At 39.3% G+C, this 72,089-nt stretch overlaps 2 protein-coding genes across 3 annotated transcripts; one reads left to right on the forward strand and one right to left on the reverse strand.

Annotated features, from left to right (window-relative positions):
- Window positions 1-309: 309 nt before the first annotated feature.
- Window positions 310-13,484, forward strand: LOC127074615 (toMV susceptible protein tm-1(GCR26)). 2 transcript variants are annotated; one of them, XM_051015946.1, is made up of 10 exons: window positions 310-711; window positions 795-1,448; window positions 2,111-2,317; window positions 2,679-2,894; window positions 3,020-3,236; window positions 3,592-3,839; window positions 9,819-9,997; window positions 10,089-10,342; window positions 11,130-11,291; window positions 13,241-13,484. In XM_051015946.1, the coding sequence occupies exons 1-9, from the start codon at window positions 577-579 to the stop codon at window positions 11,279-11,281; spliced, it is 2,262 nt and encodes a 753-aa protein (XP_050871903.1). In that variant the 5' UTR covers window positions 310-576; the 3' UTR covers window positions 11,282-11,291; window positions 13,241-13,484. The 2 variants fall into 2 exon arrangements, with proteins under 2 accessions (XP_050871903.1, XP_050871902.1); XM_051015945.1 differs by lacking the exon at window positions 13,241-13,484 and having other exon boundaries at window positions 11,130-11,499.
- A 33-nt stretch (window positions 13,485-13,517) lies between these two features.
- Window positions 13,518-17,828, reverse strand: LOC127074616 (abscisic acid 8'-hydroxylase 1). Its single transcript, XM_051015947.1, has 9 exons — window positions 17,329-17,828; window positions 16,480-16,804; window positions 15,958-16,107; window positions 15,511-15,762; window positions 15,300-15,386; window positions 15,108-15,186; window positions 14,862-14,968; window positions 14,651-14,769; window positions 13,518-14,570 (listed from the first exon to the last, which is right to left on the reverse strand). The coding sequence occupies exons 1-9, from the start codon at window positions 17,571-17,573 to the stop codon at window positions 14,456-14,458; spliced, it is 1,479 nt and encodes a 492-aa protein (XP_050871904.1). The 5' UTR covers window positions 17,574-17,828; the 3' UTR covers window positions 13,518-14,455.
- Between the last annotated feature and the right edge of the window lie 54,261 nt (window positions 17,829-72,089).

Consider the following 72,089-nt stretch of genomic DNA (forward strand, 5'->3'; position numbering starts at 1 on the left):
TCACTTAATTTTGAAGCTATTTCAAATAGCTTTTCATAAAAATCGTTTTTAAGATACAACTTTTTGAAAAAATTGTGATTTTGATTATGTTTTGATCTTCAATAATGTATATTTATATTATAGAATAAATAATTCAATCTTTTAATTTATAAAAAACAAATTTAAAAAAAATTGTAATATTTTAAAAACACTTTTGTAGAATCCATATTTAAAAATACAAAAAAAAAAATTCATTTTTTTAAAGCTAAAATAAACTGCGTAATTTGGTGAGACTTAGGTTTCTAATAAAAAATATATAATTTTCAACGACCAAAGAAAAAACTACACATTGCAACCAACTACTACCACGTGAGGGTCCACGGTGGATAGATGGGATGATGTGTGTCATCTTCGGTGTCGGTTGAAATTCCGGCGAGTGCAACAGTGGGAATGACCGTCATGTCCACCTAACACCACACCAAAATGAATTGAATTAATTACTTATTAGTATTACTTTACCTTCCTCTGCCTCAAGTAAAGTAGCAGTACGTAGTAGTAAAGGTTTCATCGCTTCACTTTCCATCCAACTGAATTTCGATGGCACGCCACAACACCACCACTCTTCGCGTTTTCTGCGTCGGAACCCTAGACACCAAGCTCCACGAGCTCCGTTATCTCTCCGATTCGCTTCGCTCCAATCTCCGTCGCTTTTCCGATCACACTTCCCCCAAGGTACTACTACTACTAACACTCATAATCATTCGTTTTCCTTTATTCACATTTCAATCGATGTTATATAAATTCCTATTTTACAGATAGATGTTGTGGTGGTTGATGTTTCTACCGGTCCGAACGAACCAGAAACGTTACCAGATTTCACATTCGTTTCAAGAAACGATGTTATCTCTTGCATCGACACCGATTCAAACGAGGCCAATATTTTTCCACAAGACAGAGGAGAAGCTGTTTCCGTTATGACCAAAGCGCTCCAACAATTCTTACAGAAATCTAACTCGGATCGGTGTGTCGCAGGCGTTATCGGTGTTGGCGGTAGTGGAGGTACATCGCTGTTGTCATCTTCGTTCAGGTCTCTTCCACTCGGGATCCCTAAGCTCATTGTATCAACTGTTGCTAGTGGCCAAACGGAACCTTACGTTGGAACTTCAGATTTGGTGTTGTTTCCGTCCATTGTTGATGTGGCTGGCGTCAATAGTGTTAGTAGGGTGGTTTTTTCCAATGCTGCTGCTGCTTTTGCTGGGATGGTTGTTGGAAGGCTTCGTAGTTTGAGTGATTCTTCTCGAGTTAATGATAAGCCTACTGTTGGTATAACTATGTTTGGGGTTACTACTCCTTGTGTTGATGCAGTTAGAGATAGGTTGCATCGAGAGGGTTATGAGAGCTTGGTTTTTCATGCAACTGGAGTTGGTGGCAGAGCCATGGAGAATTTGATTAGAGAGGGATTTATCCAGGTATGTTAGAGTATAGCTAACTTTATATGCATTTTACAATGTAATTTTAGTTAGCTGGTAGTGATATATTTTGTTGTTTGTTTTGTTTAAAGCTTTGGAGCTTTGCAAAGATACTTTGGAAGATTAGCACTAGAAGTTGGTTTATCTTTTCTGAATTTATAAACTCACGTAGTCTTTTTTTTTCTTTCAGTTTTAACAATTTTGAGTAGCATGGTCAAATCTATTATATTATATTTCCTCTGAAATGAAATATAAGCAAAACTGAGTTAAAAAAATTAATAAGTCAAATGTGTTTGAGATATAAAATTTGGACCAAAAACAATGACCTTTTTTATTTCTTTTCTTTGTGCTTATAGTTCATTCCCGAGGGAGTGCACACATGGGTATGCTTGCTTGATCAACTTGCTTATTACGATATTAAATGTATGAGATTGCAAATTCATTTTTACTCATGGTTGCCAACATTTATTCAGTTTATTTTAGATTTGGGTATAAATAGACTGTTTTGGAAATGCAAACACTTAACTTTCATTGCCATGATTGAATGGGACACAGAATGAACTGTAACGAGCTCTGTGGAATCACCTGTCTTCTGTTTGTCTTGTTTCAGTCTTCTTTATGCATTCCTTCCTCTATTTGAATATTTTATGTATTTTGCTTAGGGTGTTTTGGACATCACAACAACAGAGGTAGCAGACTACATAGTTGGAGGCGTAATGGCTTGCGACAATTCTCGTTTTGATGTCATAATAGAACAGAAAATCCCCCTGGTCTTGAGTGTGGGAGCATTAGACATGGTAAATTTTGGAGCAAAAGATACCATACCACAGACTTTTCAGCAGAGAAATATATATGAACACAATAAGCAGGTGACGACTACACTACACAACTAGGATGCTCCATTTGGTTTTTGCTTGAAAATTACTCATATACGTGATTACTACTTCATTTTCATTATGCATATAGTATATTAGCGTTCCCTTTTGTTTTTGCTTGAAAACTACTCATATGTTCCATGGTTACTGCTTCACTTTCAATATGCAAATAGTATATGGGTCACATATCTCCCACTATCCGGAGACATTGACCAAAGCAAGATATATCAGTGATTTTATATTGGACTTCTCAAAATGAATTTTATAAATCACTGGAACTAAATAAGTTTGACGTGCTGAAATGGCTAATTTTGTCTTCATGCTAATATAATAAATTCTTTGATTCTCTTTCCAGGTTTCACTCATGCGAACAACAGTGGATGAGAACAGGAAATTTGCTGATTTCATAGCAAATAAACTGAACAGTTCATCATCTAAGATCTGTGTTTGCCTTCCTGAAAAGGGTATATCTGCTTTAGATGCACCAGGTAAGCCTTTTTATGATCCAGAGGCAACTGGTACACTTCTTCATGAATTACAAAGGCTTATTCAGACTGATGATATTCGACAGGTACTATAATTTCTTAACAGTATTGTTGAACATCATTGTGAGCTGTAAAGTTTCAATTTTGCTAGGATTTTGTTTTACTTGTTGCTAGGAAGACTTCTTAAGGTCCAAGCCTGTGTGTTGTGCAGGTGAAGGTGTATCCCCATCATATTAATGACCTTGAATTTGCAAGTGCATTAGTGGATGCGTTTTTAGAGGTTAATGAGAAGAAAGGTTCTACTCATCCACAAGTAGCCATTCCTGAATCTGTTGAACACTTCCATGAGGATCTGGGTTCTGTTTCAAATAAATCAAGCTTTGGGGCTATTGTCTATGCACCTAATGAATTCCCAGATGCAAAACCAGGTTCTCATTTCATTTAAATTTGCATTTTGTCTTTCTTGTTCACAATTATTTTCTCAACGTCAGTTCTAGATGTAAATAAATTATGACTTTCTAGTGGTTCGGCCTTTCAAAACATGCATATTCTTTTGCCAGGTTTCCAACAATTGCTACCATTTTGCAATAAAGAATTCTTTTTCCTGCTCTTTTTCTCCATATTATTTGTGTTGATTGTTCCATGAATTTAATTAGTGCTTGGATGTTGGCCTGAAAAAATATTTACTCAATGACAATACCTTCTTTTTGTGTTAAGCTTCTGTTGAATTTGGAATAAACAATTGACATTATGTCCAACTACTATTTTCACTTCTATTGGCAGAAACTTTGAAGAAAACACAGTTGATATTGCAGCAATTTAAATATCAAATAGATAAAGGAATTCCTATTATAGGAGCTGGTGCTGGGACTGGAATATCTGCAAAGTGTGAAGAAGCTGGAGGAGTTGATTTAATAGTATTGTACAACTCAGGGCGCTTCCGAATGGCTGGGAGAGGTTCATTAGCAGGGTTATTACCATTTGCCGATGCTAATGCTGTTGTGCTTGACATGGCCAATGAAGTTCTGCCAGTACATCTTATTTCTATACTTTTGTTCTTAGATACTGAAAATATTGTCCAATTGCTAACTTCTGTTCAAGTATTTTTTCACTCCAAGTGGCTGATTTTTCAGATGCTTCTTAATTTGAATTTTGAACATACACAGGGTTTAAGACTATTGTTAAATATAGGTGATAAGTAGGGCATGCTAAAAAATTTAATGTTGCCAAATATGATTGTAATTGTGATTCCACAAAAAAAGCGGTACATCACTATGGGAGAGGGTGTTGATGAAAGATTTCAGAGGGGATAGTGGGGTTTTGAGGATAAATGTTGGTAAAGCAGAACACACTTTGTGTCTGTCATCACAAACAATATACCGTTGGCAATATTAAGTTCTAAGCATCATCTCTATGATAGAACCCAGTTTGGGTTTCTAACATACTTTTAGTGGGTCCTACAATTGCAAATAGAATTTAAGAATAAAAAATTTCACTCTAATGGTAGAATCCTTAAGAAATTTTGATGTGTCCCACAATTGAACCCTTAAGTTTTAAGAACTGGCTCGTATGGAAGAACCATTCTTATACGTGGTGTCCATGACAAGGGTCACCAATGGTCTGTGGGTAATAGCTGATTCTTACATATAAGAACCCACATAAGTACCCGCATCAGAGATTTTGTTTGACTTATATGGTTCTCATATGAACTGTTAAACATTTAGTGCTAACAATTTCATTAATTGACCTGAAAGGTAAGGTTAGAGATCTGCTGTGAAAGGCTATTCGTGCAACTTCATCTATTAGCCTATGCTTTTGGGAGAGTTATCTCATGACAATAAGGAACTATTAAATTCTAATTCTTGAGATAAGGTGCATCCAGCTATAATAATTATTTACCATTGATAGTTATTCTTGAATATAATAGGTAAAAGAGGTTGTGTATTCTTCCTCAGCCAAAGGTTTGACTTATATAGTGAGAATACAATTATTACAATTGATTCTCTCCTTAGTGAAAAATAAAAGTAAATGAATGAGAATAAACTGAAACAATAAAACAGGAAAATAAAATATTTTCCAACACCTCCCCTCAAGTTGGTGCATAGATATCTATCGCGCCCAACTTGTTTATCAAATACTCGAAGGTAGGTCTTACCAAACTTTTAGTCAGGATATCCTCAGTTTGCTGACTTGAAGTCACGAAAGGTAGACATATGATTACAACATCTAACTTCTCCTTTATGAAGTGTTGATCAATCTCAATATGTTTGGTTTTGTCATGTTGAACTGGCTTATGAGCTATGCTAATAGAAGTTTTACTGTCAAAGTATAATTTCAATGGAAGCTCAATTTTAATCTTAAGTTCTTCTAGGACTTTTATGGATCCATAATCCTTCACAAATACCTTGAGACATAACTCTAAACTCGATTTCTGCACTACTTCTTACTACAACTCCTTGTTTCTTACTCCTCCATGTCACAAGATTTCCCCAAACATAGGTACAATATCCAGAGGTTGATCTTCTATCTCTGACTGAACCTGCCCAATCAACATCGGTGAAGATAGACACATCTCTTTCACTAGTCTTCATAAAAAATAAACATTTTCCAGGATTTCCCTTCAAATATCTTAGTATCCTATAGACTGCCTCAAGATGTTCCTCGAAAGGAAAATGCGTAAACTAACTTACTACACTCACTGAGAAAGCAATATCAGGTCGGATGTGTGACAAGTAAATCAGTTTCCCAACCAATCTTTGATATCTTCCACTTTCAACAAAAACATTACCTTCTCCCCAAAGTTTAACATTAGGATCCATAGGGGTATCTGCAGGACGACATCCACTCATTCCTGTTTCTTTCAATAAGTTTAGAATGTATTTCTTTTATGAAACTACAATACCATTTCTTTGACCGAGCAACCTCCATACCTAAAAAATATCTCATAAATTCCAAGTCCTTGATTTCTAAGTCTACTGCCAATTTCTCTTTTACTCTTGTCATTTCCGTTGTATCGTCTCCAATATGGACAATATCATCAAACATAAACAATCAGGACAACAACTTTTCCATCGTGGGAGAACTTTGTGAATAAGGTGTGGTCAGCTTGTCCTTGGATGTACCCTTGTTTCTTCATAGTGAATTTTTCAAACCGGGTTTTAGGGGACTGCTTTAGTCCATACAAAGACTTATTTAGTTTACATACATTTGATCCAAATTTGTTTTCAAAGTTAGGAAAAATGTCCATATATACTTCTTCTTCTAGATCGCCATTAAGAAAGACATTCTTAACATCTAACTGATATAAGGGCCAATCCAGGTTAGCAGCAAGAGATAAAAGAATTTCGATAGTGTTCAATTTTGCAACAGGAGCAAATGTCTCTGAGTAGTCTATATTATAGGTCTGAGTAAAACCTTTAGCCACCAAGCGAGCCTTGTACCTTTCAATTGACCCATACGAATTATACTTCACAGTAAACACCCATTTGCATCCAATTGTCTTCTTGCCATCTGGTAGTATCGTACCACTTCAAGTTTTGTTCTTTTTAAGAGCTTTCATCTCCTCACGTACAACTTCCCTCCACTTTGGAATTTCTAAAGCAACCTGTACACTTTTTAGAATTTTTACACTAGACAATTTTGAGGTGAAGACATACATAGATGATATGATATTAAATTGGGCATGGAGTGATTAGTGCAGAATCTAACAGGTTTTCTAATGGCAATAGGATCATTTATATCAGGATACAAAATATGACTCTTAGAAACAGAGATAGACTTACCTTTCCTTTTCTTAGGAGGTTGATCATTCCCGGATTCAGATTCCTGTCAGTGTTGAAATGTGGACTCGTCCCTTCCTTTGTGGTGTTTTTTCACAAAAACCTTCCATTTCCAACTCATGTTTCCTAATTCAAATATGTTATCTTGAAGTAACTCATTATTTTGTGACATTTCAATTAGATAATCATTATCATCGTTTTCAGGATTCTCATTGTTTTCTATAAGAAAAAATGTAGGCTCGGATTCACAAAGTTCTTTACTCATAACAGGAGTAGGATTGGATAGAGAATCATGACCATTTTCTTTTGGTGTAGATGTAAAAGTCTCAAAATTATGTGGTACAAGCATAGATAAATTATTTTAAAAACTCGTGTCTTTAATTTGAAACGAGTCTTCATTTATATCTCCCCTTTGAAGATGAGTGTCATAAAAAAAGTTTTATTTTCAAAGAATGAAACGTCCATAGTGACAAACATTTTCTTGTTTTTTGGATCAAAACATTTATATATTTTTTGTGTTGGGGAGTATCCAACAGAGACACACTTTATAACACGTGGCTCAAGTTTTCCAACATTTTTATGTTCATGAACAAAGAAGACATTCTTTTAATGTCAAATCAGTTAACACACGAGTACTAGGAAAACATTCTTTGAAGACATTAATTGGAGTTTGAAAATTGAGAATTTTGGAGGGCATTCTTTTAATTAGATACGCAACTGTTAAAACAACTTTGTCCCACACATAGTTTGGTACTTTATTCGAAAAAATAGAGCTCTAGCAACCTCCAATAAATGTCTATATTTCCTTTCAATAATACCATTTTGTTGAGGAGTATTAGGACATGAACTTTGATGTACAATCCCATTTTTTAGAATATTCTTTGCCATTATGACTTCTAAAGACTTGGATATTTGTTTGAAATTGGTTCTGCACCATTGTAAAAAATTCTTCACAGCCTAACAAACATCTGATTTCTCTTGTATGTTCATCTATAAATGTGATAAACCAATTTTTGAGAGAGTACTTGTACGGTTAGGGCCTCAAACATCATTGTGAATAATAGAAAAAGATTTTGATGGTTTATAAGGCTGTATAGAAAATTGGGAACAATGATGCTTTGCAAACTCACATGCTTCACATTTAAACGAAGAAAAGTTCTTATTATGAAATAACTTAGGAAACAAGTGTTTTAAGTAACGAAAACTAGGATGACCTAATTTTAGATGTCATACCATAATATTGTCATCTTTATTATTCACAACAGAAATAGACTCAAAACAGGATCTTATTGTTTTTTAAGGTAGTTGTGATGCAGATCCAATGTCAAGGTAGTAGCGTCCTCCACTCTCTTTTGCACTGCCAATCATCTTCCCCGAGTTTAAATCCTGGAAAACATTGAGGTTGGAAAAAATTAGTTTGACAATTTATATCTTGGACTAATTTACTGTCGGACATTAAATAACATGATAAGTTTGGACATGAAGAACATTTTTAAGAGCTAACACTGGAGTCACAACTGACCCTTTACATGCATTGGTTGAAAAGGAGTCATCTACGATTTTTATTTTTTGATTACTTGCACATGTTCTATATGAAGAGAATAAAGTGGTTTCACCTATCATGTGATCAGAGACAACTGAATCTACTATCCAAGTATGACTGGGACTGACACTAAAAAATGCAGATGTACATTTTCTTGCTATAGAGCAGGAAGAGGTTGGAGACTCGAGGAGTTTGTACAGTCTGTCTAGTTGTTCCGTCATGAGTGGAAGCCGAGTCGAAGGAGGGTGCTGCCCTTGATCAAAATTACTAGTCTGAAATGCACGACAACCTTTCTTCTTCCAGTTAGAAGGGTTGCCTTTAAGCTTCCAACAAGTTTTACGAGCATGTCATTCGCGCTTGCAGTGATCACACCAAGGAACTTTGTCTGACCTTTTTCCCTCGTCAAGGTTCCTAGTAGTCATAGCTGAGCTTTCAGATTCACAGATTTGTGGTGTCTTGCCCATCATAATTCCTTGTTGTGCCTCCTCCCTTCTTATTTCTGCAAAAGTTTCACGAAGTGTTGGCAATTGTATTTTTTCTAAAATCCCACCTCTTACCTCATCAAGGTCTTTATTAAGCCCAACGAGAAACATGAATACACGATCATTTTCTTGCCTCTTGAGAAACAAAACACTGTCTTCTGTACACCTCCAATTGTCATCATAGCAGAGATCTAACTCTTGCGACTGTTTCTTATGCCATAACTTTGATTTTAAACCAAAAATTTAGAAGGAGTTTTGAATATCAGAGTATGTTTCCTTAACAGCTTCCCACACATCTTTTGTAGAAGGTAAAAACATGTAAGGCTTAGCTATTCCAGTTTTCATAGAGCTTACCAACCACGGAATAATCAAGGAGTTTTTAGACTTCCATTGTTTGTAACGAGGATCTCCTATTGCCGATGTTGCCGGTTCAGCTACTGCTCCTGTTAAGAAACCAAGCTTCCCTTTACTATCCAATACCAAGCGAATAGTTTAGGCCCATTCATTTTAGAAATATTGACCTTGAGGGAGTATGAGGAACCTTCTTGGTCATTGCCGCCTATGTTGGAATAACTGTCACCATAAACAATGTTGTTCCTGTTTTTATTGTTGCCGTCATTATCGCCACTGTTTGTGACCACCGACATTTCCTCTAGTATGCCATCTCCGCGACCACCGCTGCTTTCGCGGTCACAGTCATCTCCGCGGCCACCTTTGTCTCTGCGGCCACCGCCACCGTCATCTCCTCTGCCGCCGCCATTTCTGCGGTCGACGCCCGACTCAGGTTGCGGCTGTTTTCGTGATGGTTGGATCCGGTGTAGGCCTGTGCTGGAGAAGACCGCCTGTTGTTGTTATTCGCCATAGGGGGGTAAACGGATATGTGAGGCGGGTCGGGTAAGAATAACCTAGTGCTCTTGATACCATATTGAAGATAATAGGTAAAAGCGGTTGTGTATTATTCCTCAACCAAAGGATGGCTTATACAGGGAGAATACAATTATTACGATTGATTCTCTCCTTAACGGGGAATAAAGGTAAATGAATGGGAATAAATGGAAACAATAAAACAGGGAAATAAAATATTTTCCATCAGTTATCTTGAGTAATAAATTGGAAATTTTATGTGATAGTAAAATCCCTTGTCACGGTAGCAATGCATCTCTTTATTTCTCATTCTGTCTAAGATTACTGATCTTTGGTTTTCAGGTGGTAAAGAAGCTACCAGTTCTTGCTGGTGTATGTGCAACTGATCCCTTCCGACGAATGGATCACTTCCTTAAACAGGTGGAGTCTATTGGATTCTCTGGGGTACAAAACTTTCCAACTGTTGGGTTGTTTGATGGTAATTTTAGGCAAAATCTTGAAGAAACTGGCATGGGATACAGGTAGGCATTATGTGAAGATTTCTCAATACAGTGCACAAGTTGGACTGTTACAGCTCTTACAAAATGATTCGTTTTCATATTAAATAAACAGCTTGGAAGTTGAGATGATCCAAAAAGCTCATAAATTGGGGCTCTTGACAACTCCATATGCATTCAATCAACGTGAAGCCATTGAAATGGCTAAAGTTGGCGCTGATATTATTGTTGCCCATATGGGTCTAACCACAACAGGCTCCATAGGTGCAAAAACTGCTGTTTCCCTTGATGAAAGTGTAGTTCTTGTACAAGCTATTGCAGATGCTGCACATAGGATCAATCCTAATACTATTGTGCTATGCCATGGGGGTATGCTTATCAACTGAATTCCTTTTTGTTTGTGTACTAGTGTAGGATAATGATATAAACACATAACACTACATCAACACCGTATTTCCATATAGTATTGTGGGTTGTTTTTTATTATTTTTCTATCACTTTGCAAAACGTGCCAAGCATAATTTGATCCTATAGCAGACATAATTTATACAGTGTTCGTGGGAGGTGTTTGATTTTGTTTTAGCATAGCAATGCTCATCAATGTATTTTGATATGTAAATTTAGTGTTCTCCTGTCAGCTATTAAATTCTAGGTCTAGTGATAGTTTATAATGTTATTCATCAAATTACTGAAGGTTTAAAAGAAACATCTTCCTACCCTAGGCCTTACGTTTGAGCCGTGAGCATTTCATACAGGAAGATTTCGGTGAAAAATGTCAAACGCAGTGGGGAAAATTTATGGAATTGTCTTGAATGATTTTTCAGTGAGAATTATTCCTCGAGTGTATTTTGGTTGAGAGATCCATTGAGAATGGTAATAGTAATTGTTAAATGGAAAATTATTTTGTTGCCATGGTTGTGAGCAAAATTGTCTGAACCTCGTAAATTATTGTGTTTGTTTTTACTTGGTGTGCTAAATTTCTATTTTCTAATTTGTTGGGGACTTTTTCCTAATTAATTTCAGCCGCTAGAAAGGCCAAGTCGTGATGTAGCTATTGAACCTTACTGTTCATTGTTATTGTTCTTAATGTCTAAAAGTTGCGGTCCGTATCTGTCATCTTTTAGTCCTAGTTGAGAATAATGTACTGGAATTGCAGGCCCAATTTCTGGTCCAGAAGAGGCAGAATTTATATTGAAGAGAACCAAAGGAGTCCATGGTTTTTATGGGGCTTCAAGCATGGAAAGACTACCAGTGGAACAGGCTATCACAAATACAGTCAAACAATACAAGTCAATCTCTATTCATTGAGGTTCAATATGTATGTGTGTACTTTAATCATGTCATGTTCTGTACGCTACATTGATAATAATGTCTGCTTGTATCTGTTAGATATCTAGGATTAAATGATACAAATTTTGGAAATAATGATGCAAATAGAAGGGTGTAGTTTAAAGAATAAAGTGCAAGTGATGGGTCTTGTAACATATGGCTTAGTTTGTCATTTATGCCTAACCCAATTATCAACACTGCTTTTTACTGTTGATAGTATATCTTAAACTTCTAAGCATCCTGATCCCTAATACATATAGCTATGAAGTGGCGTGGATCAAACATGTTTTGTGAAGCACCGACACAGACCCCGGACACCGTAATGGCAAAAAGGGGTAGCGGCGCAGCTTGTTGCCAGATAATCTTGATGATATATATTCTACAATCAAACATTGAATTAATTGAGTGTAATCACGTGTGCCAGTGTCGTGTTGGTGTCGGACACCGGACATACCTTCCATCAAAAGTATCTGGGCTATAGCGATATCTCTTTGATAGATATTGTCTTTACACAGTTGAGTAGTTTAAAATGATTAACATGTATTTTACAATGAGGTTATGCCAATTTATATACAAGAGAGAATCTCTCATGAAAAGGAAAATAAAATATAAGCAAATTATATCAATATTAATAAATAGAAAATATTCAACACTCCCTCAAGCTGGAGCATATGTATCATATGCATCCAACCTGTTACATATATAATCAACTTGAGGTCTCCATAGAGATTTGGTGAAAATATCAGTTAACCAATCATTTGAGCTCATTGAAGAGGTTTAATGATGCCAGAAAGGGTCTTCTCTCTGATAGTGACAATCAATTTTTGAATGTTTAATCCTCATGAAAAACTGGATTTGAAGAAAGATACTATACCGACTGATTATCACACATAAGTTCCATATGACTTAGTTCACAAAATCTTAACTCTTTTAGCAAGTGCTTCAACCATAAAAGTTCCCAAGTAGTATCGGCCATAGCACAATATTTTGCCTCTGTACTTGACCTTGCAACAAGTTGCTTTTTTATTTTTCCATGAAATTAAATTTCCTCCAATCAAGACACAGTAACCCTGAAGTAGACCTTTTGTAATTCATATCACCTGCCCAGTTAACATCTGAACATCCAACAATATTGGTACGACCTTTGTCCAAATAAACATGTCCTTTCCTAGGCGACCTTTTAATATGCCTCAAGTCCGAACTACAACATCCCAATGACTATCGGAGGTGAATTTAGAAATTGAGTCACAACACTAGTTGCAAACAAAATATATGGCCTTGTCATAGCAGATAAATGACTTTGTTCAAAGAATGTTTAAAAAATACAGAATGATCAGCTTGACGATGAATCAAGCCAAATAGCTGAATAACCTTGTTGAATTTTCCAAACCAAGCTCAAGGCGATTGCTTTAGACCATAAAATGATTTTTGTAACTTGCAAACAAGACCTGACTCCCCTTGAGCAACAAAGCCAAGCCAGGTGGTTGCTCCATATAACGCCAGGTAGGCCCATAACCCACAGATCCTTAGATCGAAAACAAACTCGAATGATGTCAATAGAACGCTATATCAACGCTATAGTGGAATAGCATAGCAGTGGTAGGGTTCAGTGCGACGCTATTGGTCCGCGAGCCGTTGTCAACAATAGCGGCCGCTAACAGCTATCACATTTGTTTAAAACTGTTGTCTTTTTTTAAGGGTATAAATTTCAATCTGGGCCCTTTGAAGAGTAATGTTACATCTTGCTCACAAATAATTGATTTGCTCTTCTTCCTACATTTAGTTCATTTCTGTTTTATTGTGTTATCCTTCTTCTCTGCTTAAGTTTTATTATTTTATACTTTAGATTCTTTAACTATTAACTAGAATGATCTCTTTAATTTTGTGTATTAGTCTATTTTTTAAGTATTTATGTTTACTTTGTACACTGGTTTTTAGTCTTTGCAGTATCAGCTACTCCACTACTCGCTATAGCCTTTTAGGAGGTCTGTGCTACGCAATGGTATTCAATACTTTTAGGAGGTCTGTGCTACGCAATGGTATTCGAGATTATCAACATAGGGCTCTGATACCAAGTTGGATAGTTTAAAATGATTAACTTGTATTTCACAATGAGATTGTGCCAATTTGTATACAATGGAAGATTTCTTAAGGAAAAATAAAATATATATCAATGCCAATACATAGACTATTCAACATACACAATTAGAATTATCAGAAGAAAGAAAAACAATTTCATTTATTAGACCCGTAATCGGATAAAGACAACTTAAAATGCACATATACTTTCTCTGTTTATAGAAAGGCTACTTAATTAACTACTTTTGGAACCTGGTTAGTCCATTGTCCACCTTAACTGCTTTCCTTTACATTTTTTTTCTCTTTTTATTGAAAGTTACTTAATTAACTACTTTTGACAGCTTTTCTAACAAGGCCTACTCATAAATAATAGACAAGGGTGTTGATCCACTTTATTCCTTGGGTGTTGGGTCCACCTGCTTTGAGATTTCCTAACTGGAGAAAACATATAACACACTAAGCAAATTGTAGCTTATTATTTGTGCAGTAGAAAAGTCACTCAAACTCAGGTTTGTTAGATGTCAAAATATTTGGATTATATTAGTTTATCCCAGTGTGTCATTTAGTTATGCCATTCAGCTTGGTACGACTCACGAGTACTTTTCTGTTCTGTGGAATATTGTAGTAGATGTTGTGTATGAGTTTTAATGTGCAGGTTAGTCCTTATATTCAGACACAAGAAGTCCTTACTGTGTTATTACGTGATTGGTTTATTCAAACAGTACAAAACACCCGAAAGGTGGTTCTCTCCTCACATGAACTGTTCTAACAAGCTGCTGCTTATTCTTTGTGTTGATTTACCCCCAAGTTTTAACAGGTTTCATGATCCTCCACCACCAGATTAAGTTGCAACTTAAGCTATGCTCTAATTAATATTTATCTATAGTATACAAACTAAATAGATTAGGAATATCAATTCTTGAAAGTGGTGGAGAAATTTGTTTATGCATTAATAGTTCTTGAGCAGATTTATCTCCTGTTATGCTGTTTGCCTCAAATCTCACAAGTCTGCAGACATTCATATACCCAGCTGTCTACTGCATTGTTCTTGGGCCTTCACATGCAAACACCCGTCTATGCCTCTGTTATGCTCTTGCTTATGGACTTCAGCGTTATTGGACATCCACTCCTTAGTCTAGGTATGTGTGCCTTCTTTTCTAAGCAAGTATCTAAATCATCAAGGGTCCACCTACACAGCACTATCTTTTAATTCCCGTTCATTTGTTTGTTCATGATAAAAGGATGACATTTTTGGCAGAAAAAACTCACGTGTAACAACTAGTTAGTCTGTGTAAAAAGACTAACATTGTCACTTTTGCCATATTCATCCCAAGGCAAGTCCTAGGCCCTGATCCAAAAGGTATAAAACTGTAGGGCTTTTGCATTTCCTGCAGATATAATTAGTGAAAAATAATTTTCTGTGGCAGAAAACAGTCAAGAAAAAAGAAAAAGAGGGAGAGAGAGAGAGAGAGCTAGCTACATCAAATCTTTGTGGATTAAATTTCAGTGGATCCTTGAATAGATCTGAATCGTAATGTATACAAGTCGCATCAATGTTAACGTGCCAGCCTTTCTTTATTTCATACCCTGTTGTTGATACTTGTATAGTTAATAAGATAACCATGAACAATAGAGAGACTGATGATAAAAGCCCTCCAGTAGTTGAAGCTAAATCTAATGAAAAACCTGATTCTATTAATATCTTTAAAGGATTTGAGTAGTTTACCTTCAATTGTACAGTCGTTAAGTGCAACACGAGGAAACCATAATAGGACATTGGACATTCTTAGTGTTTCCTTAACTACCTGGAGAGAACACCGAGAGATTCTTGACATTTTAGTAATTCTGTAGTACCATTTTGGAGACAAGTAATCGATTTTATAGGTTATGTAATGTTTCTTTAATTCTAAATTCCAACCTTTAAACCGTAAAGCATGTTGTTGATATCTTCATGATTAAGTGAAGCTCCTTCTGGCTTAATTTTGGCTAAAGACAACTGTTCGTCCTGCAAGTCAAGATTAACATTATACTAACATGCAAGGGAGAACATTATGATAATAAATTTAGATCTATCGGATCCATGATTTTACTATAATAATTCATAATAGAGCCATTCATCATCATCTCACCCTGAGTATGTCCTGTGCATCTCTGTTGTCATGTAGGAATTTTACACTCCACATCATTGCTGCTGCTGTTGTAGTCTGTCCCGCAATTATCAATGTCAAAAGATTATCCATAATTTCCGAGTCATCAAGCTTTTCACTGTCTGGAAATGAGTCTCTCTGCAACATGGACTGCAGGAAGTCCCCTGGAGACTCTTCTCCTGTCCTACGTCTAACAATGATATCTCTGAAGGTCTCCATGAGCCTTTTACGACCCTGCTTTAGCTATATTCTTTAGTTCAAACTTATGAAACTTCAGGAAAGAAAAAGTTAAAACTACATTGTTGTTTTTTCCCTTAATACTCGGTACTCATAGGAAGCGAATAACTGACTCAATCACTCAAATTTAATCCTAGTAGGCCATTCTATAATTTACCAGAACTAATAAATCACAAACTTGTGTAAACATACCATTATGCCTTTATAGTATCTTGTGCCTGGAATCATGACTGGAAAGGACAACATGGCATCAGAGACAGCAGTGCAGTCTTTCTCGATCTGTCGTAGTAATGAATCCTCTGTGATGCTCATCAGCATATCGCACATTGCATCAAATGTCATCTTTATATGTCAAACATTTCATAGGAGTTAGGAATCACACTCACACCATATCTCAGTATAACTTCAACTTGAAATTCATATTTAAATAGTCGTAGTTGAAGCCACAGTCCTTGGATGTTGCAAAAAACTGCAGTCAATTACGGCTCATGTAACCGCAGTTGGGGTTGAGATGTGAGTATGAAGACATAAAAACCTAATTACCATTATGCTGTCGGAGTTTTATTTTTATAAATGTAGATTGATTTACCATCTAAATGTTGCTACGGTTGTAGATTAATTGAGTTACCATCTAAATACTGTTACAGTTGAGTGCTTTCAGATAATATCAATATATTTTGTGTGCAAAAGGAAAGTAAAAAATTTTGATTTTACCTTCATGGAGAAATCCAACACCTTAAAACTTTTCCCCTTTTCTTCTAGCTTTTGCAGCCTTCCACACAACATTTTGTCAAACTTTGTGATAAATGCAGATAAGGAAGTCATGGAGAATGGTTCAGATAGAAGACGCCTTATTCTTTTGTGGTTTTCAACTGGTACACACAATAAGCTTTTCTTTCCTACTGCATCTGCCATTGATTTTACATAGCCCTTGTTGAATAGATCAAAGTCATTAGCAAATATTGTCCTTGCACCTTCTGGATTAGGAATAAATATGTGAATCTTGCCAAATAGCCTTGTCTTGAACCATCTCCCGTGCCTAATTGCATCAAAACAACAAATCACCCGTGTTCCATCGGCTCGTATTTCAAATTATTTATCACAATTCGTACAACTTTATAACAAATATGATTGTCTTCTGAAAAACACTTTGGTCTAATATTCGACTTAGGATATTCAGGATTAGAACTCTATAATAATCAAGGTTGTTGTTTAGTTGCATATTTTAAACCAAAACACTGAATTACCTTTTGGTCTTAACACTCGGGAACTATGTTAGGTATCAAACAGTTTGGCACGGCGAAGGGAGGTGGCCCAAATTGTAGGGGAGCTCACGAAAACACACATGTTAATGATTATTTTCTAATGGATTCCATTATGTGCTAGTATAAAAATCTCCACAGTTAACTTGCACATGTGTAGTATACTATTTTGTTAAAAATTGAAGTGAATAGAACCATGAAAACATAGTTTAGCCTTAGACAATAAAACAATAATCAGCCACTATATGCTTGAGAAGATTTTTGAATTCTGTACATATCAAGATTGAAATAAATCACTTACCACAATCGTCTAAGTCTGACAAAATCATAGCATCCTCTTGTACTATTAGTGGCCGAAAGAAAAGAGAAAGTTTCACCAATAAGAGGTAATCCAAGCCGGCCAGGGATGTCTTCTCTCATGTTTGTAGCTCTTTTCCAAGCTCTTGATGCTAAATATGTTAATCCTATAGAGAGAAATAAGATAGTGATTATGTCATAATAGTTTTGCACCACCATTACTAGTTCTTCCCCTAATAGATTCCACATCTCTTATTTTATTAGTACCCTTTCTCTAAACAATAGCTATGAAGAAAAGTCAAGTAACAAGGTCTTGAGTATGGTTCAGCTAGATAGCACTTATAATAATGCTATATATAGAAATAGAGATGCTTTGTTTTATACAATATTAGAATGAAGAGCATCTTTCGAAAGATTGCTAGTATAAAAGCTTAAAAGATTCCTGTAACTAGAAGACACTATTAATGTAAAAAGATTGTCATGTAAGAAAGCGATTTTTTATTATTCAAAAGAACTTCAAATTGATATTGATCATTAAAGCGGTAAGTATTTGGATTCAATATTTCTTCATTAAAAAATAATGGACTAAACTTGGTTTGTAATACAACAGACTTGGATGTTGATTGAAATGCCTTCCACTATTCAACAGTTGTTTGAAAGCTACATTACTTGAAATAATACAAGTTGAGCTTTTCATCATAGTTAATGGCTGCGTGATTTCAACATTAAAATACAAACATAAATGTTAAAATCAAGTTTTAACTTGTACAAATTGCCCGATTTTATGTATTTAGGTAAGAATTTAGAGTAAAATCTTCGGTAAAATTGAATTTGGATAAATTCAAGTTCACCTCTCTAAAATTGAATAATATCCAACATAAATTTGTTCGATTTTATCCAAATTTTCTCCGCAATGAAGAAATAAAGTATTGTCTTTTGTGCGTGAATATTTTAATAATTTGATATAAAATTTTGATATATATATATATATATATATATATATATATATATATATATATATATATATATATATATATATATATATATATATATATATATATATATATATATATATATATATATATATATATATATATATATATATATATATATATATATATATATATATATATATATATATATATATATATATATATATATATATATATATATATATTATATATATATATATATATATATATATATATATATATATATATATATATATATATATATATATATATATATATATATAATGCAATCTGTTTGATAGCAAGATTTTGTATATTAGGATTGATAAAATTAATTAATGAATCTCTTAAGTCTTGACGTTGGAGTTTTTTTTTTAGGGTTTCTTGGACCAGGCAAAGAGGAGATGAACAATTTTCCCTATCTTTCCGACATACATGGGAGTAGGGGGGAAATGCCGGTTCTTTAAATTATGGAAGGACAAATTTTCCTTTTGAATGACATGACCTAAATTGTTATCTCCTCGACAACTCATAGTCTGCGTATTGATAAAATGGATGCATCTTGAACCTCCGCCGTCAATATTCCAACCCTTCATTTAGCCTTCTTTATCATGGGATGTCCCTTTATATACCTAATAAAATTATATACTCTTTTTTTTAAAAATAACGATCCGTTGATATGTTAGTTGATAATTTATAATTTATGATTGATTGCTGATGATTTATAGTTTATAGCTAATAAGCTATAAACTATTAACTAAATGAAAAACTATTAGTTAGTAAAATAAACTATAAATTTGTAATGAAAAGACTGTCATTAAATATATTTTTTATTATCATATGAGTTTATAAATTATTTTCTCCTCCATCTTTTTTAAATATAATTTCTTTTTATTTTTTAATTATCACTTATAAAATTTAAGATAATATTAAATGTATTTTTATCAAAATTAAGTAATTATTAAAAAAAGAGAAAAAATAAAATAAATTTAATAAATAATTAAATATATTAAAGATAAAAGAAGAATTATTATTTAAAAAATTATTTTATATATTTAAAAAATAACATTTAAAACGGAAGGAAGGGAGTATAAACTATATAAGCTTGAAAAAGCTGAGCATAATGTGCTAATGGTTAACGAAACAGTTTTTAGTGATATTAAATGGCATTTAAAAAAAAGTGATATTTAAATGTCACACGATTGGTGAGAGTAGAATAGTTGTTAACCTAGATTCTAAGTTCTAAAATAGGCAACAATATTATGATGTGACCCATTGAGTTTGTTTCACAATTTTCTTGAAATTTTACACAAAAATGGAAACTTGATTTTTCTCCCTTAAAGAGCGAATAGATTGAATTGAAATATGATGGAATGTCACTTAATTCTCAAGAATAGTACCATAAAATGGTTGGATATTATGGACGTGTGAAAATGACAACTATAGGGTGGGGGTCATAACACAACCCATTACTATGCACCTGCAATGCTCGAAAATCACCACTAAAGCATGAACTCTCTTTTTGTGGAATAATTGTCATCTTTAATAATTTGTATCTTTGTGGTGTGCTCCGAGTTTGTAGGATATGGAGGAGCTTTCACCGGTTCCACAAACGTAGTACCAATTGTCCCAATCAACCTTTTTATTCAAGTGATCATGATAACGAAAAGGACTATTAATTGTATTGATTGCAATAATAAAATAAGTTTTATTTACTAAAAAGGAAAAAATGAATATACGTTAAAACGTAATATATTATAGTATCAATTAATGAGTGATATGTATTCTATCAAATTATTATTATTTTATTTTAAATATTGATCTTACCGAATTATAAATTTTTATTAGATGATATAAAACTATTTTAATTAATTGTGCATTATTTTTAATCTCTTATTAAAACATCTTACTAATTGTAGTTAAGAAATAATTAAATGGATACATAGAACAAAATAAGAGCAAATTGAAAAGTGGTTGATACTTTACTAATATCATAAGATAATAATTAATTTGAGACAGAGCAATGTCAAAGGAGATAGATATTTATAATGAAATGAATGGAGTATTTTATTAGTTCAATAAACGATAATGCTTAATATAACAAAATTAATTTCGCGAAAAATAATGAATATACAAAAATCATTCTTTATTGTTCTTATAAGACTACTCCGGCTATTAATTCCTTCTCACAATCAATTTTATCAACATAATATCTCTCACAATTGAATTAAAGCGACCACAATAATATCTACACCACACTAATATCAACACCATTTGTATTGTTCTTTTTTTATAAACAAGCAAGATTATATTGAACACTAAGTACAAGGTAATTAATAATATGTGTGGGTTGTCCTGTTTAAGGTATGTTGAAGGTTAGATTGAATTTGTGCCGATATCTTGTTTGCATATACGTGAGTCATGCATGGCATTTGTTTTGTTTTGAGTCGGTTGTGATGATCACATTTTTGCGTTAGCAACGTTGTTGGATTTTTCTTACTCTTACGTGCGACATTCTTCATTACGTTGTTGTCACGTTCCACACGATAGGTTGCGCTATGTTAGGCCTTTGCGCGCGTTAAGCTTCATTTCTTTATGTTCTCGTTTCACTGCGTCTCGCACAATCCATTGTGTTACGACATGTCTTTGTGTATGTTAAAATTTTACTCCGTTATGATCTGTTGTGTTTTGATTTGTTTACGATGACCGAACTCACACGTTAGCAAATTGTGATTCGATTTGAGACTAGAAACAACGATTCAACGTCTTTGCTTTTAAATTGAATTTGAATCCTACTTTTGGTAGTTTTGTGTTGCACATCTTTGCGTACGCGACATCATTTCGCGTCCTTGCGTCATGATTTTGATTTGTGCACGTTTCATTTTGCTTTACTTTTTCGATTCAATTGCAATGGATGTGTGATGTAAATATTCTATATGTGTTTGTATCCTTTTATCTTGTTACGCACTTTGTAGATATTCGCTTCAATTTACTTTGTGGTGTTAAGTTGCGCCTCGTGCTAGAATTTGCGCCACTATGCTAGAACTCGCGCCTTTTGCGGCGCACTTCGCAACCTTGCATTATGATTCTTGCCTTTCATTTATTCGTCAACTATTTCCAAAATTAATTTCAAAATCATTTCTTATTTCCGCAATGCAAATTAAAACCTCGATCAACATCAAGCGCATTTCTCTAATTCAAATTAAAACACTTAATCATACTTAAATATTATTTGATTAAGAATAAAAAGGGAGATGGTCTAGAGCCTTCTATTTCTCTCCTCGATTGTTTGGATACGAGTTGCCTTACTCGACCATTCGAGCAATCGTCATCCATTACAAACTTCTAATCTGATTCGCTTTAAACCATCTTTCGTAATCAAAACTTAAGTGAATTCATTTTCGTAATAACTTAGACGAAAAAGAAGGTTATTACGAAAAAGATTACCGTCACGGCGTAGAGTGCGAGCCGTGACGGTAATCTTTTTCTCTATCCCCACTGTTTTTTTTCCGCTAACTTTTCAGGTGACCATTATGCCCCCCAAAAGAGCCGAGCGAGGAAAGGCTGTGGTAGAGCCCTCAAGGCCGAGACAAAGGGCCCGGAGGATGCCAAATGCACACGAAATTATTTTTGAGGATGATGACCATGTTGAAAGGTACAAAACTCACCTTAAAAGGAAGCTTGTACCTACTAGGTATGTTTGTGATTATACTAAGAGTGCTTTAGGAATTCTAGATGATGTATCTCAAATGTTTCACAATTTAGGTATTTTTGAATTTATGCATGCTGATGTGCCTTCCTATGAGCGCATCACTCTAGAGTTCCTAAGCACTGTAAAATTTAAATTTGAAAAGAATTGGACTGGTCATGTTTATGAATATTTTGGTACTATGAGTTTCCGACTTTATAATGAAGATTATTCGATGTCGGTTATTCAGCTTGGGCAATGCCTCCGGTTACCATTGGTAGGACCAGGGGCAGTGCCAAATGAGTTTTCTGCAGGTCCCTTTTGGTCTTCGATTACAGGTTTACCGCAGTATGAACCCCGGAGTGCAAAGGCATCATGGATTCAAAACCCGTGTTTCCGATATGCGCAAAAAGGGTTAGCGTTCACCTTGTTCGGACGAGGAGATAGTACAGGGGTAGCGGCAAAAAGAGAGTTATATTTCATGCATGCCATGGTTAATGAGGAACCCGTGAATGTGGCGGCATTCGCCGCCGACCATTTGGGTACCATGGGGCGTGCCAGCTCAGGTGCCATTTCGGTGGGCGGTATGATCACACAAATTGCTGAATGGTGTGGGTGTAGGCCGGTTCTGGACGGAGAGACCCTGATGCAGGCGTTGAGTAAGCTTGACCTTAATGCCCTGTGCACGCAGGGAATGCTCGAACATAGTCGTCATGGTTATGTGTTGGTAAGTCGGACACGCCGACTGTTTCGATTACCGAACACTGATAAAACAAATGTTGATAATAATGAGAATTGGTTGTATACTTCTGTTAACCCCGAAGAGGCGGGAGAAGATGATTTTCGTGCAGGTGAAACGATGGAGGAAGATGTACCGGCAAGGGAGAGGGGTGTTCCTCACCCTTACACCTCTCACCACCTAGGTATGGGATCCTCCTCTGCTGGATGGACACCCATGGACATGGATCAGTTCCGTGTCGAGCAGGTTCGTCAGGGGGCGGAGATTGATCGGATTGTGACAGAGCAGCTCCGAAAAGGGGCTGCCATTGATGATATTCAAAGGATGATGCAACAGATGATGTTGCAATTTCCACATCACCCTCCTCTACCGTAGTAGGCACTGTAAGTCCCTCTTGCATTTGAGCTTAAACATTGGGGTCAATGTTTAGTTCAAGTGTGTGTGTGTGTGTGGGGGGGGGGGGGTTCTTTTCATTGTTTTAGTTTTTGTTTCATTGTTTCAGACGCTACAGCACACTCTTTATCAAAAGCAAAGGTATTATCCTTAACTAAAAGAGTCATTAAGGGTTTTGCTATTTTACAGAAATCTCTTATGAACCTACGGTAAAAACCCGCATGCCCTAAGAAACTTCTAATACCTTTTTCATTCATCGGTGGGGGAAGCTTTGAGATGACTTCAATCTTTGCTTGGTCCACTTCTATTCCTTTGTAGGAAATTTTGTGACCCAAGACTATACCTTCACTCACCACGAAGTGACACTTCTCCCAGTTGAGGATTAGATTTGTTTGTTGGCACCTTTCTAACACAAGAGCAAGGTTAGTCAAGCAATTATCAAAGGACTTACCAAAAACTGAGAAATCATCCATGAAGACTTCCATATGCTTCTCAAGCATATCCGCAAAGATTGATTGCATGCATCTCTGAAAAGTTGCTGGCGCATTGCATAACCCGAATGACATCCTTCTATAGGCGAAAATACCAAAAAGGCATATAAATGCGGTCTTCTCCTGATCCTCTGGTGCAACAACTATCTGATTGTATCCAGAGTAACCATCGAGGAAGCAATAATAGTCATGACCGACTAACCTTTCCAACATCTGATCAATGAATGGTAGGGGAAAATGGTCCTTCCTTGTGGCAAGATTCAATCTTCTATAATCGATGCATACCCGCCATCCAGTGACTGTCCTTGTGGGGATCAACTCATTCTTCTCATTTTTGATCACATTAGTTCCACCTTTCTTTGGCACCACATGAACTGGACTTACCCACGAACTATCAGATATGGGATAAATCATCCCTGCATCTAACAGTTTAACCACCTCTTTTCTGACCACTTCCTTCATTGCTGGATTAAGTCGTCGTTGAGGTTGGACAACCGGCTTGTGATCATCTTCCATGAGAATTTTGTGCATGCATATTATAGGGTTTATTCCCTTCAAATCTTCAATAGACCAGCCAATAGCACTCTTATGTTTTTTTAAAACTTTGACAAGCTTATCTTCCTGAAGAACTTCTAGATGTGAACTTATGATGGTCGGGCACTTACTCTTTGTGTCTAGGAAGACATATTTGAGGTTCTCCGATAGTTGTTTCAATTCGGTCCCCTTCTTTTGTTCATCTTTCTTTTCTTCAACTAAGGGTTGCCTTAAATCTTCCCACCGGTTGTGTCGATAACCTTTAAAAGGTGGTGATGCTTCCATCATGGCTACTACTTCCATATCTTTCTCGTCAACTACTTCCTCTTCGTTAAAAATTGATAAACTTAACACTCTTTCCAAGGGTAATTTTTGTGTTGTCAAGCAATTTTTCTTCTCACATATTTGATCAATTGTCTCAATATGTTGACTAGTGGCAACATCATCCTTGTACTTCATGGTGTTTCGCACATCAATTTTTAACTCTTCATCATACACTTTCAAAGTCATCGTGCCTTCTTCTATGTCGATTAAACATCTCCCGGTCTCTAAAAATGGTCTCCCCAAAATGATTGGTATCTCTTCATCTTCCGGCATCTCCAAAATGATAAAATCCACCGGAAACACAAACTTGTCGATCTTTACTAGCACATCTTCTACTATCCCATATGGTCTCTTCACAGAGTGGTCAACAAACTGGAGTGTCATTCTTGTATCTTGAACTTTACTTATCCCCAATCTCTTATAGATGGACAACGACATAAGACTTACACTCGCTCCCAAATCAATTAGAGCTTTCTTGAAGGACCTATCTCCAATGGTACACGGAATAGTCACAGAACCTCGATCCTTCTTTTTCACCGGAATCTTTATACCCTTCAAAATGGCACTACAAGTTTCAGTTAGAATAATCGGGTTAGTCTCTATGGTCCGCTTCTTTGAGATGATGTCTTTCATGAACTTTGCGTAGGTAGGCATTTGCTCAAGCGCCTCCAAGAACGGAATGTTTAGCTCAAGCTTTTTAAACATCTCCAAGAACTTCTCAAAGTTTTTCTCATGCTGCCCTTTCTTCTTATTTCTTGTTGGGAATGGCAGTTTGACAGCCAGTTTTGGATCAATAACTTTATCTTTGACCACTCTTTCATCACTAGTAACCTCTTCATTTGCAACCTCATCTTCTTTTATCTCTAGATCAACTTCAAGCAATAAGTCTTCTTCTTCAGAACTCTTCTCAGGTACTTCTTTCGACTTACCATTCCTTGTGGTCACCGCATTCACATGATTATTTTCTCTTGGATTAGTAACCGTAGAACTTGGTAAAACGCCCTGTTGTTGAGAACCCGCTAGTTGTTGTGCTATCTGACTCATCTGTATTTCAAGATTCTTAATTGAAGCTTCTGTGTTTTTTAAATTACTTCGAGTCTCTTCTTGAAATTAAGAGCTTTGAGCGGCCATCTTCTCAATGGCAATCTCCCAATCAGCTTTTCTTGGTACCTGTTGCTGAAACTGTTGTTGAGGTTGTTGATACGGTTGTTATTGCTGAGGTCGAAATTGTTGTTGCTGTGGTTGGTTTTGCACATTTCCTTGTTGATCCTTCCATGAGAAATTTGGATGGTTTTTCCAACCCGGATTGTATGTATTTGAATAAGGGTTGTTCTGCCTTAGAAACTTGATCTCCTCAATTTGTTGTGCGGTTGCAACGCAATGTGCGGTAAGATGAGGTCCTCCACAAATTTCGCAATTACTAGCTTGAGTTGGTTGAACCGGTTGAACCTGTGCCACAGTTTGAGTATCAATAGCCATCTTCTTCAGTCTCCTTTCTACTTCAGCTGCTATTTGATCTTCCATCTTCACCACTTGACTTGCCAATTTCAGGTCAATTATCCCTTCGGGTTGACTAACACTGCGGTCATACAACTCCAAGTGCTCATTGGTTGCAATGGCTTCTATAATCTTTTTAATACTAGTGGCTGTTGTAAAGTTAGTTGAGCCACCAGTTGCTGTGTCAATGAGTTGCTTAGTCTTCATCCGAAGACCATTTACAAAATTCTGCATTTGCTCCGTTGCATCCATATTATGAGTAGGACATGCAACCAACAATCGTTTGAACCTCTTATACGCATCTCCAAGTGACTCTCCTTCCTTCTGTTTAAAATTCACTATGTCATACCTCTTTCGGATGTATACAGAGGCCGAAAAGTACTCATTGAGAAAAGTTGTCTCCACCTGTTGCCAAGTTGTGATGCTTCCAGCAGGTAAAGAGTAGAACCACTCTTCAGCATCTTCTGACAATGTAAACGGAAACATGACCAGCTTCTTAGCTTCCTCAGAATGCCCCTCAATCTTTAACGACGTAGTCATAGTCAGAAACCTGTGCAAATGCTTGTTGGCATCTTCGTTAATTTTTCCTGAGAAAGGTCTCCTTTCTAGTTGCCGTATCGTTGAGGGGTGAAGTTGAAAGTGGGCAACATTGACTGGTTGATTTACGATTGTCATCCTTCCAAGCGGGGCATTTGCTCCCCCATAATCACCTAATAGTCTCTCCACAGGAGGTGGGGCAGCTGCCATAGTTTCAGACTCGGTATCCGAATGTTCAGAATCAGAGTGTTCCGAATGAATTGAAATGGTTCCCTCTTTCTCAAAATCAACAACTATCAGCGGTTCTTCTGTCGCTTCCAGTCTGTCGTGTCTGACTTTTCTGATTCGTGCTCGCAACGATCGTTCTGGTTCTGCGTCAAAAAGAAATTCAGCTGAGGCCTTACCTCGCATAAAAATATTAGACAATTGTTAGGATAAGCAAAGTGAAATAAATAAAATAAAATAAAATAAAGTAAAATTTTAGTTGTAGAGCAACAAAATTCCAATTGAATAATTATTAACAGATAGTTTGGCAGTCCCCGGCAACGGCGCCAAAAACTTGATCGGGAAAATAGCAAGTGTACTATTTTTACTGATGTAGTAATGAAAAGGAATTATCCTGAGTATCGATCTCGAGGACTGCGTAGGAACTATCGGTGTTGATAACGATTCAATTAAACAAAAGAACCTTTGGTTGGTTGAGTTAAGAATAAATTGCTCTGTAAAATATAAAGGAAAAGTAGAGAATTTGTAACACATTACAGTTAAGCATGCTAGGTCCGGGGTGTATGAATTGCTTTGAAATAAACTTAATCCTTATTTTATAACATCTATGTTAGAATGATTCAATATTATTCTCAAGAGTAGTTTCCCCTAATTCCTTAGCCAGAAACCATTATCATTCAATTTTAAATCCTAATTCCTTAGCCATTCAAAAGAATATTAATCACATATATGAATATCAAGAATTTCACATCATCACTATTAGATCCTTATTCCTAAATGAAATTGCCGATGCAAAAGAGACATTCACTGTACATTATTCACACATCTCAACTTCGTTCCATTTGTTTCTCATTTGAAACCTTCACAACTCTTATTTCACAACTCAATTTTTGTTTTTCACTATTTTTCTTCCAAGCAAGCATTCATTTTTATTTTCTCTATATTATATATTTTTTTTCTTTTCTTTCACATCATATTTACAAAACAAATGTTTTTCTTTTCTAATTTTTATTTTCAATGCTTGCTCGGTTTTTCAAGAGTTGTGGCACTTACTGATTCTCATTTTCGTTCTCCCCAACTTATTTCTTACTCACCCTAAGTGAATGCTCTTAACTTTTTTACGGCAAAAGAACAATAGTCAAGATTTTCCGGGTTGTAAAAAAAAAAGATTTTTGAAATCTCGCTTTATTTCAAGCTGAGATTCAACTGTTTAAGCTCAAAGGGGTTAACGAATACTCTCTCTGCTCACAGGTAAGTTGTATTTGGAACTGGTTGTGCTCGATAGAAAACAAGTGCCTTGATCATTTCTAATTGCTTCCACATATTCACAATAATAAAAGACAAAGCATGAATCAAATGAATCAACAAAACTTATTAGAATCCAGCATTTAAGTGTACAATGGAGGTTTCCTCACAATTTGTGGTTTTAAGTCCTAGATGAAACATTCATTCAATTATGTTGCAAAAAGACAATACTCAATTACAAAAAAGAGTAAAGTTCTTAGTGCATTCTAAAATTCTAGCCGGAGGTAACCATGTACCTTAGCCTTATTCACTTGTTTATTCTTATCATTGCCATCCAAGCTCGGATGCACCTTCATTGGATACTTCTTTGAGGAGCAACCAATCTAGAAGGTTTGCCACTCAACCAACCAAAAATTTATTAAAACAAACAAAATTTAAAACATAAATAATAATATTAACTTCAAAATTTAAATTTGTTCATGGGGGACGAAACACCCCAAAAGTACAAAGCCAAAATCAAAATACAGAATTCTGGAAATACAGTAGAAATAAAACAAAATAAAAAATAAAAACTTAGCCCTCCACGGACTCATAACCCTCCTCACTACCGGCTTCAGAACCGGTAGCCTCATCATCATCATCGGCAGCACCAGAAGAAGCACCAGCACCCGCCCCCTCACCAAACACAGGCCTGTCCACAGGCCAGTTAGCGTTAAGCAGAAACTGCTCACACGTCATCAATGAGTGATCACCGGTGGGGTCACGTCCCTGCAGCTGTAACAGCTGCATAGAATCGTGCATATCGAGCACGGCACGCTGAGTTGCCGCCATCCAGTCCCAGTTGTAATTGCAGACAGCTTGCTGGTAAGGATCGGGTCCGAGAGTAGAAGTACCAGGACCATCAGAAGCCCGGGTACCCTCAGCAGCTGCACTACCTCTAACATTCTTCGCCCTGCAATACTTGGCCACGTAACGGTCATCGATGGGTGGCGGGATCCTTACTTGACCCCTAGAGGGTAGTCTCACCCTCGCTTGCATGCACAAACTCATGATTAGGCAAGGGAAAGCCAGGGGACAATTCACTCGTGCCCCCGCCTTCAGCCCGCTTTCAATCACGGACTTTAATTCCAAAGCAATAATCCTCGCCACATCGATCTGGACGTTAGTGAGGATACAGTGTACCAAGTGTGCCACTGGGATCGGCACGGTAGAAGTGTGGGACTTAGGTTTGATGTTTGTCAGAACCAACAGCAGGATCAGTTGAGCCAAGGGAGTCATGTCCTCCCTATGGTATCTCATAGGAACCCCAGATGGGTTCGGCTCAACTGATTTCCCTCTTAAAAGCAGGGCAGCAGAAATGGCATCCATATCCCGGTGAAGCCTTAATTCTGTGTGGTAGGTGTCTCTCTCCTCGGCTCCCAGTTGGAGCGGTTCACCAAGGACACGGTTAATAGCATCCCGATCAAAAGCAACAGGACGACCGACCACTCTAGATGTCCATGTAAATGGCTCGTCATCATCTGGAAGTGCGTTCGCATAGAACTCACGCACCGTTGCAATATCATAATGCTCCAGGGGTTAACTAACCGATCCCACTTTTTGGTGTCAATCAACCCTGCGAATGTTCGGTTCGTGCCTTCAGGGTTGATGATGAATCTCTTCTCCGGTAGAATTTTCCGCTTCTCCAAAGCAACGTATCTTGCGGCTTGCTTCGAGCCGACAAACTTGTCGGTGTCAAATTGTATTGTTACGGGACGGGAAGTGTTCCCTCCCTTTCTCTTCTTTGAAGCGCCGGATCTAGATTCCATCTGCAAAACATAAAGAGGAAGCAACACAACACACAAACAGATTAGAAAGCAACACATAATTCAAACTACTGCCATGCTCGCTGCTGCTTCGCCTAGCGAAGTGGCAGCGAATTCTCGCTTCTGGTTCGCCTAGCGAGTTGCTAGCGAACCTTACGGGTTTTTGGTTCTGCAGTATTTTCAGTGAAATTATCCAAAAACCCAAGTCTCTCATGGTGTCAATTTCAGAACAAAAGGATCTATCAAGAAAAGAATCGTTCTATGCTATATGTAATTACAAATCCACATGCAAAACCTAAAATTCCCACATTCAAAACCTAAAGTTCCCCACATGCAAAACCTAAAATTCCCCACATGCAAAACCTAAAGTTTCCCACACCACATCTTCATCCTAAATGTCTCATGTTCAGAAATTTCAAGCAATTTTGGAAACAGAAAGAAACAGAAAGTAATGAAGAAGAGGCAAACCTGATTTTAGATCTGTTGAATTGAAATGCACAAGAGGTTAGGGATGCAATGTTAGGGTTTAAAGTTTGAGTGAGATGAAAAAGTGATAGAGTGCTTGAGTGTTCGTGAGAGCAGAAGTTAAAAAGAAATTTTGTTTGGGCCCAAAATGCACGGCCTGCTGAGATTTAATTAGTGCTGTCACGCAGCGCTCGCTGCTGCTTCGCCTAGCGAGCAGCTAGCGAATCTGCTCGCTCGCTGCAGCTTCGCCTAGCGAGCATCAAGCGAGCATGACAACATTTGCCTTTTCAAAGACAACATTCCAGGTACATTTCAGCAAGGTTTTACAAATTGGAATCCCACTACAACAGAACAGAAAAACTGTAAATACTTACAATGTTGGGGTGCCTCCCAACAAGCGCTTGTTTAACGTTGGCTAAGCTCGACGGTGTGATGCTCACAGAGGAGCATCCAAAGGAATAACACAGCTCTCGCGATTCACATGACCGCAAGATAAACCTTCAAACGTTGGCCATTAACGGTCCAACTGTCCTTCTTTTCCAGGTCCTCAATGACAATAGCTCCGTACTCCTTAACTTCTTTGACCCGAAATGGCCCGGACCATTTTGATTTCAACTTTCCGGGGAATAACTTCAACCTGGAATTGAACAAGAGGACCAACTGTCCCGGCACAAATTCTTTCTTTCGGAGCTTTTTGTCATGGTATTTTTTTACCTTCTCTTTGTACAACCAACTTGAGTGGTATGCGACATTGCGCATCTCTTCCAACTCAAGCAGTTGCACCTTCCTTTTCTCACCGGCCAAATTATTTTCAAAATTTAAAAATTTCAGAGCCCACAAGGCTTTGTGCTCCAATTCAACCGGCAAATGGCAAGTTTTACCAAACACCAATTGAAAAGGAGTTAGGCCAATTGGAGCTTTAAAGGTGGTACGGTATGCCCATAACACTTCATCCAATTTTTGTGACCACTCTTTTTTCGAATTTGACACGGTTTTTTTCGAGGATTCTCTTAATCTCACGATTAGAGACCTCAGCTTGCCCATTAGCCTGTGGGTGATACGGAGTTGCCACTCTGTGTGATACACCGTAATGTTTTAAAATGCTTTCCAACGGTGCATTACAAAAGTGTGACCCTCTGTCACTTATCAACACTCGGGGGGTTCCGAAACGGGAAAATATGTTTTTCTTCAAAAAATTTATCATCGTTTTCGCATCCGCCCGAGGTGAGGCAATCGCCTCAACCCACTTAGAAACGTAATCAACTGCGACAAGCATATACTCGTTACCATAAGAGGGTGGGAATGGTCCTACAAAATCAATGCCCCAACAATCAAATACTTCGACCTCTTGGATGTTTTGGAGAGGCATCTCGTCTCTCTTACCAATCCCACCGCTTCTCTGGCAACTATCACAACTTTGCGCATGGGTATGTGCGTCTTTGAAAATAGTGGGCCAATAAAATCCTGACTGAAGGATTTTAGTGGCCGTTCTCACCCCATTATAGTGTCCGCCGTAAGGCGAGTTGTGACAATGCCAAAGGATGCTCTGCGCTTCATCGCTAGTAACGCATCTTCTTAAAAGGTTATCACTACCCAACTTAAACAAGTACGGGTCATCCCATACGTAATACTTGGCATCCGAAAGAAACTTCCTTTTTTGGTTCGAAGTTAGGTCGGGAGGCACAAAACCACTAGCCTTGTGGTTCGCAAAGTCTGCAAACCACGGCCTAACTTGAACTTTGAACAGTTTTTCATCAGGAAATTCTTCCCGGATTTCCTTCTCCGACGCGATAACCTCCACATTCACCAAGTGGGATAAATGATCCGCCACCAAATTTTCCGATCCTTTCTTGTCTTTGATTTCAACATCAAATTCTTGCAACAAGAGGATCCAACGGATGAGCCTTTGCTTCGAATCCGGTTTGGTGAGCAAATATTTAATCGCCGCGTGGTCGGTATACACTACGACTTTAGACCCTATAAGATAAGATCTAAACTTTTCAAGCGCATACACTATCGCAAGTAATTCTTTTTCAGTTGTGGCATAGTTAATTTGAGCCTCATTAAGAACTTTACTTGCGTAATGTATCGCATGAAATTTTTTCTCTTTTCTTTGGCCAAGTACCGCTCCAATTGCATAGTCGCTAGCATCACACATTAGCTCAAAATTTAAATTCCAATTTGGAGCGACTATAATTGGAGCGGTAACCAATTTTTCTTTCAAAGTTTCAAAAGCTTGCAAACATTCATCGGTTAAGAGAAATACCTGGTCCTTAGCTAGCAAATTGCTCAAAGGCTTAGCCACCTTTGAGAAGTCCTTGATAAAGCGCCGGTAGAACCTGGCGTGCCCCAAAAAGCTTCGGATTCCCTTCACATTCACCGGAGGAGGTAACTTTTCAATCACTTCAACCTTAGCTCGATCAACTTCAAGCCCCCTTGAAGAGACTTTATGGCCAAGCACGATCCCCTCGGTCACCATGAAGTGACACTTCTCCCAATTAAGCACAAGATTGGTCTTCACACATCTTTCAAGCACCGTTTTCAAGTTTGCCAAGCATAGACTAAAGGATCCACCAAATACCGAGAAGTCATCCATGAAGACTTCCATTGTTTTCTTAATAAGGTCGGCAAAAATGGCTTGCACACATCGTTGGAAAGTCGCCGGTGCATTGCACAACCCAAAGGGCAGTTTTCGGTATGCGAACACTCCAAACGGACATGTGAAAGCCGTCTTTTCATGATCGGCCGGGTCAACCGCAATTTGGTTATACCCGGAATAGCCATCCAAGAAACAATAGTATTGTTGCCCCGAGAGTCTTTCAAGCATTTGATCCATGAACGGGAGTGGAAAATGGTCCTTTCGAGTTGCGGTATTCAACCGCCTATAATCAATACACATTCGCCACCCCGTTGCAACTTTAGTAGGGATCAATTCATCTTTGTCATTCCAGATCACGGTAATTCCACCTTTCTTCGGAACCACATGCACGGGACTAACCCATGGACTATCCGAGATCGGGTAAATCATTCCCGCATCCAACAGCTTTACAACTTCCTTTCGAACAACCTCCTTCATGGTAGGATTTAAGCGGCGTTGAGGTTGAGCTACCGGCTTAAAATCCTCTTCCATCAAGATCTTGTGCATGCAATAGGAAGGGCTAATTCCTTTTAGATCGGAAAGAGTCCAACCCATGGCTTCTTGATTTTTTTTAGCACATGGATCAAGCGGGCTTCTTCATCATTTGTCAAAAGGTTGCTTATGATGACCGGCTTTGCTTCGGTCTCATCTAGGAATACATACTTCAAAGTAGAAGGTAGTATTTTCAATTCAATAGGCGCTTTTTCGTCAGTAACCTCCTTCTTCAAGTCTTCTTCCTCAACTTCCCACGGTTGTAGTTCGTCTAAACTATCAAGTTCCTTTAAGCATTCCTCAAGAGCTTGCTCTTCTTCAACGGTGAAAACCTCCAATGAGTCGTCAAGAGCTAACTTCATAGGAGATATCTCATGAATATGCTTAGAAACCTCAAAAACTGCTTCTTCGATCACATCGATGCGAAAGCTATCATTTCTATCTTTTGAATGCTTCATTGCTTCGAATAGATAGAATGTTACTTCCTCATTTTGGACTCTCACCTTCATTAAACCGTCATCAACGTCTATCATCATTCGCGCGGTTTTCATGAACGGTCGGCCCAAGATGAGCGGAGCATCATCATCTTCTTCCATATCAATAACAATAAAATCGACCGGGAAAAAGAATTTGTCGACTTTAACCAAAACATCTTGGGCTACGCCATGAGGATGGGTTGTCGACTTATCCGCCAATTGCAACGTCATTCGGATGGACTTAATTTCAATGTTGCCAAGCCTCTTTATAATTGACAAAGGTATAAGATTAATGCTTGACCCCAAGTCAATTAGTCCCTTCCCGACATATATATCACCAATTTTAACTGGCAAAGTAACTCTTCCCGGATCAACCTCTTTTTTTGGAAGCGTCCTTTGAATAATGGCACTACAGCTCGCATCTAGGACGATGGTCTCCGGTTCCGTATACCTCCGCTTTTTTGTAAGTATGTCCTTCATGAATTTGGCATACTTGGGCATTTGCTCCAAGGCTTCGGCAAACGAAATGTTGATTTGTAGTTGTTTAAAAATATCCATGAACTGGGCGTAATGCCGTTCATTCTCCCTTTTGGACGGGGCATGAGGATAAGGAAGATTTTGGATTGGAGTAGTGCTCACTACCTCCTTTCCCTTTGCAACTCTAGAACTCCTCCATCTAGGCTTTTTCACTTCCTCCCCCATTACTTCATCACTCGTATTTTTCTCAATCTCCACACTTTTTTTCTTTTCAACTTCACCATTCTTTTCGTTCTTTTCAACTTCTTCCTCCTCACTCCACTCCCCCACTTCACCATCAATATTTTCCTCCACTATTTCCTCCTCATTTTCTTTCTTTTTCTCTCTTTGTTCACTCTCAACTCTTTTGTTATTCTCACTCATCAACTCCTTCCCACTTCTCGTTGTGATCGCCTTACAATGCTCCTTAGGATTTGTTTGTGTGTTTGCCGAAAAGGAAGGACCGGTTTGTTGTTCCGCGAGTTGCTTAGCAAGTTGCCCAACTTGAGTCTCGAGATTTTTTATAGCCGCGTCGTTGCTTTTTTGATTTGCCATTGACATTTGCATGAATTGCGTCAATGTCTCTTCCAACTTAGAAGTTACGACCGGCGGTTGTTGAGATTGATAAGGATTTTGGGGAGGGTTTTGACGGCTAAAAGAACCACCTCCATAACCTTGGTTATGGTAAAGTTACTCCTAGGTTGGAACCCTTGGAAATGTTGTTGTTCATTTTGAGGGTGTGGTTGATAAGGTTGTTGTTGTTGTTGTTGTTGTTGTCTCGGTTGGCAGTCCCTTTGGTTTGCCATGTAGTTTACGTCTTCGAACCCCGGAGGTGGACAGAATCCGGTGTCATGCTCACCTTTGCAAAGCTCACAACAAGCTATTTGTTTAGCTTTAGAAGGTTCCCTCAACTCTTTTATTTGTTGCGTTAAGAGTTTCACTTGTTGTGAGATGAGCTTGTTTTGGGCAAGGATGGCATCGTTCGTCCCTAGTTCAAGCACTCCCGGCTTTTTCAAAGAGTTGCCTCGACTTTGACTCTGAAGATCATTTAGAGCCATTCGATTTATGATATTTGTAGCTTCTTCGGCACTTTTAGACAATAAAGAGCCACCCGAGGTAGCATCCAACAACGTCTTGCAATTTGGTTGAAGTCCATTTTTGAAAATATGGATTTGAGTCATCTCATCAAATCCACGCCCTTTACACTTCCGAAGCATGGATTTGAATCTTTCCCACGCTTCATTTAAGGATGCATTGATTCCTTGTGCAAACACTGAGATGGCCGTCTTGGATTCCATGAACCGGTTATGGGAGAAGAATCTTTCGATGAACTTCTCTTCTAACACGTTCCAGTCTGTCATGATGGCTGGTGTTTGATCTAAGTACCAATCTTTTTCTTTGCCGAGCAAAGCATGGGGAAATAATCTTCTGAATAACGGTAGCTCCTGAGCCTGATCCACTCCGGCCGCCAATGCTATCTCATAAAATTTCGTGAGAAAAGCAAAGGGATCTTCATGGTCCATTCCGGTGAATGGACTTCCATATAATAAATTGAGAGTTCCCGTTTTCATCTCAGATTGCCTTCCCGTGTGGTTGGCAAACTGAGCAGTGTTTCTTGGACTGTTTATGCATGGAGTAGAAATAGGCGGTGGTGGTGGTGGCTCCATGTTAGGTATGAATGGTGGTGGATTTGTGGTAGAAGAACTTTCTCCTTGCTCTTGACGATGTCTCGCTTGTTGCCTCCTTCGTCTCGTTTTGCTATTGAGCCTCCTTGCGGTTCTCTCGATCTCGGGATCAAAAAGAAGTTCGTCCACAGGGATTTGCCCTCGCATAAAACGTAAGCTGCACACTAAACCAAACAAATTACAAGCACAAGTCAAAAATTCGAAAGCTAAAACTTAAACAACTATTGCGATGCTCGTAATATCAATTCACAATCCCCGACAACGACGCCATTTTGTTGAATGTAAATTTTAAGTGTCGGGTTTTTGTTATCGTATCCACAGGGATTGTGAGATATCACCGTCTTTCGACAGTTGTTTTAATTCTTAGCTTAAGGTAACAATGGGGTTTTGGTGTTTGTCACGGTATCTTGCATAAAAGTGTAATAAAATGCGGTAAAAGTTTTGGTTTGAATATTTGAGAAATATTGCCAAAGTTAGGGTTCGACGATCACTTTGCATGTATATGTTCGATCAACAAAACTTATAAACTCCTTTATATGATAAACTATTTCACAAAGTCCTCCCAATGTGTTTATCTCTAACAGACATTGTGAGTTTTCCCATTTTTATCCATTGTTTATCTCTAACACAATCTATCAAAATGACAACTTTTTGGTTCAACCTTATGGTGAACAAAATCATTCATTACTATCTCTAGCTAACAAACAAGATTGGATTAAAACCTAGGTTAAGAGTTGGTAAACATCTCTCGATCATAAACCAACACAAAGAGTTTTCAATAAGAACAAAGTTTTCACCATATATTCACCATTAAAGAGTTTACAAATGAAGATCCTTACATTTACACACAAAGCTAATGATCATCTACATCTAACCTTGACAAAATGAAGGACTTAGCTACTCATTTTCATGGTAGCTTGGTCAACAAGTTTCGGAAGAAGGTTGATCAACATCCGAGTCGAATAATCGAGATTGGATGGGAATCCACCTTCTTTTTGTGAAAGATGGTTAAGAGATGAAGAAAAATGGTTTCTAGGTCACAAAAGATCCTTAGAACAATGCTGTAAAAATATCTAGAAAAAGTACAAAAATATGGAAAATAAGGTATGGGTCCAAAAAGTAGCCCTTGCTACTTATAGAGCTGCTACTGGGCTGTCATGCTCGCTAGGCGAGCAGAATGGCTCGCCTAGCGAGCCCCTAAATGAGGCACCTGAGGCACCTGCGCCCAGAGAAACAACCATTGCCAGACTGTCATGTTCGCTGAGCGAACAAAACCTTCGCCTAGCGAAGGCCACACTTCAACCTTCGCTCCAGCGAGGTTGAGAGGTTTTGCTACTGGAATGCTCGCTGGGAGCTCGCTAAAGGCTCGCCTAGCGAGTGAGTGCTGGCTGCGCTTTTCACCAAGTCTGGACGTGTTCGCCACACACCTCGCTGGAAGCTCGCCTAGCGAGTGTGGTCATGTTTGCCACTGTAAAATACTGGAGCTTTTCGCTGGACGCTCGCCTAGCGAGTCCTTCGCCTCAGCCCTCGCCTAGCGAGCAAGCTGATGAATGCTTGTTTTATTTGATCCCTTTGCCAAATTTCTTGTGTCTTCACTTTCTATTATTTCATGCCTACTTCCTGCACAATAACACACAAATCAAAGGTACCAAGATCGTTTATCATTGAATTGCATTTCATCCAAAACAAAGGTGGTTTCGAACACTTTAGCAAGGAAATGGAGTGAAAGATACCCATATTTGATAGCTCAAATTAGCACTTTTGGGTATCTAACAATTATACACATAGCGATAAAGGGATTTGTCCGACCTCCTTTACCCCAATATCAATACCTAATTTTCCAATACGGCAAGCATTACACTCGTGTATAACAAATTGAATTCATAAAAACATAAATTTTCATAAAATTGTAGGAAGAAGGTTCATTACAAATGCAATTCAGGACACCCTCTAGCATTGGGGGATTTAGCTCGTCATACTATTCAAAGAAGGTACAAATTTAAGATTAAACATTACAAGAGATTGGATAGCTTCGATCTTCAATTGCTTCCGCGCTTGATGAACTCCGTTCTCCAAAAACCTTGATTGCTCTTCTCTTCTTCGTAGCTTTCTCCCCTCCCTTCAATCCTTCTTTCCATTAGGTCTAAATAGTGCAGTACACATTACAGCCAAGCAAAAAGTCAAAAATGCCCTCCGGGATCACTTACATGAGTGAAAAAAAATAAAAAAAATTCAGCGCATCTGCCAACACGGCCGGCCGTGTTGGCTCTCTGGTTTTTCTATGGGATGAGCTGATCTTGCAGCACGGGCCATGTCAGGAGACACGGGCCGTGTTTGGCTCCAGGATTTTGTTGTTTTATTTTTTTATTTTTTTCTTTAACTTTTCCATCCCCTTCCATTGTTGCCTTGGCACTTCCGACTCTTCAACTACCTCTGAAATATGCACAATACCACGGAAACGACATCAAACGCATCTAAAAACTTAAATTAACACCAAAAGCATAATAAGTATAAAAATACTCAAATATGAAATACTTAAAACTCAAACACTGAAACTCAAAATAAAGTGTTACCACATTGATGAATTTGGACCGAAAACATGATGAAAATCAAGTAAAATGGTGATCGATCACCTGACCACTACTCCATCTGATGTAGAAGATGGTTATCTGGAGTGGTATTATTGTGTTTCACATCCACGGTTGGTCCTTCCCCATCGTGACGATCCAAGAGAGGTACCAATTCCTGTATATGACGTCGGACCATCTGATCCTGATTGGGCTCGTGTATCTACATTGATTCATCGTTATCTGAGACAGGTTAATGCCGAAGAGGAAGATCCACAGTTTGCTGATTTATTTGAAGCTTTGCATATTTCTCGTTCACATTGATTTATGTATTAAGTTTTAGAACTGAATATAATAGACATAATATAAAATTCATGTTTTGATTGCATATTCATGTTTTGAGTACATACTCATGCTAATATAGGTGTAAGTAATTGCCAATGTTGTAGACGTCCTGCAAATCCTAACATCCAAGACGTTGTTGTATGAGAACGACATTTTCCTCCAATCTAATGTGACCGGTGACAACGGAAACCCCTCTTTCATCCTCACCATATCCATGCAATGATGCAGTGACTCTAAATCCACAATTACCATCTGATTCAACATTAACTACATCTTCAATGTATGACCTAATATGATTAGGAAATTGAAGAGTGAATTGTGGTTACTTCTTTGATAATTTTAACTTCTTCGAAGTCTGTGATAGTTGAGATTGCCTTTGTGAAGATTGAGATGCCTTATCAACATACTCATGATACGAAGGGTCCCTATAAACATCACATTCTGCTGGTTTTTTCCCTTTCTTCTTCACTCCTCTTTTGGTTTTTAGTTTCTCGGATGGTGGACACAATGAAGTCATTGTTGTGTATGCTAGTTCACATACCCTACTCTTTAATGCCCTTTTCCCAATAACATCTAATGACCTAAATCGTTTCCACAATTCATCCATTGCAAAAGTCATATCCACCTCTGATCCATCATCTGCGCCTACCTCTAACTCAACTTTTTCATAGTTAGTTTCCTCCAATGAACATGAACAACATCTATGGGTATCGGTATACCACCTAGTGTGTATCTTCCTAACTCACAAGCACAAGGTAACCCATAAGATGTTCTAAGAGTACAACTACATATTTGTCTGTTAGTTCCAACATAATTAACTCTCAATAACTCTTCAACAATACGTCTCAAAGCAGCTTGAGATACGGAACCACACAAATAACCATAAAAGGGACTTATGTGCGCGTGCTCAACTTCGTAAAAACTCTTTTGAAAAGAAGTTCTAATGTTTCCCAGTTGTAACCTCAAGTTGTTATTCATAGTTTCCCAACATTTGACCATGTCACCTATACTGTTTCCTAACATCTGCTTTAACTTCCAATGAGCAGATTCAACCCTAAAAATATTGAAAATAACACATAAAAAATACATAGAAAAAATATCACATATAAAAATAACACATAAAAAATTATAAGACGTACCGATTAGTCGTTGTGTTACCCAAATGTAGCACTCGATTAATCCATGCTCCAACAAAGCTATGTCTATATGGAGTCAACCATGTGTCTTTCACATAATTCATAAATCCACTATAATCAACACATGCTTGCTCAAGTTGATGCAACCGTTGACCATACTTAACCTCATCACTAGCCCAAACAACTTCCATCCATAAGGTGTCTTTTGCAGGTCATTCACCACATGTTGTTTGCATTTGGCACCAACGTTTTTTTTAATGTGAAATTTACATAGCAAATTAATCGACCTGGGAAATACAATTTCAATTGCTTTCATTAAAGCAAGATCTCTATCTGTCAAAATCACTTGTGGACACAAGTCTTTCTTCACAAACAACTCTTTTAATTTCTCCAATACCCAGCAAAAATTCTCCGTCTGCTCAGACTCCATATACGCAAATACAACAACAAAAGTCAACTCGGTTGATGTCATGCCAACAATTTCAAACAAAGGTTGTCTATATTTGTTTGTCTTGTAGATGTTATCCATAACTAACACAATCGGAAAAATATTCAACAACTTAACTGAATAAGGATGAGCCCAAAATATCTCTCTCACAACTTCCAAGTCATCCTTTTTTCTACTCCAATAGACATAGCCTGCATCCTCAATATGCTTAAACAGATGTTGTATCTCACTTCTAGGACCTCTTATCTCTTTTTGTATCACACTCTTATGCTTGTATACTTGCGTAATCTGAGTGACATTCTCAGAATCTCGATCTTGCAAGGAAAGCAATATGTGTCTAGGTGGTACATGTCTCTTTGTCAAGTCAGCGACATGTTGCTTCTCATCTGTGGTCAACCTACTAATAAAGGAATGACCTTCTAATCTATCAGGTAAACCATGATTATGTAACCCACATTTTACATCAATCTTCCAACCAGACCCATCTTTCACCGGAGTCGACCTGATTTTAAATGGGCATCCACATTTCTTGGACGCACTTTGGGTACCACTATCAGTACTCTTGTGTTTCCCACCTTTATCACAACCAAATATTAATTTGTTACTTCTCCCCCTTTTCCATGTTTCAATATCTGAACGACTGATAATAACAGATACTTTATTATCGATTCCAACCTCTTTAATCCATCTGATCACCTCATCTCGTGTACCAAATCTTTCAGTCGTTATAAACGCATCAGAAGTATCTACACATATTTAGGGAAGATTTTCCATTCCTGCACAATAAAAAAATTTAAAAAAATTAAAAATAAAAAAAGAAGCAAACCGGAACACTTCTTGAATGAGTTCCGGAACACATAATACACAAACCGGAAGACTTCTTCAAAGAGATCCGGTATGTGTCACTTTGTTTACCGGAACTCTTTCAAGAAGTGTTCCGGAACGTGACTTTTCTCTTAAAGAACCAGAACTCTTTCGTGAAGACTTCCGGTTCATTACTTTGTGTGTTCCGGATGTCTTTTGTGAAGTCTTCCGGTTTGGAAAGAATACATACCGGAAGTCGTTTTCCAGGAGTTCCGGTGCGAGGGTGAAATGTGTAATTTTTGAAAGTTTCAACTGAATGGTAAAAATGAAATGGTAAATTGGTTAAAACCAGTTAAGGGTAGAATTGGAATTTTTGAAGAATTGTAGGGGTATGAGGCTAAACGTAGGGGTACAAAGTACAATTTTCTTTTATTTTAATATAAGGCCCATTTCAACCCATTTAGTTTTGTTTTCAGTAAAAAAAAGCCTTTTTATTTTAAAAAGTCCATTAAACCCTAATTACTCTCTTTCTTCTTCCTTTCTTCTCCTCCGTCGTTGCTTTCTTCTTTCTTCTCTGTCGTTGCTTTTCTTTTCCCTTTCTTCTCCGCCGCATATGCAAAACAACCGCATCTGCAAAACAACCAAGAAACACTGCCGGAGAGAAGGCAAAAAAGCAAAAGTGGATTAACCGCTCCGCTCAAGGTGCGGCCCGCGATCCGCAACCCGCGTTTGCGGCGATCTCGGCTGTGTTTTCAAACGCCGCTTCGCCACCCTCTTCTCGCGCAGCTGGTGGCCGCTCCGGCCGGACAACCCGGGATCGCGCCTTTCCCTGTCGCGATTGATAACTCTGGTACTGCTGCTAACTTATAATATAGTGAATTTATGCCATGGTTATTGTGGAATACATGGTTGTTTTAGAATGTGTCTGGATGAAAAGCTCTACTGGGTTAGCTTGTTGAATGTTGGTGGCTTTTCTTGGCTCAGATACCCTACTACAGTGGTGATAACTTGGTCAAGTCATATGGTAGAATGGATTATGGTTATAGAAGTTGGTTAGTGTAAAGTTATGTTAAATTGTCAATTAATTAGGAATCAATAATTATGAAATATTTTAGTTAAATGAATTTGGGATTATTGGTGTGTTAATAAGCTTGAATTGATAGTTAGTGTTAGTCTATTGAGTTATGGTACGCATTGTATTAGTTTGGATTGGAAAGGTGAATCTTGACATCTTGTACTCTATGTATCGTTATGTGGTATACTTGAATCAAAGCATGATTATGATTAACTCAATCTTGTTCACACATTGCAAGGTGGTTTAGGACTTGGCATAACATGGCAAGAAAGGTTTCATGGCATGGATTTAGAAGACCTTATCCTGAATCATGGCTTGAAGAAGCATAATTTGATTTGCACATGAAGCAAGCTTGGAATGTGAAGTCAAGGGAGAAAATGGAAGAATGAAGACACAAAAAGGAAATTAGGGTTATGTTTAGAAAGTCGGTTAGTTGACTTTGGTCAAATGGTTGACCAAAAAGTCAACAGTTGACCAAAAGTCAACTGTAGGTCAAACTTTTTTTTTGTAGTTTTTGTATTAGACTTTGCAAATGATATTAGATGAATGCAATGGACAATTTGATGGAAAGGATGCTTTAAATCAATGCAAAATGCTATTTTTCCATATTGTAATTTTTCCCGCCAAAACTATGTTTGAATTCTCCTTGAATTAGATGAGTTATGAATGCATTATGCACTATGAAGTATGAATCAGTGTGATATGAATGCATTATGAAACATGAAGCAATGAATTCACTATGAAACATGAATAGAAACCGGAATGCAACATGAACAAGACTTGAATGAAAACATGAATAAAAACATGAATAAAACTTGGATCAAATGAATCACCAAACAAATAGTCATGTAATAAACCATGGTCAATAAATGATTAAACTTGATGAAAGATTCCACAAAACAATGGCATGATGAAAACCAAAGGGATCAAATACCATATTCTATGAACTAGCGTTCCATAATTAGGCCAAGATCAAGATGCAAATCATACAATCAAGGTCCTCAAAACAAGAAGTAAGGCTTCCAAACCAAAAGGTCCACAAATGGAATGAACCAAGAAACTAGGGTTTCCAGTACCCCAATGCAAACCATATGATCTATGGGCACCCAAGATCAAGAACTGGGGTTTATGCATACCATCATGCAATATCCACAATTCATAGGGCTGAAGCTCCAAGAATTAGGGTTTTGTGCATAAGTGAATCCCATGATGCAAACTCCATGATCCCTAGGGATGAAGCTTGTGCAAACCCTAACCTTTGTTAGGTACAAATACCACAAATTTTGAATCTATGATGATATGTTTGAAAGTGATAACATGAATGAATGATGCACATGTATTTGGCATGAACTAATGCAGATGAATCTCAAACCAAAAGTCAGGTGAAAAATGAAAAGGGGAGGTCAAATTTTGGAGTATGACAGTTGCCCATATTTAATCATCTTGAACCTGATTATGTGAATTGTGACATATTTTCGGGTATTCGAGGAAGAAGAGGATTAAATACAAGAACATTAAAAAAATCCTGTTGAGAACGGTTGTAATGTGAGAAGGATAAATGTATTGGGAATATGGAATGACAGGTAAACTTTTGTAGGTTCATCTGTTGGGGACTAACTGAAATATTTTGTTGGGGGAAATAGATGAGTCACAAAGGGAAAGCCTTGATATGCATGATGTATGCAATGTATTTTTGATTTTTTTCATGATGCATAAAGCCAGGTATGATATGCAGTAAAATGGGTTATTTTGGGGACTCTGGTTCTGGTATGGTTGTGAATGGAGTTAAGAAGCCCATAAGTTAGACATGAAAGTTCAGAATGCCCTTGCATCTAGAGGTTTCAATTGAATCCTTTCTGACAAGGATGTCAAACTGTTGGAAATAAATCATCAGTACAAAGGTTGGAACAAGGATCATCAACCATGAAGGTTGGAAACGAAAGGATCATCAACCATGAAGATTGGAAATAAAGATCATCAACCATGAAGGTTGGAAACAGGGACTATTAACCATGAAGGTTGGAAACAAAGATCATCAACCATGAAGGTTGGAAACAAGGATCATCAACCATGAAGGTTGGAAAACAAAGATCATCAACCATGAAGGTTGGAAAATAAAGATCATCAACCATGAAGGTTGGAAACAAAGATCATCAACCATGACGGTTGGAAAATAAAGATCATCAACCATGAAGTTTAGAAACAAGGATCATCAACCATGAAGGTTGGAAACAAAGATCATCAACCATGAAGGATGGAAACAAAAGGGATCAAGTAGGTTGGGCTTTAAAAGATGCCAAATAGGTTGAGAGGTGCCAAACAAGACTAGGATTTAAAAGATGCCAAGCAAGTTTGGGGTTTGGAAGTGAATATAAATATTAGGCTTTGGCTTTTCCGATTTGTTCCACAAGGCTTCATGTTATGCTGGATGAATGATATGCATGAGTGAAGCAACATGATTAATGCATGGTGATGATTTATGCAATGGTTAACCAAATGCTCATGTGACAGGAGATGGGAGATTTTAGGCTAGGATAAAGTTCATAAAGACATGATTCTTCGACGCCTACTTCAGGCTCAACAGTTGTTGTCACACCCCTGTACTTGATTTGAAACATGGAGAGAGCTTGTACCTTCGTAACCATTCTTACCCCAGTCTGTTGAGTATTTGTATGTGTTTCCCTAATTAGAAGTTATGAAGTAACCTTGTCATCGGAAGATCTCAATCTGACTTGCCCCAACATCTTGATATTGTATCCCTCTGATTAACCATTTCCATGAGTATTTGACTTCTCGTGCTCTTATGGTGGCATGCCTCAGTCGAGCCTCGAAGTGACTTTGCCCCTATCTAGTTTATATCTCAGAGAGATTTCACGAATCTCGACGTGATTGCCCCAGATTGACTGAATCTTGGAGAGATTTGTCTTCTCGGCGTGATTGCTCCAGATTGACTGGATCTTGGAAAGATTTGTCTTCTCAACATGATTTCTCCATATTGACTGAATCTTGGAGAGATTTCCCTTCTCGACGTGATCGCTCCAGATTGGCTGAATCTTGAAGTGGCTTTCCCTTCTACTCAAAGGATAGTTCAAGCTTTTTCCCCCTTGGTATGATTAATCTTCCTATTGTGTAAGCTTTCTTGACGTCAATTGCTTATTCGCAAGTAAAAAAAGGCTCATTTTGAAAATGATAATTATAATGTTATGTTTATGTCAGTTTTGAAATCCAAGTATGTTCACTAAGATTATGACATATAGTGAATGAATCACTAGTTAGAATGCCATATCAGTACCAATACAAATGATAAGAAAATCTTTAGAAGTCAGCCTTAACACGATCCTGCTGCAGTATGCTTTTCAAAATAAACTCTGCTTCAATTAGGTTTTTTGAGGGTTGTAACATTTCCTGGTTCACGATTTCAGAAATAAAGGATATAAGGCCCAAAACTTATTCTAACCCACTCATTTTGCTTTATGTTCTCCAATCATGCGTTCAGTTAACTCGACACAAGCGTTTGTAAGAACAAAGTTGGTTCTACAATGTATCTATAAGATTTTGATGATAACAAAGGATGAAACAAAAATGGTACCCTAACGAAATTTTTCTTAAGTGTGCAGGACTCTGATCGAACAATCAGATAGATAAAAGCATCAGATACAGAATCCAGCAATCAGATGCTAACTCAGAGGAAACGCGTGTAGAAGGTTCTGACTCTGATCAACGCAGGTACTAGAAAAACATAAAGAAGTCAGAAACTCTGTTAAAGAAGATTGAATCCAGACTCTGAATTTGAAGAAATCAAGAGTATAGAGAAACTCTGACTTGGTCAGATAGAAGCAACCTCTGAAGTTTGAACTTTTACAGATTTCACCAGCTCAGAACGCGTAACCATGAAGAAATCTGTTTTTAGAAAGAAACTATTTCTAGAAGGAAATTATAACGCGCTCAAAACTGTTTTAGAAAGAAACAAGGAGAGTAATGACAATAAACATTCTTTAATGACCAAGATCTTGTCATCACTCAACGGTTCTCTCAAACTCCTATATAAAGGACGAAATACTTCACAAGAGAATACACCTGAGACACACAAGAATACAAAAACTCTCATTCATCATCTCTTACCTTTTCACGAGCTGCTGCTCTTACGTGAAAAACTGTTGTTCTTATAATTCTGTAATATTTGCTTTTTGTTAGAAGCAAGGTGCATTACATATCATATTTTTGTTAAGATACTTCCTCAAGTGACTCTGCGCAGTCTGAATACTTGAGAGGGCTAAGGGATTATTCTCTTAGACAATTGTTTGTGTAATCTTTCAAGATTAGTGGATTAAGTCCTTTTTGAAGGCGAAATCACCTTGACCGGGTGGATTGGAGTAGCTTTGAATTTCAAGCTAACCAGTATAAAATTCCGTGTCAATATGTTTTTATTCTGTGTGTGTCTAAACTGTCAAAAGATTTTTTTTTCAAAACAATTCAAACCCCATTTCTTGTTTTTCTCTACCTTCAATTGGTATCAGAGCTTCGGCTCTGTTATTGAATTTTTTAATCAAACACTTAACAATGTAGAGAGATCCAACGTGAGAAAAACTATGACCAACACCAATGAAAGAGATAGTTACAATGCTAAACCTCCAATCTTTGATGGTGAAAAATTTGATTATTGGAAAGATAGAATTGAAAGTTTCTTTCTGGGCTACGACGTTGATCTTTGGGACATAGTCACAATTGGCTACATGCCACCTACGACTGACGCTGGCATTGCCATTCCCATAAGCAAAATGACAGATGATCAGAAGCTCGAATTCAAAAACCGTCACAAAGCCAGAACGATACTACTAAATGCCATATCCTATAATGAATATGAAAAGATCACCAATAGGGAAACAACTAAAGAAATACTTGACTCCTTGAGGATGACTCATGAAGGAAATTCTCAAGTCAAAGAAACAAAGGCTCTGGCTCTAATTTAGAAATATGAAGCCTTCAAAATGGAGGACAATGAAGCTGTAGAGGTAATGTTTTCTAGATTTCAAACTTTAGTTGCAGGACCCAAAGTTCTGGACAAGGGCTACACAACTGCAAATCATGTCAAAAAGATAGTCAAAAGCTTACCAATAAAATGGAGACCTATGGTCACAACTTTAAAGTTATCCAAAGATCTGAACAATATTAGCCTTGAGGAACTCGTCAGTTCACTCAGAAGCCACGTGATAGAACTCGAGGAAGATGAGCCTCGAAAGAAGATCAAGTTTGTAGCACTGAAGTCCAGATCTGAAAGACACAAACCAGAAAGAAACAAAGCCTTCCAAGCTGGAGAGGAAGACAATGACGACTTTGAAAAGGAAGACTCTGACGATGAAGAAGAGTTATCCCTTTTGACCAGAAGAGTTAAACAACTTTGGAGAAAAAGGAATAATAACTTCAGAAGACCAAGACCCAAGGGAGATCGCTCAGAATCAACTTCTAGAGGTAAGTAAAACAAAGAAATAACATGCTATGAATGTAAGGAAACGGGTCATTACAGAAACGAATGTCCAAAGCTTAAGAAAGAAAGCTCCAGAAGAGAGAATTTCAAGAAAAGTTCATTCAGAACCAAAAAGGGACTGATGGCCACTTGGGACGACAGTGGATCTGATTCATCCGAATCAGACTCTGAAGAACAGGCAAATGTTGCACTCATGGCTACCACCTCCAGAAATACATCAGATGGAGAATCTGACTCTGAAGAGGTATTTTCTGATTTTTCTCGCTCTGACCTTGAATCATGCCTTTCTGAAACTCTAAACTCATATCAGAAACTTAAACAAAAATTTAAGGCTTTAAAAGGAGTTCTTGAAAGAACTATCGAAGAATGTGATAAGCTTGAGATAACTGCTTTAGAACTAAAAGATGAAAATCAAACTTTGATAAAAGAAAGGGACTCCACAAATAAACAATGTTTAAAACTTGAAGAAGCACTATCTCAAGCCCCACAAACTTCTAACACAATGATATATGAATATGAAAAATCTTTTCAAAAATTTCTAAAAAATGAGATAGAAAGAAGCAGAATGGCATCCATGATTTATGGAGTAAGTCAGAATAATAAAAGAGGAATATGGTATGTCCCTAGTGAAGATAAATCTTCTACAGATGACAAACCTAAATCTCCTTTTTCTTATCACTACACACATACACAAGCACAACATTTTGATAATGCTAGAAAACCCAAAGTTCTAAGAAACTCTTGGAAAACTAACCATAAAGGACCCTAAAGATTACGGGTACCAAAGGATAAGATTGTTTATGTTGGAGATATCTTATGCAGCAGAGTTAAGACACCAATCATGGTACCTGGACTCTGGATGCTCGCGATACATGACAGGAAGAAAGCATATGTTCCAAAGCCTGGAACTTAAAGATGCTGACTTCGTAGGTTTTGGAGGAAATCAGAAAGGAAGATTCAGAGGCTCCGGAACTATTGGTAACAGAACTCTTCCCTCTATATCTGACGCTCTCTATGTAGAAGGATTAATGCATAATCTGTTATCAATAAGTCAATCAAGTGATAACAATTATGATGTAATCTTCAATAGAAAAACATGTAAAGCAATTAATCAGAACAATGGAACAGTCCTATTCACTGGCAAGAGGAAAAATAATATTTACAAGATAAATCTTTCAGACCTAAAAGAACAAAACGTAAAATGCCTGATGTCTGTTCATGAAGAGCAATGGGTATGACATAGACACTTGAGCCACATTAACATGAGAAAACTCTCTCAGCTAAATAAACTCGAGTTAGTCAGAGGCCTACCTAAACTGAAGTATTCTTCAGAAGCTCTATGTGAGGCATGTCAGAAAGGTAAATTTTCAAAAACATCTTTCAAAAAGAAATATATTGTTTCTACCTCTAAGCCTCTGGAACTTCTTCACATTGACCTGTTTGGGCCTGTTAAGACATCGTCAGTCAATGGAAAGAAGTATGGACTAGTTATTGTTGATGACTTTAGTCGCTGGACATGGGTAAAATTCCTAAAGCATAAGAGTGAGTCTCACTTTGTATTCACTAGCTTCTGTTCCAAAGTGCAAAATGAATTTGACTCTAAAATCATCAGAGTCAGAAGTGATCATGGTAGAGAATTCGAGAATAAATTTTTTGAGGAACTATTTGATTCTAATGGAATATCCCATGATTTCTCATGTCCTAGAACTCCACAACAAAATGGAGTTGTAGAGAGGAAGAATAGGACACTCCAAGAGATGGCCAGAACCATGATCAATGAAACAAATGTGGCTAAGCACTTTTGGGCTGAAGCAGTAAATACAGTGTGTTATATTCAGAATAGAATCTCTATAAGACCTATTCTGGAAAAGACTCCTTATGAACTGTGTAAGGAAAGAAAACCCAACATTTCTTATTTCCGTCCTTTTGGATGGTTTTGCTTTATTCTGAATACTAAAGAACATCTGAACAAGTTTGATTCAAAAGCACAAAAATGTATTATGTTAGGATACTCAGAACGCTCTAAAGGCTACAGAGTATACAACACAGAAACCAAAATTGTGGAAGAATCAATCCATGTTAGATTTGATGATAAGCCTGACCCTGAAAAGTCAAAGCTAGTTGAGAAACTTGCAGATTTGGAGATTACTCTTGCAGGTTCTGACGAAAAGACTAAAGCACCAGAAGTATCTGAAAGACACAAGCCAGATGAATCTGAAGCCTCAACCATCCATAAGAAATCAAGAAGTCATCCCAATATCTCTGAAGATTTGATTCTGGGAAACAAGGATGAACATGTCAGAACTAGGTCGACATTCAAAGTATCCGAAGAATACTTTTCTCTAGGATTCCTCTTTTCACAATACGTATTTTGAATTGAATCCTAAGTCAACTTTGACCTTATTTTGTGAATACTTTTCATTTGTAAATACAACTTGAAATTCTGATATCAGATATAATATGTCGAAGGTAATGTCACGACACTAATATCTGTTAACACACAATGGATAAAAAAATACAGAATGGTAAAGCAAATAACACAAGCAATTGAAAACCCAGTTCGGTGCAACTCACCTACGACTGGGGGCTACCAAGCCAGGAAGGAAATTCACTAAAATAGAATTAGTTCAAAGACTCTCCGTACACTTTGTCGCATTACACGAAAAACCGGCGGGAAACGAAGACAACAGAGCCGCCACCGTGCATTATTTATCCCAAAAGAGGGAAAGGAAACGCTCGAAGTAAACCTGGAAAAGACATGGTCTCGCGACCAGAGAGAGATGGGATCGGGAGTCGGTTATGCGAAGGGAAGGTATTAGCACCCCTACGCATCCGTCGTACTCGACGGGATCCACGCACAAAAGGAAGGATAAAGGTTGCTAAACGCTGCTCAAACAAGCACACACCGGCTGAAAAGGGACACAGAAAACAAAAGAAACTAACTCGACAGGATATCGCATCCTGGGCCTACGTAGTCTGTCAGGCACAGACATCAGAGTCAACGTAGTTCGGGACAGGGGGAAACGTGCTCGCTAGGATGTCACATCCTATGCATACGTATCTTCTCTGACTAAAGAAGAATCAGAGCACTCGTAGCTCAGCTAACGCACGCCAAACAAAACCACACAGGAAACCGACTGCCAATCGCTGGACTTATGTCAGTCTCCAACACACGCAAAGGGGTTACAAAGAAAAAGGGGCGCCCGGAGAGATCAGCTCATCTCCTGCCTACGTACCTCATCTGGTATGAGGATCAAGGCGACGTAGTTCCCCTACACAGGGACAAAGGACTAGCCTAACCAGATAACAAAGGGAGACACAACTAGGGAGACTACGACTCAAGCCTAGATGTTATCATGCATATCATCCCTAAGTTAAGGTTGCTATCTAACTTGCACAGGAAGCAAGCTAAACCTAAACGGCACAAGCAATCAAAGCAAACAATCACACATAGCACACACTATATACACACAATGTGGGCTCACACAAGGGTTAAGCTTTAGTCAAGGGGTCATGTCAACCTCGACAAACAAGCCACTGTATCAGGGTGATGTTAGCTCTTAACCCTAACATTGAGAGTTAGGGTGAAGCAGATGAAATGGGAAGTGAGGGGTGTGCCTCACAGCTCTTATCCCTGGCCTGGGAGAGCTTTAGACAAAGGAAGTGTGGGTCCAGAAAGTGGGAACCCTTCTACACTTATGACTGACTCAACATAGATCTTGGGTTAAGGTCCACAAGGCATCAACATGTGATGTGAGCCAAGGGATGACGCACTGAATAGCAGGAGATGGACTACACATCTCTTGTGTCTGCCAATGCCTCTTCACTTAAGAGGTCTTTGATATGTATAAGGGACAAAGATAAACAAGCACAAGCATTGCCTCTTAAGGAGGACTTCAGACAGGTGCCTGGCCAAGTAACAGGCCAGGTCTTCCAAACTACATGCAGTTAGAAAGTTATACCTCAATGCTCAAGCTATCAAGTAAAGCCAAAGCAAGTTCACAATGGAACTATAGCAACTAAGGTACCTGAAAACAATCCAACATAATCAGTACACAACTCAAACAAAGGTCAAACAGACAATGGTCAACAGTTAACTGTACATAAACAGACAAACAAGCATCAATGCACAAAGGTGCAAGCCACAAGGCCTAGGCTCAAGTCTTAAAGCCTACAAAACAAACTCAAGATTAGTCAATCAATAAGCAATGGACCAACTCCAAATGAGTGAATATCATCAAGCATGGCAATTGTGCTTTTTAACCTGAAACAAAACTCAAATGTGAGAAGCAAACCTCTAGGACAAGGCCTAGGGTCAAAATGAGAGAAATAATTCACAACAGAACATGACAATTGGTAAGAATCAAGTTCAATCAAATAAGAAACAAATCCAAGTGGTCTCATGTTCATATCATCAACCAATTTCATTTCATCAAGCATTTAGTGCAAAGCATGCAATTTGAAGCTCATAGAACCAAACAGAAAGATTCAATTCAAACCAACCCAAAAATATTTCAATAAATCCCCATAAAAATCATGGCTAAACAGCATTCATCAAAGGATCATCACACCAAATTTCAAGTCATTTGGACAAAGGGAGGCATGTCAATTAAAATACATAAGTCAAGCATGTTCAAACAAGCTCATACAAGGCACCAAATCATACATCAACTTCAAGCAAGCATAAAACAAAATCCAAACATGATATGGACATCAAACCAAAGCCATGGCAAACTTCAAGGTGTCTAGAATACATGTGCAAAATTTCAGGTCCATCCAATAAACAACAAGAATTTCACAAATCATATAAGATCATGACTCACAAAAAGTCCACAATTGGTCAAACAGAAAAGAAATTCTCAAACAAATTGGAAATGCACTCAAAAATTCTACAAAAATTCATACTCAAACCTAACATCCAGAAGTCTCAACATGCAAAAAATCAGGTTAATTGGCATAGAATTGGCATGGCAAATAAAATCAGAAAGTCAAGCAACCCAAGGTGTGACACAAATTGTCACACCTATATTCATCATAGCATATCTTCATAACCAGAAAGGATAAAATCACAAACTCTATACCAAAAAATCCCTAAAGGTGTCTAGATTAAGCATGCAAATTTTCAGCTCCATTGGATCAAGCATCATCATTTCACAACCAAAATAACAAGCATTGTGCAACAAAACACATGTATGAATATTCACTAGCCAAAATAAAAATCCACACGTGCACAAATTCTGGAAAAATCACCATAAAATAGTAGACATGGCAAGGATCATGGCACAAAAAATCTCATGTGAATTGGATTAATAGTTTAGGAGTTATGAATTTTTAAATGTGGAGAAAAACTAAAAATGCATGAATGAGGTATGGTGAAATATGTGTAGCATGATGAAGAAAATGCAAAAGCCAAAAGTGAGAAATGCTTGGAGCCGGAATCGAACCGTGCTCAAATTCAAATCCAGCGTGCTACAGTGAAGCGCTGCGTTTCACTAATACAGGTGGCACGACATGATTGGCGCATGGGAAAAAAAACACGAAATACATGCAAACAGGCGCGCAAGAAGATCAAATACGATCTTGAAATGAAAAAGCTAGGGTTCTTCACGTGTTCATCATGTTCATCATCAATTTTCCAGCTCAAGAACAAATCATCACCAAAATCAACAAACAGCATACCATTGTGTTCATCATCTAATGCTCATCAACAATCCAACATCAATTTATCCTAACTCTAACTAACATGTCCAGATCGAGTCAAATAAGTTCCACACATCACAATTAAAATCAACATAACTTTCTTAATACTTGATGAAATTTAAAACTACAAAGTTCAGCATGCTCATGGATCAAAGATCTACAAAACACATAGCATAATTTCCACAATTACAAGGATCGAATTCTAACCTTCAAAGGATTGCAGATCTGGAATTGCAGTTTTCTGGCCTTGGCAAGGTGAAACAGTCGCTCAATAATGATTAGAGAGATGAAAGGATGATGAACAACAGCTCAATCGCGCCTAATCTTGATGAAATCTCCAGCTGCCATGAAAGTGCATGAACTTCAACAGTCTTGATTCAGCTTCGAAAATGATGATTGCTTGCTTTAATGATCCTCAATTATGCTTGTAGATCAATGCTAGATCATGAACTAGGCAAGTTTCTTGGAGGAATTTGCAGAAAAAAGTGAGAGTGCCAAAGATGAAGATTATGCAATTTGATCTAGATCTAGTTAGAATGAAATGTTAATTGCATTTTCTGTTTTGATTATCAATATATATGGTGGATTAATGGAGTTACTAATCACAATTAGGCAAATGCATTGGTAATTAGTGAAATGAGTGTTTATGCTAAATTGGTCAAAACACCCTATGTGCATGAAAGCCTTGCTACAGTACACGTTTGAGCTAAACACCCTCCAAATGTTGTTTAAGACCAAGTGCAAGTGATTGGAAGTGTGGAAAATGCATATTTTTGAATTGGACTTTTTCCCTCTAAATTTCAAATTCAATTCAAGTGGAAAATCCAATTTTTTTGTGATGAGATTTGATGAATGGTAATGCATGATTTGGATAGAGCATGTTAAAACAAGATTGTAGCAAAAAACCCCACTCCAATTGGCCTTGTGGTGTGAAAGTTATCCAAGCTTGAAGTTCAAAATCCATTGACAATGATTTGATCATAATTTCTCAACCACACATGGGAAATTCATGTTCTTAGCCTTTTTGAAAAGGTGAGAGCAAGATCTTCAACTTTCATGTTGGACAAAATTCCATTTAAAGCTTTCTTGGACATGTAAATTTGAGGAGAAGACCTTTCCATTTTTGGCAATTTGAAATTACAGGTCACTTACTATTTTTGGAAACTTTTCTTCTGACCTCAAATTCTTCAATGATGATCTTTGAAATGTCAAATGAGACTTGTATGGACATGAATGAGGCCTTCCAAACCATCTCCCACCTTCAAATCCATGATTTCATGCACAGTTGACCATAATTGACTTTCTAGGGTTTCAGATGGATTGTGCAATGACTGATGACTTCTGAGCATCCAACCTTTGGCCAAACCACTTCAAAATGATCCCTAGGTCATATGAACTTGTTGAATCAACCCTAGGGCTTTGCCTCAATAGGAAATGCACATGCTTGGTTGCACAACTGATCCTTCTAGCCAGTTAACTGATGACTTGCACTTGGGCAAAGGACAATGCAATGCTATGCAGTGGACTATGTAATGTTAATGACCTAATCATGAAAATGAATGTAAAAAATGGGAGGTTCAAATTTGAGGTGCTACAGCTGCCCCTATTCAATCAACTGGGAACCCGAATGGATGAGAGCAACGACTGTCAGACCTTCAGGGTAAACAGGGATTGAATACCGAAAGAACCGGAAAATTTGCACTCTGCGGGGATCCACCAACGGAAATGTCCACTGGGATCTGATATTTATTACTGGGGATTTTGATTTTTTTTCTGGTTTTTCTCTCAAGGGTACAACCACCTCCAGACATCTCAAGACGATGAATGGGAACAGAAATCACAACTAGACGTCAACGGAAGACTAGGAAAAACTCAACGTTTACCAAAACCAACGGAGAGGTAACTCTACTGGGGACGACCAGGAAAAACTCAACGTTTACCAAAACCAAGGGAGAGGTGACCAGACATCAACGGATGAATGGGAAGACTCGACCAGACGTCAACGGACAAACGGGAGAAACTCGACGTTTATCGACACCCACGGAGAAGGAGAAAACTCGACCAGACGTCAACGGACGAACGGGAGAAGCTCGACGTTTATCGACACCAACGGAGAAGGAGAAAACTCGACCAGACGTCAACGGACGAACGAGAGAAGCTCGACGTTTATCGACACCAACGGAGAAGGAGAAAACTCGACCAGACGTCAACGGACGAACGGGAGAAGCTCGACGTTTATCGACACCAACGGAGAAGGAGAAAACTCGACCAGACGTCAACGGACGAATGGGAGAAGCTCGACGTTTATCGACACCAACGGAGAAGGAGAAAACTCGACCAGACGTCAACGGACGAACGGGAGAAGCTCGACGTTTATCGACACCAACGGAGAAGGAGAAGCCACTTCACTAAGGAAGGGGTATAACAACCGGAAACTGAATAGGACGTCCACCGACGACTCTACTGGGGATTCTGGCTGGGAAATAACCAGACATTAATGAATGACTGGGGAATAGGATACACAATCAGACGTCAACGGACGAATGAGAAAAACTCAATGTTTACCGAGACCAACGGAGAGGTAACCCTGCATGGGGAAATATATCACCAACAACCGTCAACAGACGATCGGGAAAAACTCGACGTTTATCGAAACCAACGGAGAGGTAACTCTGGGGGGAATCAACAGCTATTAACTAATGATCTGTGGGGAATAAGCAACTATACGTCATCGGACGCATAGGAAAAACTCACCGTTTACCGAAACCAACGGAGAGGTAACCCCTATTGGGGATAATGAACACAACCAAATCATCAACGGATGATCGGGAAAAACTCAACGTTTACCAAAACAAACGGAGAGGTGACCCTATTGGGGAGAGAGAACAAGACTCAACCAAACGTCAACGGACGATTGGGAAAAACTCGACGTTTATCGACACCAACGGAGAGGAGGAATCTTCTGGGGAAGAATAAGGGTATTACGAACATCGAAAGGTGATGTTTACGGACACCAACAGAAGACCAGACATTAACGAATGACTGGGAAATACTCGATGTGTACACCGAAAGATGGTGTTTACCGACACCAAAGAAAGAACACACGCGGGTGCTGACATGACACCGACCAGTATCACAAAATGACATCTACCATGCCAGGGCAAGGCTAAACACTTGCTGGGATCTCGCTGGGGAGAAACAGGCTTTCCTTTCGCCAACGGATGAGGAAATAAACCTCTCTGGGGTATCAATCCTGAATGCTGTCAGGAGCAACTGTAGCAAACGTGCCGTACAGATGTTGATCAAAAATCCGCCTCTGCCGGGGATACGGTCTGATTGGTTTCGAACACATGAATGCATATGTTTGAATTTTTCTATGGCGTAATGCTCCATATCAAATGGAAATGCTACACATTTTGAGGATGCAATGATCACTATATGCAAAATGCAAATGATGAAAACTCTGGCTGGGGGAGCCAAAACTGATCAGATACTCCGACTCTGTGGGGAGACTCTGCTTGAGGAAAACTCTACGGGGAGAGCACCGACTTCTCACTCAGGCTGGAGAAATAACACTGTTGCTAGGGAAAGGATAGACTCCACTTGAGGATATCCTTCATAGGACCCAATCCACTTAGGGACTCCACTCGGGGAAACAACCAAAGCGACTTTGCTGAAGACTACCCAACGGCGACTGTGCTGAGGAACCATCAATACTACTCCACTAGGGAAAGTAAACAAAGCAACTCTCTGGTGAAACTACTCGCTGGGGAGTAATAACACGACTTTGCTAGGGATAACCAGGCGACTTCACTGGGGAGAGCCAACCAATTCATAAATAGGATAAACTCTGTTATGGGGAATAAACGCTACTCCGCTGGGGACGACCCATCTAATCCATAAGTAGGATAGACTCAGCTGGGGGATGCAAATATCATTCCACTACGGGAAACTCATCCAATCCACAGGTAGGATAGCTGCTGGAGATAAATTTCTTTGAACCCGCTCCACTCGGGGACATGCTGAGGAATATTATCAACACAAACTTCTGCTCAGGAGATCTGCTAGGGAGAGCAGCTCTGTTGGGGATGGCACACCAACTCTGCTGAGGAAGAGCATAACTCTGGTGTGGAAAGTAATATACCAGACTCTGTGCTGGGGAGAGACATACACAACCCTACTAGGGATGAGAGCTCACGACCACGCTGGGGATAACAATACTTCAAACCCGACTGCTGGGGAATAACACTCCACTGACACCTCCGCTGGGGATACAACATCCTTCCAACTCAGTGGTGATCTCAACTGGGGAAGTACTCGCTGGGGAATACACCCACTTCCAGGCCTGCTGGGGATAGGCAATCCTTAGATCTGTTGGGGAACAAAAGGCACTATCCAAAGGCGTATCTGCAGGGGAACATAGCTCTGAAAGCTCTCATACTCGCTTGAGATAATAACTGCCGGGGAATCGTCTGCACAGGTGACGATCTGCACAACAGCACAACAAAATGCCCCAGGGGATACCTGGACAAGATATGCTCAAGTGTCCTCAACATTCAAAATAATTTTCAAATGTTTTGTCTTTCTGCAAGTTATTATTTAGCCTTCATGTTTTTATATGCAATGTTTATCAAAAATTCGGACGTTTTTGCAAACAAAATAGTAAAATAAAAACAAAAGCTATTTATCTGAATAACGGCTTTTATTGATTGAAAATGTGCCTGAAAAGGCGAATACATTGGGAAGCAATTCCTAGAAAGAGGTAATTGCGCACAAAAGGAAAAATCTATCCTAATGGCAATGTGAACACGACATCCACTATTTCCCAATTCTGTTATAACTCACAGATCATCAGTTTTCTCCCAAATTCCTTGCTTTCTGAGAAGAATGACTGGACCGATCACATCTTTCGAGATGGCAGATGACAAAGCGCGATGTAGTACAGATAACTCAGACTGTAGTCTTCACTTTAATCCCTCTTTTGGCTGGATCGCCCTTTCGGGTTTTTAATCCACCGGGATACCCATTTTTGCCTAAGCCGCCCTTGCGGGTTTTCGACTTACCGGGTGTACAAATTCTTTTCATTTTTATCCCTAATTTTTGCTCGAACCTTTTCTTTCTGTTTTTTGGTTCGTCGGGATGCCCTTTTTTGCCTGGACTCTTTTATTCTTTTTGTCCAGCGGGTCAATTTATGCGAAGTATTTTTTGACTACATCTGAGTTAACAGGGGACGGAAAATCTTCACCATCCATAGTTGTAAGCATCAAGGCTCCACCGGAGAAGACCTTCTTCACAACATATGGACCTTCATAATTAGAAGTCCACTTGCCCCTGTTATCTGTACCGGGAGGAAGAACCCTCTTCAAAACTAGATCACCGATCTGATAGCTTCGAGGATGCACTTTCTGATCAAAGGCTCGCTTCATCCTTCTCTGATACAACTGCCCATGGCACACAGCTTCTAGCCGTCTCTCTTCGATAAGGCTTAACTCATTAAACCTTGTTCGAATCCACTCGGCTTCGTCCAGCTTGACATCTAACAAAACCCTCAGAGAAGGGATCTCCACTTCAACTGGTAGGACTGCTTCCATACCATACACAAGGGAATACGGGGTTGCCCCGGTCGACGTACGTACTGAGGTACGGTACCCATGCAAAGCGAAAGGCAGCATCTCATGCCAATCCTTGTACGTCACGACCATTTTCTGCACAATCTTCTTAATATTCTTATTTGCCGCCTCTACAACACCATTCATCTTTGGTCTGTAAGGAGAAGAATTGTGATGTTCAATCTTGAAATTTTTACACAGTTCTTTCATCATCTTGTTATTGAGATTCGAACCATTATCAGTGATGATCCTCTCCGGAACCCCATAACGACAGATGATTTCCTTTTTGATGAACCGGGAAACCACTTGTTTGGTAACATTTGCATAGGAAGCTGCTTCCACCCATTTGGTGAAGTAATCGATCGCAACCAGGATGAAGCGATGTCCATTCGAAGCAGTAGGCTCAATCTTCCCAATCATATCAATCCCCCACATGGCGAACGACCAAGGCGAGTTCATGACATTCAGAGGGCTTGGTGGTACATGCACCTTATCAGCATAAATTTGACACTTATGGCACTTCCGAGCGTACTTGAAACAATCGGATTCCATAGTCATCCAGTAATAACCGGCTCTCAACAATTTCTTAGACATTGCATGACCACCAGCATGGGTACCAAACGAACCTTCATGCACTTCTTGCATCAACATGTCTACTTCGTGTCTATCCACGCATCTGAGCAAGACCATGTCAAAATTCCTCTTATACAGCACATCGTCCTAATTCAGATAAAAGCTTCCAGCTAGCCTTCTCAGGGTTTTCTTATCATTCTTTGACGCACCTTCAGGATACTCCTGACTCTTGAGGAAGTTCTTGATATCAAAGTACCACGACTTCTCGTCAATCCCAACAGACTCGGCTGCAAACACATACGCAGACCTCTCGAGTCGATTCACCGCAACATGTGGCACATGATTCCACCAATGAACTTTGATCATAGAGGATAAAGTAGCCAAGGCATCAGCCATCTGATTCTCATCCCGAGGGACATGATACAACTTCACCTTCTTGAAGAACGTCAGTATTCTTCTGGTGTAATCTCTATACGGAATCAAATGCGGCTGGTTCATATTCCAATCTCCATTGACCTGGTTAATCACTAGAGCAGAATCTCCATAGATGTCAAGCGTTTTGATCCTCAAATCAATGGCTTCTTCTATCCCCATGATACAAGCCTCATACTCAGCTTCATTGTTGGTGACGTCAAAAGTCAACCTGGCAGAAAAAGGTATATGAGCACCTTTAGGATTGATCAACAATGCACCAACACCGTTACCGTTCACATTCACAGCCCCATCAAACATCAATGTCCACTTGTCATCCGGATCCGGTCCTTCCTCGACAAGAGGCTCTTCACAATCTTTCATCTTAAGATACATGATGTCTTCATCAGGGAATTCAAACATCATCGGCTGATAATCATCGATCGGTTGCTCTGCAAGATAGTCTGACAAAACACTACCCTTGATGGCCTTTTGTGACGTGTACTGAATATCATACTCTATTAAAATCACCTGCCAACGGGCAACACGTCCGGTGAGAGCCGGCTTCTCAAAGATGTACTTCACTGGATCCATCTTAGAAATCAACAAAGTGGTATAGTTCAACATATACTGCCTCAGTCGGCGAGCAACCCAGGCCAAAGCACAACAAGTTTTCTCAAGCTGTGAATATTTGATTTCACAGTCGGTAAACTTTTTGCTAAGGTAGTATATAGCATGCTCTTTTCGACCAGACTCGTCATGCTGTCCCAATACACACCCCATCGAGTTCTCAGTCACTGACAGGTACATTATCAATGGTCTCCCTGGAACTGGAGGAATCAGGATTGGAGGTTTCTGTAAATACTCTTTTATCTTGTCAAAAGCTTTCTGACAGTCATCATTCCACCTGATTGCTTGATTCTTTCTAAGCAATTTGAATATTGGTTCACACGTGGCAGTTAGGTGAGATACAAACCTTGCAATGTAGTTCAATCTCCCTAAAAACTCACGAACCTGCTTTTCTGTTTTCGGCTCAGGCATTTCTTGAATAGCTTTGACTTTCGCTGGATCAACCTCAATCCCTTTCTCACTGACAATGAAGCCTAACAGCTTCCCTGATCTCACACCAAACGTACACTTGTTTGGATTCAGCCTCAGTTTGAACTTTACCAATCTGTCAAACAACTTCTGCAAATTAACCAGGTGCTCCTCTTCTGTCTGCGACTTCGCAATCATGTCATCCACGTACAGTTCAATCTCTTTGTGCATCATGTCATGAAAGAGAGTCGTCATAGCCCTCTGATAGGTAGCACCGGCATTCTTCAGCCCAAATGGCATCACCTTGTAGCAGAACGTGCCCCAAGGTGTAATGAATGTCGTATTTTCCATGTCCTCTGGCGCCATCTTAATCTGATTATACCCAGAGAAACCATCCATGAACGAGAATACCGAGGATTGAGCCGTATTATCCACCAATACATCAATATGAGGTAATGGGAAATCATCTTTCGGACTCGCTCTATTCAAATCCCGGTAATCGACACACATTCTGACTTTACCATCCTTCTTCGGCACGGGAACGATGTTGGCCACCCACGGGGGGATAAGTCGTCACTGACAAGAAACCAGCATCGAACTGCTTCTGAACCTCTTCCTTGATCTTAACAGCCATATCAGGACTCGTTCTACGAAGCTTCTGCTTGACCGAAGGGCAATCTTCTCTGAGAGGTAGTCTATGCACCACAATATCCGTATCCAACCCAGGCATATCTTGATACGACCAGGCGAATATCTCAACATACTCTCTCAGCATCTCAATCAATCTGCTCTTGACCTCTGTCTTCAAAGCAGCCCCGATCTTGATATCTCTTCTGGCGTCCTCAGTATCAAGATTAACAATCTCCAACTCCTCCTGATGAGGTTGGATGACCCTTTCCTCCTGCTTCAGCAATCTAACCAATTCTTTCGGGAGTTCACAGTCTTCCTCACTCTCTTCTTCAGCTTGGTAGATGGGATTGTCGAAATCATACTGAGCCATAACAGAACTGTTCGTAGTGGATGCCATAAGATCACTTATGCATGTTTAATGCTTTGTTTTAGAAAAAGAGTTCAAGAAAGTCACAAAAACAAAAACATTTCCATTTTGATTTTTTTGAAAAATGAAAACAAAAATAGAAAGACAGGGATCACAAAATTGTTTGCAAAACGTCCTTTATTAATGATAAAAATTGTAAAACATGATGTGGCCCTACAATGAACCACTACGCCTTGGGCAGAACGTAGGGTTTTGTGCAGAATGAAAAAACAAAAGAAAATTACTCTGTTTGAAGAGTAACTTGGACTACATCCTCTGCTGTCCAATTGTTGATCACTTCTCCTGGTGCACGCGGGCGAACCCAGTTGTCGAGATCACAATCACTGTCACCATCTTCAACATCAGCTGCGAAGACGTCACCGTGATTCATCAGCCCAACGCTGGTAAAGGTACTCGGACCTGCTTGGACACCCTGCTCTGCTAGCAACGGTTGATAGCCAATACCAAACTTATCTTCTTTAACAGGCAAATCCACCATCTTGCCCCAGCCTTCAGCTTTGCCAGAGTCAACAACCTCTTTGGCTTGCTTGTAAGATGCAATCGAAGCACCCGGCCTCCTCTGATCAGCACACGCCACACCCTCGAGAGCAACAGTCTCAAACGCCTGGCATAAGGTTTCGTGGATCTCGCCATCCACCTCGACATACTTGAACGAGGATAGGTGACTCACCAAGATATCTTCTTCGCCACACACGGTCACAATCTGACAGTTCCAGACATACTTGAGCTTCTGGTGGAGAGTCGACGAGACTGCCCCTGCTGCATGAATCCATGGACGCCCCAACAAACAACTGTAGGCATGCTGAATGTCCATAACATAGAAGATTATATCAAAGACCTCCGGACCTATCTTCACAGGCAAAGTAACTTCACCAAACACAGAACGTTTGGATCCGTCGAATGCACGAACGATCAGGTCACTCGGAGTAAGCACAACCCCTTCAACAAATATCTTCTTCAGAATTTGCTTAGGCAGCACATTCAGAGAGGAACCCGTGTCTACCAATACGTGAGACAAAACTGCCCCCTTGCATTCCATAGTGATATGCAAGGCCTTGTTATGATTACGACCCTCAGGCGTCAAGTCAAGATCTGTGAACCCCAAACCATGCCTGGTGCTCACGTTGGCAATCACACCCTCCAGTTGGTTGACGGAAATCTCTTGAGGTACATACGCCATATTCAGCATCTTCAGCAAGGCGTTACGAGAGAATCGAAATCTTGGGCGGAGTCTGATTAAGCTGATCTACAATCTTGTAGTCACTTTTCTTTATAATCTTCATAAATTCCTCCACGTCCTTCTCGAATGAATCCTCAGGCACCTCCTTCTGAGCCGGTCCCTCGTCGACCATGGCCTGTTTGCCCTTCGATTTAGCAGAAGCCTCAGCATTAGCGTCCCTAAACGGTTGAGGAGCAAACAGTCGTCCACTGCGAGTAAAACCTCCTGGACCACCGACATTGTCCACAACGGGACTCACAACCACAGGAGTTTTGACTGGCACACTGATTGTCACAGGCGCTTGATTCGACGGCCTGACCCGATTCTCAGCCCTTCGGTTGCTTCGGTAAGCATTATCATATTTCCAGGGAACAACCCGGCTATCGATAGCCCTTCTGACCGGAGCGACGATAGTAGTCGGAGTACTGGCAGATACGGGAGCAGAGATGGTAACAGGAGTACCACTGGTTGTAGGCGCATTACCAACAGTCCTCGGCCCACGTCCTTCAGACGGTTTGAAGAAGATAGTGACAGTTGACACTGCCCCACGATCTCTATTTTCAGCCCGAACAAACTGCAAACAGCCCTCGTCTATCAAACTCTGAATACCAGCCCGCAACTGATCACACCCATTATCTGACTCAGCACAATCAAGACAGCCCTCACAACAGCCCGGGTAGACACCCCCATTCAGCAAACGGCCCTTTACTACTGACAGAGAAGTCTGTACATCATCCACACAGACAACCAAATCCTCAGCTTCAACCCCTTCAATATTGTTAACCCGGTGAGCACCATGTGGCGGCATAGGGTTATTCACAACATTTGGTACAGGAGCGAAATTGATAGTTTTGGCATCAATCAAGTTCTGGACTTTATGGTGGAAAGCCCTGCAGTTCTCTATGTGGTGTCCCGGCGCACCAGAATGAAAGTCACAACGCACATTGGCATCATACCCAGGTGGTATTTTTGTCAATGGCGCCATGGTCCTCAACTCCACGAATCCTAGTCTGAGCAACTCAGGTAGTAACTCAGCATAGGTCATCGGTAGCGGGTCGAAACGTCTATCAGGCATCCTCTGCCTCGGCTGATACGGACGTTGTTGCTGTTGTTGTTGTGGCATTTGTTGTTGAACCCTTGGTTGTTGCGGTGGTTGACGTTGTTGAGGTGCAGGAATTGTCACGGCAGCGACTTGACGGTACTGATTTCTGTTCTGATTTCTGCGGTGTTGAACAACATTAGTTTCACCCTCTCTTCGACGAGGTGCCCCAGCAAAAGGTTTCTTAGAAGAAGAGGAACCAGCGTCTTGGATCTTCCCAGCTTTAATCAGGCTCTCAGTCCTCTCTCCACAAATGACAACATCAGAAAAACTACCGAATGGGCAACTTCCCATCCGGTCCATAAAAACACCCTGCAGCGTGCCAATAAACATATCTGTCAACTCCCTCTCCAGCATAGGGGGTTGAACTCTAGCAGCCAATTCGCGCCACCGCTGGGCGTACTCCTTGAAGCTTTCTCCTGATTTTTGACATAGACTCTGCAGCTGAGTCCGGTAGGCGCCATATCCATGTTATGTTTATATTGCCTCAAGAAGGCCTCACCCAGATCCCTCCAGCATCGGATCGAATCTCTCTTTAGTTCCATGTACCAGTCCAAAGAAGCCCCAGATAGACTATCTTGGAAAAAGTACATCCACATATTTTCATCATCGGTGTAAGCAGAGATCTTCCGATAATAAGCCTGCACGTGGGTGCAAGGGCAAGAAGTGCCGTTGTACTTGTCGAAAGAAGGTGCTTTGAATTTGTAAGGATCCTCAACCCTTCAACCAACCCCATATTGGTCACATCGAAACCAAGGGAGTTTTGACATTCCATCGCACGAATCTTCTCAGCCAGGGCATCAACCTTACGATCCCTATCCTCAACTCTGACCACCTCATCATCTTCACTCAGCAGCGTGAACATGTCCTCTTGTCTGTCGACGATAGGAGCAGGATGAAGAACCGGAGCCCGGGTAGCTCTGGCATTGATAGTCTCAGCAGCAAGAGGCTGTCCATTAATCCTTATCCCCCTTAATTCATCCCCGACGGCATAGTCGTTAGCGGGAGCAGCAACATTGACATTCTCATGAGCAGGTGCAACAACAGGCGAAGCACGGTGGGACATCTGAATTACGGTCTCTTGTCTCTGAACCAAGGCTCTGAGCTCCTCCTGACCCTGCGCAACCCCTTGCATCATCGTCATAAACTGGGCCATGTTCGCCCTCATCTCAGCCAACTCGGTCTGAACCTGATCCATGCTTCTCTGGTGATTAAGTCTGGTTGAATAACGGTGCGGTCTTCGATCAGCTATCCTGCCTGACACAGGAACCAGAGTGAGAAGTCGCGAACAAGAGCACCTGTTATGCACAATGATATGAGTATGATGCTAATGCATATGATGCACATGATATGTTCATTTCTCAGGCATTCAAAGAGCCTGATTCATCTTCGAAAGATGGCAACCTGCAACAACACAACACAGGAACAACATACACCAAAGCAATGAATACAGAGTGAAACCAACAACCTCATCTATAAATGAGCAACAGGATCATACAACAAAGCCAACAAAGATCCCTAAAATCAAAGTACATCAATGAATCCCACCCAACAAGCCTGGGGGTGATTCTCAACATAAACATCAGGAAATACAAGCTAAGACAAACGACTTCCAGGAATGAGCGTCTTCAAGTAGTGACATTGGTCTATCAACAGTTCACACTCTGAACATTCTGGCAAGGGAGTAATCTTCTCCTTCAACTGTCTTCTAAGCTCTACAACTTCTGCTCCAAGTTGGTTCTTTGATGCAAGTCTCTGGTCGACTTCCTTCTTCAACTGGAAATCTTTGTCTCTGAGTTGCTTCTCCAAGTCTCTGATCTTCTTCTGATAACTGGCCTCAGCTCTCTGCAATCTCAAACACTCTCTGTGCTCTGCATTCAGCAAGTTCTCCATTTTTTCATAAGATCTCTTCTTGCTCCTTACTCTACCAGCATCTACACTCTGGACATCTCTGAGTTGATGAGTCAGGTTCAACCTATCAGCTTTGGCTTGATACAACTCCATCTGGGCATCTTGCTCTCTCTCCTTCAATCGGCGATTCTCCATCAGGGCTTGCTTGTACTGCTCAGCAGGTACACTTTCAGCAAGAATCAAGGGTGGTTGCACTTGCAACGGATTCATCCTATCATAGGCAACAACAAAGTTTCCACTCTCTTCTTGACCCAATCAGTGTAATCAGGCATAGCAATGGCAAACTTCTTCCCCAAGACAGATCCATCATGGACACCAATAGACTTCCAAGCTCTTCCTATCTGCTCCAATCTAGCAGGGTCGCTTCGCTTCTCAAAGTACACACTCTCAGCTATCTCAGCATCAAGTGGTCTTCCACTCATAACAAACCCCAACTGACGAAGAGAAAGAACCGGGTTGTAATTGATGCAACCCTTAGTCCCTACAAGTGGCACATTCCGGAATTCTCCACAACTCATGATAACATCACGCACATCCATCCGGTATGACTTCCATCTGATATCATATGAAGTAAGAGACATAACCCTCTGAGTCCACCTATGAGTGCTCTGAGCGTCCACAAAAGGTCCACTGACTGGCAGGAGAGACAAGAACCATCTGAGCAAAAGTGGAAGGCAACATCTGATAGCTCCACCCTTACCATGCCTACTGTGGATAGCATAATAAGTGTAAGCTAAAAGAGTAGGAACCGGATTTCCTCCAATGAAGATAACGACTACAGCATAATCCACAAAGTTGGGCATACTTGGGAACAAAACAATCCCATAGATCATAACAGCTAACTGGGCATGAAAAGCATCCCAATTCCCCTTCTCTGCTTCTTCTCTAGCAATCCTCAACAGAAACTTCAAAGGCAGACCCACGACATCCCCACTGGACCTCCAACTATCACTGGCTTCTTTGATACCCAAATGGAGAGCTCTAGATACAACTCTGAAATCAACCTCCTTCGGAACATCCAAGAAAGGAACCTGATGCAAGATAGGAACATTCAACAGAATGGAGTACTCCTCGAGAGTAGGCGCCAACTGATAATCCTGAAAAGTGAAGCAACGAAGCTTTGGGTCGTAGAACTGAAGAAGAGTCTGCAACGGCACTGGGTCAACTGCCATCTTCAACAGTGTCAGGATATCCCCATACTGATCAACGAACCCCTTCTGACTACCACTGGTCACAAGGTTGCTCAACTCTATCAGAGACGTCAAAGGCTCACGGTGAAAGCTATAGGAACAAGTCTTCCGCTTCGGCTCTGGGACTGTTGCCATCTCTATCAGTGAACAGACTCTGGAATATACCTGAGAAATGATATGCATGCAGGGATTAGTTTTTTCTTTTTTTCTTTTGTTCTCTTTTTTATTGCATTTCTTTTTAAAAATAAACATGCTATGATGCAAATGATGCCGACAAGACTGGCAGGCTGTGCATCTCGGAACACAGGATCGAAGCTTCGGCTCGAACTCGGAACCACAATTCATCTGAAACCCAAAGTCATCTGATAAACTGTCATCTGAACCCAATCTGAGGAACCAAGTCACCAACAGGATCACAAGTCACCAACAAGTCACCGACAAGTCACCAACTGTACCTGTAATAATGATCATTCTCTCCCCACTCACGGGTGTCATCTAGGCTAGGGTAAGGTCGAGAGAAACGCAACATAAATAACCTTTCGCAGAATACCATCATATACACACCCGAAGTATGTAACGATAATATCCCACCAGGGTCTGAACTGCTCGTGATATCAATGTTCCGCTAAGTAGCGCATACCACCCGCTTCCCATGAATCACTCTATTCCTAAGTTTCCTAGATTTCACTCATAGCCTGGGTATTGGGCCTTTTACCTCGAGTAACTCCCACCCCAACAGAGAAACACAGCACAGCCAGCAGATGAATATGAATGAATGCAAACATTAATGCACACATAAATGCAAACAATAAATGAATGAATGCAATAAATAAAGCAGCAAACAGCAACCAAAACCCTAACCTAGAGAGCGCTAGGAGAGACTCGCTTAGGGAAGATGGACCAGCAAGAGGTCAACTTCTCTTGTCCCCAGCAGAGTCGCCAGCTGTCGCATTACGCGAAAAACCGGCGGGAAACGAAGACAACAGAGCCGCCACCGTGCGTTATTTATCCCAAAAGAGGGAAAGGAAACGCTCGAAGTAAACCTGGAAAAGACATGGTCTCGCGACCAGAGAGAGATGGGATCGGGAGTCGGTTATGCGAAGGGAAGGTATTAACACCCCTACGCATCCGTCGTACACGACGGGAGCCACGCACAAAAGGAAGGATAAAGGTTGCTAAACGCTGCTCAAACAAGCACACACTGGCTGAAAAGGGACACAGAAAACAAAAGAAACTAACTCGGCAGGATATCGCATCCTGGGCCTACGTAGTCTGTCAGGCACAAACATCAGAGTCGACGTAGTTCGGGACAGGGGGAAACGTGCTCGCTAGGATGTCGCATCCTATGCATACGTATCTTCTCTGACTAAAGAAGAATCAGAGCACTCGTAGCTCAGCTAACGCACGCCAAACAAAACCACACAGGAAACCGACTGCCAATCGCTGGACTTATGTCAGTCTCCAACACACGCAAAGGGGTTACAAAGAAAAAGGGGCGCCCGGAGAGATCAGCTCATCTCCTGCCTACGTACCTCATCTGGTATGAGGATCTGGGCGACGTAGTTCCCCTACGCAGGGACAAAGGACTAGCCTAACCAGATAACAAAGGGAGACACAACTAGGGAGACTACGACTCGAGCCTAGATGTTATCATGCATATCATCCCTAAGTTAAGGTTGCTATCTAACTTGCACAGGAAGCAAGCTAAACCTAAACGGCACAAGCAATCAAAGCAAACAATCACACATAGCACACACTATATACACACAAAGTGGGCTCACACAAGGGTTAAACTTTAGTCAAGGGGTCATGTCAACCTCGACAAACAAGCCACTGTATCAGGGTGATGTTAGCTCTTAACCCTAACATTGAGAGTTAGGGTGAAGCAGATGAAATGGGAAGTGAGGGGTGTGCCTCACAACTCTTATCCCTGGCCTGGGAGAGCTTTAGACAAAGGAAGTGTGGGTCCAGAAAGTGGGAACCCTTCTACACTTATGACTGACTCAACATAGATCTTGGGTTAAGGTCCACAAGGCATCAACATGTGATGTGAGCCAAGGGATGACGCACTGAATAGCAGGAGATGGACTACACATCTCTTGTGTCTGCCAATGCCTCTTCACTTAGGAGGTCTTTGATATGTACAGGGGACAAAGATAAACAAGCACAAGCATTGCCTCTTAAGGAGGACTTCAGACAGGTGCCTGGCCAAGTAACAGGCCAGGTCTTCCAGACTACATGCAGTTAGAAAGTTATACCTCAATGCTCAAGCTATCAAGCAAAGCTAAAGCAAGTTCACAATGGAACTATAGCAACTAAGGTACCTGAAAACAATCCAACATAATCAGTACACAACTCAAACAAAGGTCAAACAGACAATGGTCAACAGTTAACTGTACATAAACAGACAAACAAGCATCAATGCACAAAGGTGCAAGCCACAAGGCCTAGGCTCAAGTCTCAAAGCCTACAAAACAAACTCAAGATTTGTCAATCAATAAGCAATGGACCAACTCCAAATGAGTGAATATCATCAAGCATGGCAATTGTGCTTTTTAACCTGAAACAAAACTCAAATGTGAGAAGCAAACCTCTAGGACAAGGCCTAGGGTCAAAATGAGAGAAATAATTCACAACAGAACATGACAATTGGTAAGAATCAAATTCAATCAAATAAGAAACAAATACAAGTGGTCTCATGTTCATATCATCAACCAATTTCATTTCATCAAGCATTTAGTGCAAAGCATGCAATTTGAACCTCATAGAACCAAACAGAAAGATTCAATTCAAACCAACCCAAAAATATTTCAATAAATCCCCATAAAAATCATGGCTAAACAGCATTCATCAAAGGATCATCACACCAAATTTCAAGTCATTTGGACAAAGGGAGGCATGTCAATTAAAATCCATAAGTCAAGCATGTTCAAACAAGCTCATACAAGGCACCAAATCATACATCAACTTCAAGCAAGCATAAAACAGAATCCAAACATGATATGGACATCAAACCAAAGCCATGGCAAACTTCAAGGTGTCTAGAATACATGTGCAAAATTTCAGGTCCATCCAATAAACAACAAGAATTTCACAAATCATATAAGATCATGACTCACAAAAAGTCCACAATTGGTCAAACAGAAAAGAAATTCTCAAACAAATTGGAAATGCACTCAAAAATTCATACTCAAACCTAACATCCAGAAGTCTCAACATGCAAAAAATCAGGTTAATTGGCATAGAATTGGCATGGCAAATAAAATCAGAAAGTCAAGCAACCCAAGGTGTGACACAAATTGTCACACCTACATTCATCATAGCATATCTTCATAACCAGAAAGGATAAAATCACAAACTCTATACCAAAAAATCCCTAAAGGTGTCTAGATTAAGCATGCAAATTTTCAGCTCCATTAGATCAAGCATCATCATTTCAAAACCAAAATAACAAGCATTGTGCAACAAAACACATGTATGAATATTCACTAGCCAAAATAAAAATCCACACGTGCACAAATTCTAGAAAAATCACCATAAAATAGTAGACATGGCAAGGATCATGGCACAAAAAATCTCATGTGAATTGGATTAATAGTTTAGGAGTTATGAATTTTTAAATGTGGAGAAAAATTAAAAATGCATGAATGAGGTATGGTGAAATATGTGTAGCATGATGAAGAAAATGCAAAAGCCAAAAGTGAGAAATGCTTGGAGCCGGAATCGAACCGTGCTCAAATTCAAATCCAGCGTGCTACAGTGAAGCGCTGCGTTTCACTAATACAGGTGGCACAACATGATTGGCGCATGGGCAAAAAAACACGAAATACATGCAAACAGGCGCGCGAGAAGATCAAATACGATCTTGAAATGAAAAAGCTAGGGTTCTTCACGTGTTCATCATGTTCATCATCAATTTTCCAGCTCAAGAACAAATCATCACCAAAATCAACAAACAGCATACCATTGTGTTCATCATCTAATGCTCATCAACAATCCAACATCAATTTATCCTAACTCTAACTAACATGTCCAGATCGAGTCAAATAAGTTCCACACATCACAATTAAAATCAACATAACTTTCTTAATACTTGATGAAATTTAAAACTACAAAGTTCAGCATGCTCATGGATCAAAGATCTACAAAACACATAACATAATTTCCACAATTACAAGGATCGAATTCTAACCTTCAAAGGATTGCAGATCTGGAATTGCAGTTTTCTGGCCTTGGCAAGGTGAAACAGTCGCTCAATAATGATTAGAGAGATGAAAGGATGATGAACAACAGCTCAATCGCGCCTAATCTTGATGAAATCTCCAGCTGCCATGAAAGTGCATGAACTTCAACAGTCTTGATTCAGCTTCGAAAATG

This window comes from Lathyrus oleraceus, chromosome 4 (assembly GCF_024323335.1).
Source record: "Lathyrus oleraceus cultivar Zhongwan6 chromosome 4, CAAS_Psat_ZW6_1.0, whole genome shotgun sequence".
NCBI lineage: Eukaryota > Viridiplantae > Streptophyta > Magnoliopsida > Fabales > Fabaceae > Lathyrus > Lathyrus oleraceus.

Bases quoted from the DNA above. Each gene is read 5' to 3' on its own strand.
- LOC127074616 (XM_051015947.1), bottom strand. From the start codon at position 17,573: ATGTGGAATCTATTAGGGGAAGAACTAGTAATGGTGGTGCAAAACTAT. The intron at 15,763-15,957 runs GTATGTTTACAC...TAGCTAAAGCAG, and splicing joins GATACTATAAAGGCATAATG to GGTCGTAAAAGGCTCATGGA. The intron at 14,770-14,861 runs GTAGCTAGCTCT...TTATATCTGCAG, and splicing joins TTAATCCACAAAGATTTGAT to GAAATGCAAAAGCCCTACAG.
- LOC127074615 (XM_051015946.1), top strand. From the start codon at position 577: ATGGCACGCCACAACACCACCACTCTTCGCGTTTTCTGCGTCGGAACC. The intron at 2,318-2,678 runs GTGACGACTACA...TTCTCTTTCCAG, and splicing joins TATATGAACACAATAAGCAG to GTTTCACTCATGCGAACAAC. The intron at 3,237-3,591 runs GTTCTCATTTCA...TTCTATTGGCAG, and splicing joins ATTCCCAGATGCAAAACCAG to AAACTTTGAAGAAAACACAG.